Source organism: Mixophyes fleayi, chromosome 8 (genome assembly GCF_038048845.1).
Source record: "Mixophyes fleayi isolate aMixFle1 chromosome 8, aMixFle1.hap1, whole genome shotgun sequence".
In the NCBI taxonomy this organism is placed as follows: domain Eukaryota; kingdom Metazoa; phylum Chordata; class Amphibia; order Anura; family Limnodynastidae; genus Mixophyes; species Mixophyes fleayi.
Genome location: NC_134409.1, coordinates 136,536,127 through 136,596,788, shown reverse-complemented (window position 1 = coordinate 136,596,788; position 60,662 = coordinate 136,536,127). Strand labels below are relative to the sequence as shown.

The 60,662-nt window shown below is 41.4% G+C and overlaps 2 protein-coding genes across 2 annotated transcripts; both read right to left on the bottom strand.

Moving 5' to 3' along the window:
- Positions 1–5,495: 5,495 nt before the first annotated feature.
- On the bottom strand, positions 5,496–23,205 carry LOC142099836 (protein SSUH2 homolog). Its single transcript, XM_075183743.1, has 13 exons — positions 23,038–23,205; positions 20,707–20,774; positions 18,141–18,368; positions 17,717–17,792; positions 16,496–16,625; positions 16,039–16,099; positions 13,927–14,051; positions 13,255–13,317; positions 12,172–12,251; positions 9,974–10,066; positions 9,032–9,137; positions 7,259–7,366; positions 5,496–6,244 (listed from the first exon to the last, which is right to left on the bottom strand). Exons 1-13 carry the CDS (start codon positions 23,058–23,060, stop codon positions 6,104–6,106), a joined length of 1,302 nt encoding a protein of 433 aa, XP_075039844.1. The 5' UTR covers positions 23,061–23,205; the 3' UTR covers positions 5,496–6,103.
- An 11,052-nt stretch (positions 23,206–34,257) lies between these two features.
- LOC142099835 (protein SSUH2 homolog) lies at positions 34,258–52,811 on the bottom strand. The gene is made up of 13 exons (XM_075183742.1): positions 52,706–52,811; positions 45,618–45,691; positions 43,825–44,070; positions 42,487–42,565; positions 41,390–41,519; positions 41,227–41,287; positions 40,082–40,206; positions 39,917–39,979; positions 38,005–38,084; positions 36,972–37,064; positions 36,761–36,866; positions 36,353–36,460; positions 34,258–35,028 (listed from the first exon to the last, which is right to left on the bottom strand). The coding sequence occupies exons 2-13, from the start codon at positions 45,679–45,681 to the stop codon at positions 34,888–34,890; spliced, it is 1,296 nt and encodes a 431-aa protein (XP_075039843.1). The 5' UTR covers positions 45,682–45,691; positions 52,706–52,811; the 3' UTR covers positions 34,258–34,887.
- Between the last annotated feature and the right edge of the window lie 7,851 nt (positions 52,812–60,662).

Below are 60,662 nucleotides of genomic sequence, written 5' to 3'. Positions count from 1 at the left end.
ATAGGCAACTTCTCCACTTTTTCAAAGCCGCAGTTTAGTAACCTCCATAATGTCAGTGTGGACTGAGCAAAACTGCAAAAATAAAATAAAATGGTTTTGATCAGGTGATAATAGTGCTTTGTACTGACCTTGATATATAGAAGCAGGATTAGGGACAGATCTATTTGTAGCAAAGTTGCCAGACTGGCTATATATTGCTGGCAATATATAAATGTGCATGCTTTGGAGCCGTTTAGAAATCAAGCTGGAAACATGCGTGTTTCAAACCTGAGTGCTACCTCCCATCATTTGAAAAGCATCATGTCCACCCAGCCATGCCTAATTCTGACAAAGTTTGGGGTACATACACAGGATTATTGGATGTGACATGTCCGTGTGGGTCTGCAGGAGATAATGTCATGTGGTTTTTAGATCCCATTTTGTTTATCAGTACTTTCTGTAATTAAACCTACATCCAGATGAGCATTTTCATATTGCCCTTTGTGTGGGATTCCTAAATAGAAAGGAGCCAAAAGGAAACCGCTGGGAAAATGCTGCGGATGTATTGGTGGCGGATCTCTATGGTTATTGCGCTTGTGTTGGTCACACAGGCAGCGTGGGATACATAATACAAAAAGACTACAAAACTATTCATTTCTGTTTGCAAAATGAGGGAAGGTTTTGACATCCATAATCCATATTAGTAATTATTCCATCATTTCTAACTTTTGAAGATTTGCCCTTATAACTGATGTCCAAATAATGTCCCCGCACTGGCTGGTGAATCAGGAAGAGAAGCACAAAGACCAATTTTCAATCACAAAAAAGTGAGTATTGAATTGGGTAAAGGTTAAAATTTCTTGCTTTTTGTGAAGCTTTATCTCATGTGAAAACAGTTATTTGAACAGGCTCCTTCTTGGCACAACCAAACCTCCCCCGTTAGTTTTTGGGACCGTGCCAACTCTCGGAACCCAGAAGGGGTCTGGCCTATTGGGGAAGTGGACGTATCTTAGTGGATAAGTGCGTATGGTCAGGAAAAGCTAGGATGGGGCTTATATTGTCCCACTTTTGCTTTTTAAAATATCAAGAGGTGCGGTGCAACAAAGGTGGACATTTTTTACACTGAGCTGTTATTCATGAAAACGCAGCCAATAAATTTACTAGGAACCAGTGACATCACTGAGGGACTGAGACCGAAGCCAATCAATTCACTGATAACCAGTGATGCCATTATAGCTGTTACATATTCCCAGTGTGTCTTCAGAAACAGAATATACAGAGAGCTGGAAGTGGGGTAAATCAAACTGTGATGCACAAAGGCCTCAATTTTTTTTTCTCGGCAGTTAACTTTTCATCAGTTACACCTCTTTTTCTCTTCAACACAGTAAAAGGTTTTCTTTGTGTGTTTTTTTCCCTGACTTAAAAAGACTATGTACTTTTACATAGGCTTTACCGGATGACGTACAGGGAAGACTACCATCAGGACTGGTGCCAGCAGCTGCTTGCTGATCCTGCTCATATGTGCACTGCTGTGAATCCATTTTAATGAGACCCAAAGCAATTGCAGTGCAAATTCAGAAAGCTATAGTGCTGGTATCTACTAATTTCAGCACAAGAAAAAAAAATTTTTGGAACTGGGCAATATATCACACCCCAAGCACTTGTAGTGCAAATTCAGAAATATATACTGCTAGTATAATACTGTTTCTGCAGGCAGAAAATAGTTTCTGGAGGAGGGAATATGACACCCCAAACTGTTGATAATGTTTGCAAAAATGCCTCCTCTATCCTCCTCTCTTCCTGCTGTAAGAAGTGCTATAAGAGTTGCTATAAGAAATGCTCTCTCCCTGCTCTAATGCTGCCTGCGACCTAACCCTTCTCTCTCCTCTGTCAAATGGCGCTGGATTGCTGTGTAGGCGGGATTCGACGACTTCACAATGGCGTTTTGCCTCGATTTCGATTCTGAATTGGCGCCTATCGGTACTCAGATAGGTGAAGTTCGGGCGGGTTCGGTTCTCGGGGAACTGACCCCATCCATCTCTAATTTTAAGTGCGTTTGGCTTATGGCCTCTCTTGTTATTCTTTCATTAAATGTCTTGTTTTAACTTATTACTGAGATTAAGGGTAATGCGTGGCCCTTTTGAAGGTTACAGGGCTGCACCATGTGGCCCCCAAAGAGTATCAGGATGCCTGTCGCTGATCTAGAGCATTCATGGTTTTAAAATAATTCATAATGTTAATTTTCCAAACATTAAAACACCCGATGCATCTAAAAGAACAGCATCAGAAGGAAGAGACTAGCTGGTTAGATGTCTTTGTCACTTAAGGCTGGAGGTGCTTTAGTGAAGACCCTGACATATGTGTGTCTCAGCTTCCTGCTTTATAAATAGGGCCCTGTATATGCTGGGTATACTATGAACATACACACCAGTGAAAGTCGTCATTTAATGCTGTCAGGTGTAAGACGTTTATTGTTTCATCAGCCGCGATGTGTTATTTTACAGCGATAACAGAAAATTACTCAGATGCTCAGCTCCCCCAGCGGTACTGGCTGCTACTGTTCTCGATAGAGCTCCTCTCCCATTATAAAACAGACCCGAAGGTGTTGTATCAGTATGATCACTGATGAATGAAAATACAGCACAAGACTCTATTTATTAAAGGATGAAAAGGGTGTAGCCCAGGCAGCCACTCAGAGCCTAAAATGTAAAGCTATAGAGGAGGATAGCGGCGTGATAACATTTCCCTCATCGTCCTGTAGATTTTCCGGTGCTGCGGCCATTTTTACATATAAAATTACAAATAATGTCACAAGACACCTTCATATTGGTTTCTGAGTTTAGTGACCTTGGACACTTGACAAGTCGCAGTTTGGAGACGCCCTCTGCCGAATGAGATGCATTAGGCTGCCTAGTTAAGGTTACATGGAGTAATTCCTGTTTAACGATGCTGGGTCTGACTCATTAAGGAGAGCAAAGCAGAAGAAAGGAGTACATTTTCTCCTGAACTATATTTGAATTCAAGGGGTGTAAATTAGTTTATTATTTTGCATGTAAGGAAAATAGAAACATAGAACTTGACGGCAGATAAGAACCACTTGGCCCATCTAGTCTGCCCAAATTTTAACCTATGGTGACCTCAAACTCTATTTGATCTTTTAATCTTGTAAAAGTATCCTTATGTTTATCTCAAGCATGTTTAAATTGCTCTTCTGTATTACCCTCTACCACCTCTGATGGAGGCTATTCCACTTATCCACTACCCTTTCTGTGAAGTAGTTTTCCTCACATTTCCTCTGAACCTACTTCCCCCCAGTGTCAGTACATGTCCTCGTGTTCTAATACTTCTCTCCCCCCCCAGTGTCAGTGCATGTCCTCATGTTCTAATACTTCTCTTCCCCCCAGTGTCAGTACATGTCCTCATGTTCTAATACTTCTCTTCCCCCCAGTGTCAGTACTTGTCCTCGTGTTCTAATACTTCTCTTCCCCCCAGTGTCAGTACATGTCCTCGTGTTCTAATACTTCTCTCCCCCCCCAGTGTCAGTGCATGTCCTCATGTTCTAATACTTCTCTTCCCCCCAGTGTCAGTACATGTCCTCGTGTTCTAATACTTCTCTCCCCCCCCCAGTGTCAGTACATGTCCTCGTGTTCTAATACTTCTCTTCCCCCCAGTGTCAGTACATGTCCTCGTGTTCTAATACTTCTCTTCCCCCCAGTGTCAGTGCATGTCCTCATGTTCTAATACTTCTCTTCCCCCCAGTGTCAGTACATGTCCTCGTGTTCTAATACTTCTCTTCCCCCCAGTGTCAGTACATGTCCTCGTGTTCTAATACGTCTCTTCCCCCCAGTGTCAGTACATGTCCTCGTGTTCTAATACTTCTCTTCCCCCCAGTGTCAGTACATGTCCTCGTGTTCTAATACTTCTCTTCCCCCCAGTGTCAGTACATGTCCTCGTGTTCTAATACTTCTCTTCCCCCCAGTGTCAGTACATGTCCTCGTGTTCTAATACTTCTCTTCCCCCCAGTGTCAGTACATGTCCTCGTGTTCTAATACTTCTCTTCCCCCCAGTGTCAGTACATGTCCTCGTGTTCTAATACTTCTCTTCCTTTGTAGAATGTTCCCCTCCTGCACCTTGTTATAACCCTGGATATATATGAAAGTTTCTATCATGTCCCCCGTTCTCTTCTCTGCTCCAAACTATACATATTAAGATCTTTTAGTCTTTCCGGGTAAGTTTTGTGCTGTAGACCATGCACCATTTTAGTTGCCCTTCTTTGTACAGTCTGTAATGTATTTATATCCTTCTGGAGATACGGCCTCCGAAACTGAACACAGTATCTAGATGAGGCCGCACCAATGACCTATACAGTGACATTATTACTTCTTTCTTTCTGCTACTGATTCCTCTCCCTATACAACCAAGCATCTGACTTACCTTCCTCATTGCTGTGTTACATTACTTACCTGCCTTTATGTCACCTGAGATAGTGACTCCTAGATCCCTGTCCTCCGCAGTAGTTTCCATTATAGTGTCGTTAATACTATATTTAGCCTTTGGGATTTTAAAACCCAAGTACATGATTTTGCATGTTTTGGCATTAAACTGTAGTTGCCACACTCTTGACCATTCCTCTAGTCTACCTAGATCATCATTTGTTTTACCCCTCCTGGTGTGTCTACCCTGTTACATATCTTTGTGTCATCTGCAAAAAGACATACTTACCCTTCAACACCATTTGCAATGTCCCCAATAAAGATATTAAAAATCACTGATCCAAGTACAGATCCTCTGGGTACTCCACTGGTAACCTTTCCCTCCTGTGAATGATCTACATTTACTATAACTCTCTGTTTTTTATCCTGCAACCAAGATCTTATCCATTCAACCATCTTAGAATCCAATCCCAAGCTTTCGAGTTTATTTAACAGTCTGCAATGTGGGACAGTGTCAAAAGTCGTACTAAAGTCAAGATAAGCTACATCAACGGAACCCCCTTGATCTATGACTTTAGTCACCCAGTCAAAAAATGATTAATAGCACCCATATTTCCTACAACACCTATAATCCTTCTTGAGCCCCTAAAGTGTCTGCGCAAAGTCACTTCTCAAAAGTGAAACAAGGCGGGTACCTATATTAGCGCGGAGCATTTGTGAAAAGTCTCCTCCATGGTTTTGACTCTATTGACAGGTGATCTCTGCCCCAATTATAACTGAGAATTTGTACAATTTTGCAAAGTTTCCAAAATTCAGACATCATACTATTTCTCAGTGAGCCTGAAAAGATGACACTAAGGGGGAGTTTCAATTCGGCGCAAAGTGACCCTGGAACGTCCACGTAGACACCTCGCGTTGGATATTTTACAGGAATCCAACGCGCCCCATAGAGGTGCACAGAAAAAAAAAAAAGAATGAAGATTCCTACCATAATGGCCGACAATAGCCGCAGCTGAACATCGCGCCGAATTTAATTTCCCCCTAGGTGACATTAAACAGATCAAAAAAGTCCTAGAAGACAGATTGTACTAAACAACTTGCTATTTATTCCATAAATGTAGATGTTAAAAAATAATTCTAGCACTAGAAATGACATGCCTAAAATTATATGTATTCAATGATTTAACTTTGCAGATCTACGTGAAACTGAATGAAAATGTACATTGCTTTAGATCAGTAGTACGAGTAACGTTCACATATATTTAGGCAAAAGTTCTAGGATGATTCAAATCTAATTTCATATTTTCTTCTTATCCCACTTATGTGAACTGCGGGACCCCTGGAATAGCCATACTCGGCACCACTCATTGAAATTGGGACGCCACAGGGAATTTCTTTCAAGGTAGCCAGGCTGGGACTGTGGAAGTAATTACACTGGTGGAGTAAAGCCATGTTGGGTGCATCTGTATAATGGTATAATGAGTGTATCTGTGTAATGGTAAGTCGATGTATCTTTCATTTCGAGGTATGAGTCTTTGGATTCACAACGTCGTTGTAATTACTGTCGGGGGTAGTCAGTATCATTATATCGTACTACAATCCTGCATTAAGCTGCATAGTTAGAGTCACATGGAGTAATTCCTATAGAACTGTGCTGACTATACGAGAGGTCGATTCAGGGCAGATCCAGGTCACATGACGGCGCAGCAACACTTCTGCGGGTAGTTGTCCGTATAAACCGAGTTCTCCTTTCCGTACACAAAGTAGTTGTATCGATTCTCTCTCCAGTTATATTCCACCTTGGTGAGGGGCAGCCATTCAATGCTGTGTCTCTGAGAGAAGACAGAGAAAATGTATAATTATACCGGGGATAATATACCGCCTGCATGAAATTATAACGAATCGGTAAGTCACAGTAGAGGCCGCGACAATAAAATGTTTTTATACAGCCCACGGATCTTCAAGGTCACTTCATATATCTGTGATTTACAATAGTCATTCCTTACAAAACAGTTTTCCTAATGGACATTCATCGGAACTCACAGTTTATACAACGGTTTTACAGGAAATTTATAAATATAGGGCCTGATTCATTAAAGAAAGTAAGACAAAGAATACAAGGGGTGCTAATTGGTTTATTATTTTGCATGTAAGGAAAATACTTTTTCATGTAGCACACAAATATTTCATAACTTAATTTTCACACTGAAATTTAAAGTTGATCTAGGGCATGCCCTTCTCCAACTTTAAATCTGTCCCCACATTTTAAATTTACACCCTCCCCCTCCAATGCAACATGGTTTTGCCAAGGTGCAAAGTTACTTCTTTTTTTGCTTTACTTTCCATATTGAATCACTTGTGTAGTATAATTTACTCATCTGCTCACTTCCAGCCCTTAATGTGGAAGCCAATGTTTAAGATACGATGGTCCCTTGTTTAAAGTTAGGAGCAAATCCGGCTAAAGGGAGCAAATTTGCACTAGGACATCTCAACGTTTAGCAATCAAGTCAGATGACCAACATGATGACATATAAAAGCTGTAGTGTAACGTGTTCGGTGTAAAAAAATTTGCTAAACCATTTTTTTTTCATAAGACTTTAAGGGGGAGATTTAATTAGCTGCGATGTTCCTCGGATCACCACGTCTGTGCGTTTTTAACGTTGCAACGGTAAATTCTACGTTGATTTCTTCCTCGCACCTCAATGTGGCGTGAGGAAAAGTCAGTGGAGATTTCTTAAAAGAAGTTCAGATTTATTCTGAGGAACATCGCGGCTAATTGATTTCCCCCCTAATAACGTGTCACTTTAGTTTACTGCGGTGTAGTAACATTAATGTCGGCAGCGCACCTGTCTCAGCATCCGACACGAAGAGGAAAATTGGGAGTAATGCTGCTGCAAACCATTCTGGGACGCCTGATTAATTGATGGAACTGTGAAATTAATCAGCGGCGGCAACTATAACAAGGAAGAAAAAATAAGAAAGACAATTACACTCCTATCACAAACCAAGAAATCATTGCGTAAAGTGTGCAGGTATATACATTATGTACACACATATATATATATATATAAATTATACGTGCACACACTATATGGACAAAAGTATTTGGCCACACCTATTATTTAATTAATTGAGATATATCAACCAGAGGTGTATAACATCCAGCACCTAGCCATGCAGTTTCTATTTGCAAACGTCTGTGATACACAATGGGTCGTTCTGAAGAGCTCAGTGACTTCCAGCGTGGTGCTGTGATAGGATGCAATCCTAGCAATAAGACAGTTCAGGAAATTTCATCCCTGCTGGATATTCCACCGTCAACTGTAAGTGATATTATTAGAAAGTGGAAGCGTTTAGAAACAACAACAACTCAGCCACAAAGTGCAAGACCACGTTATACCTCAGAGCGGGGTCAACGACGGCTAAGGCGCATGGTGCGTAAAAGTGACCAACTCTCTGCTGATTCCATAGCTGAAGAGTTCCGAAATTCCACTGGGATTAATGTAAGCACAAAAACTGTGCGTCGGAAGCTTAATGGAATGTGAGTTCATGGCCGAGCAGCTGCATGCAGCCTCACATCACCAGGACCAATGCCAAGCGTCGGATGGAGTGGTGTAAAGCACACCGACACTGGACTGTGGAGCAGTGGAAACGTGTTCTGTGGAGTGATGAATCACACTTCTCTGTTTGGCAGTCAGATGGGCGAGTCTGGGTTTGGCGGATGCTGGTAGAACGTTACCTGCCTGACTGCATTATGCCAACTTTGAAGTTCGGTGGAGGAGGGATAATGGTATGGGGCTGTTTTTCAGGGTTTGGGCTAGGCCCCTTATCTCCAGTGAAGGGCAATCTTAATGCTTCAGCATACCAAGTCATTTTGGACTATGCTATGCTTCCAACTTTGTGGCAACAGTTTGGGGAAGGCCCTTTTCTATTCCAACATGACTGTGTCCCAGTGCACACAGCAAGGACTACAAGACCTGGTTTGATGAGTTTGATGTGGAAGAACTTGACTGGCCCGCACAGAGCCCTGACCTCAACCCCATCGATCACCTTTGGGATGAACTGGAATGGAGATTGTGAGCCAGGCCTCCTCGTCCAACATCAGTGTCTGACCTCATAAATGCTCTACAGGATGAATGGGCACAAATTCCCACATAAACACTTCAACATCTTGTGGAAAGCCTTCCAAGAAGAGTGGAAGCTGTTATCACTGCAAAAAGGGTATCAACTCCATATTAAAGTATATGTGTTTGTATACAATGTCATTACAGTCCCTTGTGGTGTAATGGTCAAGCCTCCAAATGCTTTTGTCCATATAGTGTATACACAGACACACACACACACACACACAATATATATATACTGTATATATAAGTATGTGTTATTGAGCTACATAATGTACCTGGCATTTCAGATTAATATTAACATTTATACTTGTATAACTAAATTATGGCATGCATATTATTTGCCTCATCTACTTTTAGTAAGCAAACATCTTCAGGAAACTTATCAGGAATGCGGTGCTTCTCTATCTTGCATCAGTGTGCAGTAGGGAGTGAGGTGTGAGGCAGTGCAGGAGCTTTAGCCTCAGTACTGATACATACATACAACCTACTCACCAACATTTGCTCATCTGAGAAGATTTTCTCTCCATTCACTGTCTTGAACAGCTCTGTAGGGAACTCAGACATGTGATCAGCTACAAACTCATAAACGTTATTTTTCCTAAAAGGGACAATAAAGAATAATACCTAGAAATTAATGTATCCACACACTAAGCTTCATTTATGAATGTGCAAACACATTTTTACGTGGGCGATCTGTCCACGTTGTACATTCACAGGTCACCCTATTATCAACATTCATCATCAACATTTATTTATATAGCGCCAGCAAATTCCGTAGCGCTTTACAATTGGGAACAAACAGTAATAAAACAATACTGGGTAATACATACAGACAGAGAGGTAAGAGGGACCTGTTCGCAAGCTTACAATCTATGGGAACCCCATTAACAAACAATATATTATTAATGAAATCACTATTTTCAATGCCAGCGCTACCATTAATCAATCCTAGCATGCCTAGAGGAGCAATGGTTAGGGGGCACCTAAAACAGTGGATGAAAGACACCTAACGTCCCTCATCCAGTGATTTTAAAGCCCCGGCAGTGCCCTATACAGAGCACTGGTCATTGATCAGAAGATTCTAACATATGAAGCTTCTCCTCCTCCATATCAGTGTAAGGCTTGGTGTGTGGACCTTGGCTATGATGTCACAGACGAGCGCCACACTCGCAGTCTGAGGGACCAAAGATGCCGCTACAAACCTCCGGTCTGCCAATGTAGCAGTGGTAACGCATTCCGAGTGGGGGTGGGTTGCACGCAAGGCTTGCACTGGCCCTGACAAAGTGACACAGACGTGAATTGTTGGAACATTGGACGTCACACAAAAAGATGGATTTCCAAAGTTGGTATTTTTGCAGTTAAAGTAGTAGTCATGTTGTTATGATGGGAACAGTCTGTTCCGGGGCATTAACCCAACACCTCGTCCATTCTCACCATGTGACGGTCAGCTCGATGTAGTTCACAATCTGCCCACGGCCGGAGCAGCCCTGGCACTTCACATATCCAGAATGGTTACAGGTTGTGCAGCTGTGGATGAGACGTACAAGATTATGTGTGACGTGTTAGCCATAGAGTGTAATATACAGGTCTATCTCTCGTCTCTTACATGTACAGTCGCATTGTGCGCTAATTGAATCTGTCTCATTAGGGCGAATTCAGTTTTGAGCGGTGTGCCTCCGGCATGGTTGCAAAGGCACTCCGCATTACCACAACATCACGGATTTCTAATTGCGGATAATTTTGTGATGTTGCAGTAACGTATTACCGTAAAAAATGCGCAGCCGCGATGTTCCTACCGATAAATTATTGGTCAAACTATTTTTTACGACTCCCCAATACCCCATTGATTATTTCTCCTAATAATATTCTTACACACAGCACAAAAGTTAAACAGAAATTAAATTGCACTTTCACCTGAAACAACAACGGATAATCGTGCTGGATAATCCAGCACCCTGATATACATTTGAAACAAGATTTCAGAATGTGAGTGCATTAACAAGGGTGGATTTGGACGTGATAGTATGGTACAATTTACTTATCTGCTGAGTTTGTAACCACTGAATTTAAGAAGTTTGCTGCACAATATTTTTTATTCTTATTTCCTTTTATGCCTCCACATGCACATCAGAGTTGGAATACAGTATACCACTAAAATAAGACATTTTATTTGTACTGAGGAGCACTCTATTAAACCCAGTATCTATCTACACACACTATTTTTGGACTGTATTGTTTATTACGGTTTTATTTTATTTTATTGTTTGAACGGGGAAATCGCTTACTTTTTATTTATTTATTTTTATATTTTTTTTAATACAGCACTAAAGTAAAGGCGCATACATTGTTAGTTAAAAACTGATTATGAGTGGTACAAATGAAGGAGCTTATTAATGGAAAAATATACTTTTTGTGCTAATAAAAGAATACATTAGGTCATAGGGGTGCCGCGGCCAGGGTAGAAAAAAAACAACTTACCAATATGGCGGCTCCGGGACCCAGCATCCTCCTCCCTCCTCGCTTCTCACTGAATGTCGGACATGATGTCATCACTCCCGACATATTCAGTGAGAAGCGGCAGGAGAGAGGAGGATGCTGGGTCCCGGGCGCTGTCCCCCTTCACTCACAGTGCGTGTGGGTGAAGGGGGACAGACAAAGCGTGTGGGCAGGGCCGCCATCAGGGGGGTGCGGGGGGTACTGTTGTACCGGGCCCGGGCTCACCAGGGGGCCCACGCTCACCAGGGGGCCCGGTACAACAGCTTAGCACAGACTTACCTGGGGCCCGCCGCTGGTCTCCGCTATTCTGTCTTCAGCCTGGCTGTCACGGTGACAGCCAGGCACCAGGATCCGATCGCAGGGGTGGAGGATTCATTCCCCCTGCGATCATGTGCTCTGCCTGTGACAGATCACATGATCGCAGGGGGAATGATTCCTCCACCCCTGCGCTCGGATCGTGGTGCCTGGCTGTCACCGTGACAGCCAGGCTGAAGACAGAATAGCGGAGACCAGCGGCGGGCCCCAGGTAAGTATGTGTTGCTCATGGGGGGGGGGGGGCGCTCATGGGGGGGGCCGGGCCCGGGTGGCACGGGGGCCCGTACTGGGCCCGATTTTTTCTGAAGGGGTGCAGACCGCGTGTGTGGATGAAGAGGGGCAGACAGCGTGTGTGGATGAAGGGGCACAGTGTAAAGGTGAAGGGGTACAGAGTGTGTGGATGAAGGGGCACAGTGTAAAGGTGAAGGGACACAGAGTGTGTGGATGAAAGGGCACAGTGTAAAGGTGAAGGGACATAGTGTGATGATTTTTGTTCATGTTGTTGTTTTATATTGTTTGATCTTATTCCTCTTAATATTAGCTGTAAATTATTCTTTGACAGAAATATAATTGAAAAAAAATATATAAAAATATTCTTTTCCCTCAGATTTATGTGTATTATTTTTGCGAGCAACTTACTAAGTATTTCTGTCCAGACCTAAATACTTATCACGTTATTTTGACTCAAATACTTAAAAAACGGGACTGCTCTGTAATTATTTTGGAGGGGTGCCTTGAAAAAGTTATGGAGACTGTAAGGGTGCCGGCGAACTGAAAAAGTTTGGGAACCCTCTGCATTAGGTCATACATCCATATTATACCTTTCTGTTCCACATCCTTTGCAGTGGGCGCAAGCTTCCTGCACACGACGCCCAGTCCCATTACACCACTGACATCTCACCTGTGTGTTCCACAAGCAGACAAACAAAGTATCAAAGACGTTAATGAAACTGAAACATTGTTGCATTTCTGGGATGTTGCAAATCATTTGAAGCAGGAACTCACTGGCACCATTGATTAAAACATGTGAATGACTGATATCTATTACTTGACAGCTGGTTACCAAATAAACTATTGTAGCCAACAACGACAACACTAAAAAATCCTTTACAGGTGCTCTGTGGAGATTTAATCACTGCAACAAAAATCCCTTCTCCATGAATTGAAAATAACTTTTTTAGCATTACAAGTGATATGTTTTAAATCAAATATGTGATTTACCAACACAAAAAAATTAGGACTCGCAATTTTTGTGTCATTGTGCGCCTATTTTTGTGTAACCGAGTCCTTTCCACTGGTAAACACATGGCTTGAGCAAGTCAAGATGGAGTTGGCTTCTGACGTTCTTCGGATAAGATTAGCTGGGCAGATACTGGCGTCCTAGCTACAATATAACACCGGATTCTGCAGCAAAATGCAAAATCGTGGTTTAGTGTTTGGGAGCGATATTGAAATTCATTTGTGCATTAAGCAAGGGTTGCCTGACTTAGTAGGGGTTGGCAGAGCTTTTTACTTCTGCAAAAGTTGTACGTACCCATGAGCACTTTATATGGAAATAAGAATTTACATGTATGTATATAGTAATGTAATAAAAACATATGATATGTGCATTATTATTATTTACTTTGTGCCCTGGTCAAATGGAGCCTAAGTGCCCAGCGTTGTCAGGCAGCAATGCTAAGCATGGCAGAAATATAACCTCTATAGGCTTAGTTAGACACCTGTGGCTTTCCAGCTTTTGTGAAACTGCAAATTCCATCATGCCCAACCAGCCAGGTCTCGCAGTTCCACAATAGACACCTTTGTCAACTCTGCCATAAATGAATATGCACCTGCTATTGCTTCAGAGGTCCATCGTGTAGTCACATAATATGCATGTCCTGCAAAACATATGAAGTACTTACCCGACGCGTTCCGTGACATTTCCTGCACGCAGTTCTGCAAGTTCCCAGACACTGTGGGCAAGTCTTTAACAGAGAAGAGAAACATGGGAATTAGCCTAGGTTGCCTTTCACTCCGAGAAAACCACCCACCTCTCTGTGTGGGATTATATAGAAATGGTCGGGGTAGTAATCCTTCCCCCAAAGCTGCAAGAGGACAACAGTTTCCCCTACTTGTGGAGACCTACATGCCTGCTAGGGAGCAGAGCACCCTAATCTGCACCTATAGTAATCTAGCACTAAGCATGGTCTATCGGACACTAGGTGACCTGTTGGGCATGTGGTTAATGCATGCCAGAAAACGATGAAGCGGTAGATTGAAGGGGGTCATTGCTAGAGAACCATTCAAGGCCCAATATGATCCTAATCCTCTGTTGCCTCCACATATGAAATGTTCCCAGCACAATGAGCAGATACCAATCTATGCAGTCAACACAGATACCCTATACGTTCATAAAGGCACCTCAGATTCTACTGAACAGACCAGGTTGTGAGTGGTATCTTGGGGGGAAAAGGTGCAATTATAGATAAAGTTGGTATATCCAGCGAGAAAACAGTTCTCTGTCTGTAAGAACATCAGGAAACTTGGACAACAGATGAAAGGAGAATGGAACACACTAAAGTTTATATTGTTACCTTCACGGAGGATGTGCGAGGAACGGGCATTTTCTTTATCTGATCCTGGAACATGGTTGGAATCTGGACCGGTATCTCCCAGGGCAGAGGGGCTGGTTCAAAAGCCGGAGAATCCACCGACTGACCTGTCAGTAACAACAAGAGTCACACTTATGGACTGATTGAGAGTTGGATGTGACTCTTCTTGTGCAACAGAAATTTGTGACTCGCCTAAGATTTACCGCACTGTGTATGTGCACAATTTCAGCTCATATTTTAAGTTGAGTAGATCTTATACTTGCAGCCCCTTATGATTGGATTTGCAAACTCAAACACAGCTGCAGAAAATGAAATGTACAGACGCATTTTCGTGCGTATACACAAAAGTCACATTTTTACGTTTGCCTCCTCAGCCCCTAACACTCAAAGTATCAACATTGTTTTTGTCTTTTTGGCTAGATTACTGCTCATACATTAACTGCAAGTGAAGACCAGATAATTGGGAGGTGGTAAGGGTATAGGTTGTGCCTACATCCCAAAACTAGATTGCACTCGGTGTTCACTAGTATAAATTGCAGTTCTATCATTTGTCTTAAGAAATGTGACGTATCTTAAGATTGGATGAACATACACTTTACCCCTCCGTTGTCCAGAAATCATTATTAAGAAGTCTAATTAGTCGGCCTCCAGCTGCGATGCCCCTTTCATCTACTTAATAAAACTGCTCTGGGCAACTCGGGAATGGAATTTACATTCAGTTTGGTATTTATTCAGATGCAGATATCCACATTTCACTACATGCAATGTACAGGTACAGACACGGCCATCTGACTCTAAGTAATTCGGTTACCTACAGAGTGGAAGCATAAGGTGAAATAATATTGCTAGGAATGCACCCAACTCCTCCGCTAGGAACCAGTGACATCATCGAGGTACACAGTCACAGTGATATCACTGGTTCCGAATTAATTTGCTTCAGCCCAAAAATGTCTGCCTCCTACCTTAAACACTGTTAGCAAAAAGAGAGCGCTGAAAATATAAGCCTCACATTCTGTCCATCTCAAAATCCTGTTACTTCCACCTTCGGAATATATCCAAGATACGTCCCTTTCTCACCACGGCAGCTACGAAATCCCTCATTCACTCGCTTGTAATCTCTCGTCTTGACTACTGTAACCTCCTTCTCTGTGGCCTACCTGATTCTCACCTTTACCCTCTTATGTCTATCCTCAATGCTGCTGCCCGCCTCATTTTTCTCTCCCGCCGCTCTATCTCTGCGGTCTCCCTCCAACAGTCACTACATTGGCTCCCCATACCCTACAGAATTACATTTAAACTCCTCACCCTCACCTTTAAAGCTCTTAGTCAATCTTCCCCTCCCTACATCTCCAATCTCATCTCTACCTACACTCTTACCCGCCCCCTCCGCTCTGCCTGTGACCACCGCCTCTTATCACTCTCGTCTTCAGGATTTTGCCCGGGCTGCTCCCCTGCTGTGGAACGATCTTCCACGTTCCATCAGGTTAGCATCTACTCTCATAGGCTTCAAGCGTGCCCTTAAGACTCATTTCTTTATTAAAGTCTATCAGTCCTCCTCCTAACTCCCTTGTCCTGGCTCTCTCCCCCAGTTAGTACCAGGGCCCTCTTTCCTTGTGTGCTCCTTCTACTATTCCATCACCCCCTGTACCTCTTGACCTGCTTCCCTAGCCCTGTTTTCTTAAGCTTCGGCCTACTTCTCGCTGATTTCTACCATCACTTTCACACATTGTCCCAGTAATAATTTGATTTGCATTACCATGTTACCTGTGTGTGTAATATATATATATATATATATATATATATATATATATATATATATATATTTGTTCTTTCTGTATCATGTTGTGTCATGGGTCACTGATTTCTGTATATGTCATGTACGGCGCTGCAGACCCTTTGTGGCGCCTTATCAATTAAAGATAATAATAATAATAATAATAATAATAATAATAATAATAATAATAATAATAATAATAATAATAATAATAATAATACCACCCATTGCCTCTTCTCTTATACTACAAACCCCAACATTCCGCTCTACTAGAGACAGGCAACAACCGCCTTCAATGCTATCACTTGGTAAACACTGACTTGTAAAAGGCTTGGTCACCCAATTGCACGCCCGGGACTCTGTGAAGGTCTCCAGACGATACTAAAAATAACAACAAGACAATATGTTAGAAATCACAGCAAATTAAATGCATTGTGTGGCTGTCACTCTATTATATACACAGACAGAGAACATATTAACCCTACGGCCAATATCCAAAGTAAATATACATAGAAGTGGTTCTGCTTGTGGGTTTGGTATGTGAACCATAGTCCTGGGGGAGTATTTACTAAACTGTGAATCAGAGCCGTAACTTAGAATTCTAGCGCCCTGGGCGAGAAAGACAAATGCCCTCCCCCTAGCCCTCAATTTTAACCAAATTAACCTAAAATATTCCTAAATTGCGCCCCCCTTCAGCGTTGCGCCCTGGGCGGTCGCCCCTGTCGCACAGCCCTAGTTACGGCCCTGCTGTGAATTGAAAAAGTGGAGAATGCTCACTCTGTATGTATTATAAGGTCGGAGTTCGTGGAAGGTCATTTCTACAGCTGGGGCTGATCCATAGCAACATTTACGTTTGGCATAATCCAGAAGAGCCTTTCTCGCAACGTCCTCTGAGATGAATGGAACCCTGCAAAGAGGAGATGACAGAACAACCAACAGGACGCAACTAGTACGATCACTTAACCCAAACACCCTGTGAATTAAATTATTGAATGGAATTCAAGGAATCACATGGAATTTTGGCATTAAATGTTGTAGACAAGGACCATGGACTGACATAGCCATTGCTTTCAAACACTGCTGATTATTATTTGTTACGATCTGTCAATAATTACTATACATGTTACAATGTATCATTTGAAATGTTTGACAGCCCACAGTCTCTCTTAATGTACCCAAACACGAAGCACTTTGCTCATTTGAGATTGTCCGATCTAATTTAGTTTAACTACACATGAAGACTTATGGGCTGATTGATCAAATTGGCCACCCGCTTCACTTGCTACAATTTTATCTGCATGAAAAAAGTAACGCTAGGAATTTCCATTTTTATTGTCCACAAAACTTGGTTTTAGAAATAATTTGGTTGTTCCGATCAGATACAGATTCTCGACCTGTAAGGTGCATACGAGTCTATGCCATTTTTTGGCATTTTCTGCACCTACTTAGGTATGTGCCAGGAATGTTTTCTCCCAAACAAAGAAAATTACCAATTTGTTCCAGAAGTCACCAATAGTGAATCAAATTCTGACACTTGTCTTTGTTGTAATAATTCTTCTGCTGGATTGTGATTTGTATCTTTCTTCCTGACGGATACTGGCCTTTCCTCTTTGACTACAAGTTGTCTTGTACCTATCTGAGCTACTAGTGACATGTTGGCAACTAAGCACTGGTAAGACTGTATGCTTTAAAGGTACACACACACACACACACACACACACACACACACACAACAATTCTCATAAATGCCTTAGACATTATTTAAACTAGCTGAAGTTCCTTTGTAGGCAACGGGTACTCTTTAAATGTGGCCCCCAGACTATTGAATAACATCTAATTTTGGGGCATTGTAAATATTTTTAGCTATTAAGATATTAGTTGTGATACGACTTTTGAGTGGGCTTCTAAAAAAACAGGGTTAAAATGCATGAATTGTATAATCTCAGTGATAAATACAGTTGTGTGCGTCTACGGAGAACAGACTGCAGAAGATCTTACGTCCAGTTGATGTTTGTTGGCGATGGTACAGCTCCGGGCATCGGTCCTAAATCTGGAGGGGGCAGAAATTTACCACCTGTAACGGAAAGAAAACTACAATCTCAGTTAAGTGGCTAAACATACCTCTAATGTCATACTGGAATTTAGGTTCATTTTTCCATGTTTCCATTTACAAATCATAGAATGACATTTTAAACGTGTGTTTTGCCTAAAGCTACAGAATCAACCTCAAAGCCAAATTGCTGCCCTGCTGGCTCTAAAATGACCGGGAGATCACATCAACATTTGATGGGGATCGATCCAACGTTTATCAGGATTGACCCTGGTCGCTCTGTCTTTGCTCACAGTCAACCAAACTAAAATATATTTATAGTTTTATAAAAAAAAAAAAAAAAAAACAACCTAAATAATCACATTTACTTACTGTTATCAGAAGTGCCCATCCCTTCATACCCTGGAATGTTTGTCCATTCAGGGAGCGGAGCTGTTGGTCCGTCTGTGCCGATGGCAGGATTAGTGAGGGCAGCCGCACCGGCTGCAGCGTAATGCGCCGGATTCATAGCCGGATTCATAGCCGGATTCATAGCCGCTGACGCCATCTTTCCATCAGGATAGTTTGTAGATCCAGGAAGCAGAGGACTCCGTTCCAGATCTGATTGGGAAGGAGGAGAGGTGAGTATCCAAACAGAGAGGTAAAATCAACGTTTAGTAGGAAATACACATAGGGCCTCATTCACCACACACAAAACAGGTTTCTGCCAGAGCGTGTTTGCGGATTGAGTTGTGAGTGTTTGCAGAGAGTGCAAAAGAATTAGATGGCATTTCATCGACCAGGATTACTGTAATGAGAAAAAGCGGAGAAGACGGCGCAATTTTTGGGGCGTTCAACGTCAGCCAGATCTATTCAGAGGGATCTACTCACATAAGAACACCTGAGTGTATCTGCCTAGTGATCAGCTAGTTCCTCCAGCAAGAGGGAGAGTGAGCAGCAACGAAAGGGAGGATCGGATATAAGATTGTACGTCTACCCTGTGTTGTGTATAAACATCAATTTTACTGAAGCAAAATATCATCAAAACAGAAAATGGTCAATGATTACAAAGCATGATCCATATGTAAATAGCCACAACATTTTCTATCAAGCATAGGTTAACTTAAATCCCTGGAATGTAGACTAGGCCTGCCCATCCAGCGGCAGCAAGTATTTACATTTTTGAAAAGAAATACCAGCACCCCTCCCATTCATCACCATTTATTTCTATAGCGCCACTGATTCCGCAGCGCTGTACAGAGAACTCACTCACATCAGTCCCTGCCCCATTGGGGCTTACAGTCTAAATCCCCTAATATACAGACACAGACAGACAGAGGGACTAGGGTCTGATATGATCTCATCAGAGTTAAAAAAAAATAAAAATGTATTCTGGCTGGTGCAGAGTAACACTTGGAGAGTGTTTAAGCAAAGCGTCTAAAAATGTAAACATGTCTCAAAATACACTGCACTATGTATCGTCCTCTTCATTTCTCCGATGTAATGACATTTGATGCCATAGAAGTGATATATCAGATGGAGCGCTGGGGAAAACAGAATGCTACTCTACAGCCAGCTCTAAACAATTGGATTCATTGGTTCCTGCACTGTGGAGGTTGGGGTCTTTATAGGGAACCTGCCAGCAGAGTGGAAGGTGGAACAGAGGAAGACCTCATTATATATTCAGAATGGGCAGCACGGTGGCTCAGTGGTTAGCACTTCTGCCTCACAGCGCTGGGGCCATGAGTTCAATTCCCGACCATGGCCTTATCTGTGAGGAGTTTGTATCTTCTCCCTGTGTTTGCATGGGTTTCCTCAGGGTGCTCTGGTTTCCTCCCACACTCCAAAAACATACATGTAGGTTAATTGGCTGCTTTTAAAATTGACCCTAGTCTCTCTTTCTCTCTCTGTCTGTGTGTGTGTGTATGTTAGGGAATTTAGACTGTAAGCTCCAATGGGGCAGGGACTGATGTGAGCGAGTTCTCTGTACAGCGCTGCGGAATCAGTGGTGCTATATAAATAAATCGTGATGATGATGATATCTATAGTGAGTCTAATACTCAACCTCATAAAAGTGTTTGCAATCTTAGTTATTTATTCCCTAACTGTATATCTATTTAAAATATATATTTTCAAAGTAAATATTTTTATATAAAAGAACAATCTTATCGTGTAGCAGAGTTGTGTGCAGTGGGTGTGGTTACAGGGGGTCCACAAGTCGCCCCTGGTGGTCATTACATTCACGTCCCAGACTAGGAAGCCTTGGCGGAGGCACTGCGCATGAAGAAGTAAGTGAGACGCACACGACGATTTTACATGTACACCCCTTAGCGGGAGTAAGGGGCCGTTACATATGTATTAGAGATGGTGGTGTTTGCTTAACTTGCGTGTAACATTTATAAGGCAACACATTTTTCCACCCAGCGTAGACACTCGTTGACTTTCTCCTTGGCTGTCTATTGTCATGGGACTGGTCTACCCAATTATATATAGTCTCTCTCTCTCTCCCTATTTGTTGTGTCTCAGCAGACAAAATTAACAGCAATGCCAGAAACTAACATCCATTTCCCCATTATGCATCATGTATCTAATTATACACACATATAAGGAAGGTGCCACACAGGGACTTTCTACGTCCATTGTATCCCTATCACAGGTACTCTGCAGACAGATTTTATAGAGTATCTCTGGACGTAAATAATGAGAAAAATCAGCAGAAAGGATTTGTATATTATATAAGTGGGGGGGAAAAACAAATAAAGTGAATAAATTAATAATATTTTCCAAATACTTATAGTGTTTCAAAACATTGAAAATTATTTGGCTGCATTTTTCTTATACAATGCTCTACATGTCTTTCTCAAGTATTTAACAAAATGAGGGTTGTTACAGTGATCTATTGGAAAATCCCTGCCATCCAGCTGTGTATTCAGAAGACAGGGCGGATCGATCATCATACCTGGGTTCGTCAGGTAATTTGGCTCATAAGGCTGTCCCATAGCTCCATAATTTGCTGAATGTGGTGCTCTAGAAGAGAGTAAAAATGTGAGAAGGGATAATAATATACTTAGTCACCCACACACTCCCTCCTCCTACTGTCCACAATACATCCTCTTACACCTAACACACAAAAATTCATTGCAGATTGGTTTCTGGAGTCCAAATGTTGCACCTAAATGCAGTGTTGCTACATAAGTCTTAGGAGTAAATGTATCAAGCTGCGAGTTTTCTGGGGGTTTGAAAAGTGGAGATGTTGCCTGTAGCAACCAATCAGATTCCAGCTGTCATTTTGTAGAATGTGCTAAATAAATGACAACTAGAATCTTATTGATTGCTATAGGAAACATCTCCACTTTTCAAACCCACCAAAAACTCGCAGCTTGATACATTTACTCCTTAGTGTGTTTTGGATCAGAGCTCTTTATTATAGGTGTGAGCAATGCTAGAAGTAGTGGATTGTATTAAAATATCAGAAGCTTCCTCAAAGTGAAGTAAACATAGACTGTGAGATTTTCTTTCAATATAATAAAGTTTGGGTGTAGGGATTGTACTGTGCACAAATACAAACTTAGAAGTGAGTCACAGAGGACATTGAGGGTATATGTCAGTGTTACCCAAACCCAATTCTCAGGGCCAGTGCAGGTTTTTTAGGTCACAAGTGACATAATTCTACCACCTGTGGATCTGTTAGAATGTATCAGTCAGTAATTATTATTATCCTTTATTTGTTGGGCGCCACAAGGTTTCCGCAGCGCCGTACACAGTACAAACAGTATTACAAAACAGGGTGACAAAGTACAGAACAATAAACACAAAGTACCAATGCTTCAGGAACTCCAGGAAGACATATGGAGTGAGGGCGGAGCAGAAGAACCGGTATGGAAACAGGAGGGGAGGGGGGCCCTGCTCGTAAGAGATTACATCCTAAGGGAGAGTGAAACAAAAACAGGCACGAAAGGGAGCCAGTGAAGCAGGGGGAGAGAAGAGAGGGGCCAGGGGAGAGAGGGAGAACGAAAAGAGTGGATGAGGGTTAGGTGGCTGATTGGTAGGCTTTAAGGAACAGGTGGGTTTTAAGTGCCCGTTTGAAGGAGCACAGGTTGGGAGAGAGACGGATGGAACGAGGGAGGTCATTCCAGTGTAGGGGTGCAGCTCGGGAGAAGTCAGAGTGGACGAGAGGCGACGGTCATTGGCCGAGCGCAGGGAGCGGACCGGAGTGTAGGTGGTGAGGAGGTTAAAGATATAGGGGGCAGTAGACTGGGAGAGAGCTTTGTAAGTGGGGGTCAGGAGTTTGAAAAGGATCCTGTAGGGGAAGGGGAGCCAGTGAAGGGTGTGGTAGAGAAGGAGCGGCATGACAGAAAGTAATGACTACACCTGTGGATCTGTTACATTGTATCAGTCAGTAATGACTACACCTGTGGACCTGTTACATTGTATCAGTCAGTAATGACTACACCTGTGCTCCAGCAAAGAGATCTGGAAAACTTGCACAGTTAGGGCGCCCTGAGGACTGGCTTTGGGAAACACTGAACTATATGTGATAAGAGACAATCAGACAATGCAGGTGAAAAATGACACTGGACAAGTATTAGTGATATTCAAAGAGTGATGGGAGCTGGTTCCTGTTTGTCTCATTGTTGCTTGGTCACTCGGACACTGCAGTGGTTACTTTTATTTATTTTACATGCCGTACAGCTCGGCAAGTCTCCGAAATTGCAAAAATGTTTTTGGTTTTTTTTTTGCAACTATTTATCAAACGAAACTGCACAGTGACCGGCAACGTTGTCTAACGGAACAGCGCCTCTAGTGGTGAATGAGACGAGTCACGGGATTACCCTCAGGTGAAAAAACCAGGAACTAAGTAAAAAGTCAAAAGATTGTAACACAATACATTACTATCAAAAACAGTTTCCATTGTATATTATAAAGTGAAAATAAAGAAGCGATTAAACAATTATCCTGGCTGAGCTGCGAATAACATAATAATTCTGAGCAAAATGTCTGTTTTACAACAAAATATGAATATATAAAAACATACATGGATTAATGCTTTAGATTGTGATCTGTGTTAGAACAGGGTGACACACGTGCTTTAATATAGCCTTGGACAACCTGTGGCTGGACATGCTGGGACTTGCAGTTCCACAGCAGTTGGAGATCTACAGGTTTCCTACCTCTGCCCTAATATGAACCACCTACACCTGTGACACGGTGCTGGATGTCATCTCCCTTCAGATCACACACTGCACAAACTATATATTGCATATTACAATAGGAACCAGATTCCACCTACCTGATCCCACTGCGTTCTTCCATTGCTACAAAGTTCAATCAGGACCCTACAGAAAAACAATCACTTCCTGTCCCTCCTTGTCTGGGCAAGCAGAAGTGAAATCCTCTGCATAGTTTCGAAATGTTCTGTCTTCCTGGGTCACAGCTGAGTTACACAGCTCTATTGTTTCCTTTCTGTTGGGTAATGTATAATATAACTCTATTGCACCAGGACTATTGCATTGTACACAGCACAACGCTTCCACACGGGCCAATGAAATGTGCTGCATTTACTTATGGTCTCTGAATATTTATCTTGACATATCCCATCATGTAAACATAATATAACTTGTAAATAAATACTACTCTATTTGCATGTCACACATCAATACATGTAACCACAGTAGAGACAATATCATCTGTAAATCAGAAAAAAAAGATAGTTGTCAGTAAAAGTCATCTCCCTGTCACTACTAAACAGCATGTAACAATGTAACCAATTATTTGGAAACATTGTATCCTTGTTAATCCTTTGAGGTTCGGATGTTTAACTCTATAACCACTAATAATATACAGCACACAATCCTGGCGGTAAGAGCTGGAAGCAACATTAATATAAATAATTTTTGCCTTCTGACATGACATGATTGTATCCTAACAGTCCTGCCACTCCGGGTGTGTACTGAGGTAGGCGAGGCTTGACAACAGGCTATCCCCACCCACTTTTCTTTGTCGACCACATTCTAAAGCCCCGCCCACCTCAATTTTTCCTACCTTGCCACCAGCTCTCCCCAAAGAAGAGTAATGTAGGAAAATATAATTTAAACATACTGTAAAGGTACAACTGCCCCTATGTATCCTCAAATTCTGATATGTAGAAATAAGGTCTGTCAGTGTGCTCATGGGAAATGAGTGAATTAAATGAGCTGGAGAGTTCTGTATATATGGCAGTGTGCACTTGGTTACATGGATTCAGTAGATGTTAATAATAGTCTTTGCTTTTAAAAGCATGCTTATGCACAAACCACAAGCACATAAGTAATTAGATGTAATATGAATCAAGCTATATATATATTTCTTGCACCAGTTAAATAAAGTTTTCATGAATCTGAAGTCAGAGGTTGATTCATCACTGGAGATTAGTATTTTATGTTTGTTATTTGAAAGTATCAACCTATGCAAAATTGCAACATATTTGATGTACCATAATACAGCCTAATAACAATTGTTCACATTTGTTATATTGTAATGAAAAGTATCATAATTTGTAACTGTAAATGTATGAAAGAAATAGCATTTTTAAATGAGTTGTTTAGTGACAAGTGTTATTAATGTTAGGGTAGTGATTTATTCCAAGTTTTATACAGCTGATATAAAAAGTCTACACACCCTTACGGGGATTGCAAATGTCTGAGATGTAAAGACTGAAATCAAGATAAATCATATCAGACCTTTATCTACCTTTAATGTAACATTACAACCAACACAATTCAAGTGAAAAACAAATAGACGATTTGTACAGAAGTAAAAAAACACAAAACAACTATAATATTGCGGTTGCATAAGTATGCATACCCTTCATAATGGGTCTGCAGCTGTGTTCAGTTATCCAATCACATTCAAAAGTAATAATCATTAGAGATGGTCACTGACCCCCGTGTTTTGGTTTTGGATTCGGTTTTGGATCTGGATTACCGTCGTGTTTTGGTTTTGGTTTTGGTTTTGCAAAACCGCCATTGCGTGTTTTGGTTTTGGTTTTGGTTTTGTTTGGTTTTGTTTTGCTATTTTTTGGGAAAATCCATGTTTTTGGGCCTAAATTAACCCAATTTAGTGCTCCAACTGTTTTAGAGACAAGTAATCTAATTGTTGAGGTAATAAATCATCCAAAAAAACAGTTTAATTCTTCGTTGGTAGGCCTATTCTACACACAAAACAGATTGTCTTCCTCTCCATCTATGCATATTGGCAATGCAGCCATCGTCTTGAATGTATATTACACCCTACACTTATAGTTAAATATGTAAAGAAATGGAAAAAGCCAGTTTGGTTTCTGTCTCTCAAGGCCCCCCTCCACTTGTATAAAATACCAAAAAATTCAGCCATTATAGACTGTACAATATTAATTGACATGGAGAAAGCCAGTTTGGTTTCTGTCTCTCTAGGCCCCCCTCCACTTGTATAAAATACCAAAAAATTCAGCCATTATAGACTGTACAATATTAATTGACATGGAGAAAGCCAGTTTGGTTTCTGTCTCTCAAGGCCCCCCTCCACTTGTATAAAATACTAAAAAATTCAGCCATTATAGACTGTACAATATTAATTGACATGGAGAAAGACAGTTTGGGGTCACTCTGTCTCTCTAGGCCCCCCTCCACTTGTATAAAATACCAAACAATTCAGCCATTATAGACTGTACAATATTAATTGACATGGAGAAAGCCAGTTTGGTTTCTGTCTCTCTAGGCCCCCCTCCACTTGTATAAAATACTAAAAAATTCAGCCATTATAGACTGTACAATATTAATTGACATGGAGAAAGACAGTTTGGGGTCACTCTGTCTCTCTAGGCCCCCCTCCACTTGTATAAAATACCAAAAAATTCAGCCATTATAGACTGTACAATATTAATTGACATGGAGAAAGCCAGTTTGGTTTCTGTCTCTCTAGGCCCCCCTCCACTTGTATAAAATACTAAAAAATTCAGCCATTATAGACTGTACAATATTAATTGACATGGAGAAAGACAGTTTGGTTTCTGTCTCTCTAGGCCCCCCTCCACTTGTATAAAATACTAAAAAATTCAGCCATTATAGACTGTACAATATTAATTGACATGGAGAAAGACAGTTTGGGGTCACTCTGTCTCTCTAGGCCCCCCTCCACTTGTATAAAATACCAAAAAATTCAGCCATTATAGACTGTACAATATTAATTGACATGGAGAAAGCCAGTTTGGTTTCTGTCTCTCTAGGCCCCCCTCCACTTGTATAAAATACTAAAAAATTCAGCCATTATAGACTGTACAATATTAATTGACATGGAGAAAGACAGTTTGGGGTCACTCTGTCTCTCTAGGCCCCCCTCCACTTGTATAAAATACCAAAAAATTCAGCCATTATAGACTGTACAATATTAATTGACATGGAGAAAGCCAGTTTGGTTTCTGTCTCTCTAGGCCCCCCTCCACTTGTATAAAATACTAAAAAATTCAGCCATTATAGACTGTACAATATTAATTGACATGGAGAAAGACAGTTTGGTTTCTGTCTCTCTAGGCCCCCCTCCACTTGTATAAAATACTAAAAAATTCAGCCATTATAGACTGTACAATATTAATTGACATGGAGAAAGACAGTTTGGGGTCACTCTGTCTCTCTAGGCCCCCCTCCACTTGTATAAAATACCAAAAAATTCAGCCATTATAGACTGTACAATATTAATTGACATGGAGAAAGCCAGTTTGGTTTCTGTCTCTCTAGGCCCCCCTCCACTTGTATAAAATACAAAAAAATTCAGCCATTATAGACTGTACAATATTAATTGACATGGAGAAAGACAGTTTGGGGTCACTCTGTCTCTCTAGGCCCCCCTCCACTTGTATAAAATACTAAAAAATTCAGCCATTATAGACTGTACAATATTATGAAAAATGGACAAAGCCAGTTTAGGGTCACTCTGTCTATGACACCCTACCCTTAAGGATAAATTGCCCTAACAGCAGCCTTTCAAGATGGTATGTGATATGGAAATGCCACAAGTCCCTTTCCTCTTTGGGGGTAGATTGCACCCTACACTTACATAGAAAGTTTTAAAAAGATGTTATCGGCATCATCTTCAGCTTCATCCTCACCCTCATCAGTGTGTACGTCATCATCACAGACTATCAATTCATCGCCGCTTGAATCCGCCATTAGAGAACAGTCAGTGCTTGGATGTCTTGGATGGTGAAGGCCTTCCTCGTGGAAGATGTAGTTCATTTTTCTAAACATCATTTTCTCCACATTTTTGGGAAGTAACCTTCTATGGCGTTCACTGACTAAGTTCCCTGCTGTGCTGAACACTCGTTCAGAGTACACACTGGAGGGTGGGCAGCTTAGGTATTGCAAAGCAAGTTTGTACATGGGTTTCCAAATGGCCTGCTTTTCTTCCCAGTAAGGAAAGGGACTGTCTGACATTTCCATATCAACTACCTCTTGAAAGTAATCCTCCACCATCCTTTGCATGTTTATACTCATATTGGATGGACTTATGGGCAAAGTGACACTTTTTTTTGAAAAATCCTTCAAACCAGCCCAGATGTTAAATTGTTCTCGTCTGCCCCCTGTGTCTTCCCTGCTTCTTTTTTGGAAATTTAATTTTTTACGAGCAACAGCTTGAGAAAGTGAAGGAGGACACGTCGTCAAGCCGAGGCCCAGTTCAGCGGCCAACTTGCTGAGCAATAGCTCCTTGCAAAAGTTCACATCTCGCTCATTTACAAGTAAAGACTCAATGTAGGTTTTAAACCTTGGATCAAGCACAGTGGCCAAAACGTACTGATCCGAGTTCAAGATCTTAATAACTCGAGGATCATTGTGAAGCGAATTAAGTACTTGATCGACAAGGCCAACATACTTTGCTGAATTGCTTGCTTTCAGCTCCTCCTTCATTTTCTCAAGCTGCTTTTCCAATAGTCTAATTAAAGGAATGACTTGGCTCAAACTAGCAGAGTCTGCACTGACCTCACATGTCACAACTTCAAATGGTTTCAGCACCTTGCACAGCACTGAAAGGATTCCCCACTGTGCAAGAGTGAAATACATCCCCCCTCCTTTCCCAATGTCATGACTTGTGCAATATGCTTGGATGGCTTTGCGCTGTTCCTCCATCCTCTGAAGCATGTACAGGGTGGAATTCCACCGAGTTACCACCTCTTGCTTAAGTTGGTGGCAGGGCAAGTTAAACTGCTCTTGGAGCTGCTGTAATCTCCTACATGCTGTGGCTGAATGCCTGAAATGGCCTGAAATTTTACGGGCCACCGAAAGCATCTCCTGCACCTCACGGTTATTTCGTAGGAAGCTCTGCACCACCAAGTTGATGGTGTGAGCAAAACAGGGAATATGTTGGAAATCACCCAGCTGTAATGCTCGCACTATATTGTTGGCGTTATCTGAAATGACATACCCTGGGGAGAGTCCGAGTGGTATAAGCCATGCATCAATCACATCTCTCAGTTTGCGTAACAAATTGTCAGCCGTATGCCTGTTAGTGAAGCCGGTGATACAAAGAGTGGCCTGCCTGTGACAAATGTTACGTAGTGGTGTACATGCTGCTGCTGTTCCTGCTGGTGAAGGTGAATGACCAACCCAGTGGGCTGTCACAGTCATATAGTCTTTGGTTTGGCCACTTCCACTTGTCCACATATCTGTGGTTAAGTGAACAGTGGGCAGAATGGCATTTTTCAGCGCAATCTCTACATTTTTACACACTTTTTGGTATAGTTGTGGAATAGCTTTACGGGAGAAATGGTGTCGCGATGGAATTCTGTAACGCGGACACAAAACCTCAATTAACTGTGAAAAACCAGCTGCGTTTATTGTGGAGATTGGACGCAGATCTAACACTAACATTGCAGCCATGGCGTCTGTGATTCGCTTGGCGACTGGGTGACTGCTGTCATATTTGCTTCCCCTCGCAAATGATTGTTTCACAGTTAATTGCTGAAATGTAGGACTGCTCATTTTATTCACCTGCCTCTGGGATGACGATTCACCCCCAGCAGCAGCAACAGCAGCAGCAGGACTAACGCTTTCTTCAGAGGAATCAATAATAGTGCCGGAGTCATCCAGCCTTAAGTGGGATGCCGGGCTAACTCCGAGCGCTACTGAGGATATTGATGAGGATGGTGTGGTGGGTGTATTTTGTAGCCGTCGGTATGTCGGTGAGCGGAGGGTCTTAGCTGATGAGGGAGTGCTTGTATTCTTTTGGGAAGAACTTTCAGCTTTTCCCAACACTTTGCCATGAACTCTCGTTAAATGGCGTAACATAGACGAGGTTCCAAGATGGTTAAGGTCCCTCCCTCGACTGACTGTGGCTTCACATACACTACAAATGGCTATACAATTGTTGTCTGGATTTGGGTAGAAATAATTCCACACATAAGAAGTGGATTTTTTTGTTTTATGCCCAGGCATGACAATGGCCTTTTTCTTGTCACGTGCCAGAACTGCTGCCACTGGTGCAGGACTTACACAAACAACCTCATCCTCATCAACATCCTCATTAGCGCCCTCGTCGCCTACACAAATCTCCCCCTCATCCTCTTCTAATTCCAAAGTGGCATCCTCAATTTGGGTATCACCGGCTACACTCGGGCTATTAAGGCACACATCAGCAGAATGCTCACGATTAGACATCCCACTGTTGGATGGACTCTCCACAGGGATTGTTGTCATTTGTGAATCAGAGCAAATATTCTCCTGTAATGCCTCACTGGTATCTTGCAGCTCAGCTTTGACGCGTAACAGTAGTTGTGCACCAATTGTAGCCTGGGTAACTTTTTGGGATCTGCCACTAATAGCCAAAGGTGAAGGCCTCATTCTCTCTTTGCCACTGCGTGTGTAGAATGGCATGCTTGCAATTTTTTTTTTATCGTCACTTAACTTTTGCTCAGTTACACTTCTTTTTCGCTTCAATACAGTAAATTTTTTTTTGGTTTTTGTTTTTTGCACTAATTTGAAAACACTCTGTTGTTTGACATCGCCTTGGCCAGATGACGTACTGGGAACACTAACATCAGGACTGGTGACAGAACCTGGTTGCTCATTTAGATCATATGTGGACTGCTTTGAATCCATTCTGAGCGCAAACCACTGAGGAGTGCTAAAAATTATTGAGTAGATACTGCTGACAGATATGACTTTTGACAGCCAGAAATATTAATGCACAATTAGGGAGGACACCCCAAAAACACTGAGGAGTGCTAAAAATTATTGAGTAGATACTGCTGACAGATATGACTTTTGACAGCCAGAAATATTAATGCACAATTAGGGAGGACACCCCAAAAACACTGAGGAGTGCTAAAAATTATTGAGTAGATACTGCTGACAGATATGACTTTTGACAGCCAGAAATATTAATGCACAATTAGGGAGGACACCCCAAAAACACTGAGGAGTGCTAAAAATTATTGAGTAGATACTGCTGACAGATATGACTTTTGACAGCCAGAAATATTAATGCACAATTAGGGAGGACACCCCAAAAACACTGAGGAGTGCTAAAAATTATTGAGTAGATACTGCTGACAGATATGACTTTTGACAGCCAGAAATATTAATGCACAATTAGGGAGGACACCCCAAAAACACTGAGGAGTGCTAAAAATTATTGAGTAGATACTGCTGACAGATATGACTTTTGACAGCCAGAAATATTAATGCACAATTAGGGAGGACACCCCAAAAACACTGAGGAGTGCTAAAAATTATTGAGTAGATACTGCTGACAGATATGACTTTTGACAGCCAGAAATATTAATGCACAATTAGGGAGGACACCCCAAAAACACTGAGGAGTGCTAAAAATTATTGAGTAGATACTGCTGACAGATATGACTTTTGACAGCCAGAAATATTAATGCACAATTAGGGAGGACACCCCAAAAACACTGAGGAGTGCTAAAAATTATTGAGTAGATACTGCTGACAGATATGACTTTTGACAGCCAGAAATATTAATGCACAATTAGGGAGGACACCCCAAAAACACTGAGGAGTGCTAAAAATTATTGAGTAGATACTGCTGACAGATATGACTTTTGACAGCCAGAAATATTAATGCACAATTAGGGAGGACACCCCAAAAACACTGAGGAGTGCTAAAAATTATTGAGTAGATACTGCTGACAGATATGACTTTTGACAGCCAGAAATATTAATGCACAATTAGGGAGGACACCCCAAAAACACTGAGGAGTGCTAAAAATTATTGAGTAGATACTGCTGACAGATATGACTTTTGACAGCCAGAAATATTAATGCACAATTAGGGAGGACACCCCAAAAACACTGAGGAGTGCTAAAAATTATTGAGTAGATACTGCTGACAGATATGACTTTTGACAGCCAGAAATATTAATGCACAATTAGGGAGGACACCCCAAAAACACTGAGGAGTGCTAAAAATTATTGAGTAGATACTGCTGACAGATATGACTTTTGACAGCCAGAAATATTAATGCACAATTAGGGAGGACACCCCAAAAACACTGAGGAGTGCTAAAAATTATTGAGTAGATACTGCTGACAGATATGACTTTTGACAGCCAGAAATATTAATGCACAATTAGGGAGGACACCCCAAAAACACTGAGGAGTGCTAAAAATTATTGAGTAGATACTGCTGACAGATATGACTTTTGACAGCCAGAAATATTAATGCACAATTATGGGGGACACCCCAAAAGCGCTGGGGAGTGCCAAATATGAAGAAAAAATAATAAACCTCTATCCTCCTCTCTGCACTAGCGATTTTGGTTAGAGCAATTGCAAGAACAATATGGTATTCTCTGTCCCTGCTCTAATTAGCCTATGACTACACCCTGCTCTCTCCCTCTGTCAAATGGCGATGGATTGCTGTGGAGGCGTGTATTTATAAAGTTGAAGTATCGCGAGAACCGAGTCCCGAGATCCGACGACGTCACAATGACGTTCGGCCTCGATTTGGATTCGGAATGGGCGGGAGAGTACCGAGCTGCTCAGCTCGGTACTCGGATACCCAAAGTTCGGGTGGGTTCGGTTCTCGGAGAACCGGACCCGCCCATCTCTAATAATCATACACTTGCCAGTAATGAAAGTGACTGTGATTAACCCCAAATAAAGATTCCTGTAGGATTTCCTTACAGTTTGCTTTTTTTGCATCCTACTGGGATAGCCATGGTCTGCAAGGAGCTGTCAGAATATCCAGGATCTCATAGCTGAAGGGTACCAATCAGCTGAGGGGTGTAACAATTTTTTGAAGGCATTACATATACAATGGGACACTATGAGGGCTATCAGCAATAAGTGGAATCTAAGTGATACAAATAAAAGGAACTTTGATTAAATAGACAAGAGGAAGTCGTAGTGTTTGAGAGGAAAATACATCAGCTATTAACTTCTTTCAGCTGTGTCGGACACAGAAAGCCCTCCCATAGGACTCATAGCCCACCGAATAAAGTGCCATCTTCTTGCATGAACTGAGGGTTTCCTTTATAGCTGATTCATCACAACTTACATTTTTATTTGTGTCATATCACAGATATTTCTAGATTTTTCTTGGCTTGATGCTATGCACCTGTGTAAAGCACCAAGGGGGGAGAGTAACAGACAAATACAGCGGTTCTAAGAGACTATTGATGTAACCAACTAATATGAGAGACCAGGGGATAGATTTTCTACACCTTCTATAAAGGAAAAGTGGAAGTGTTGCATAGCAACCAATCAGATTCTATCTATCATTTTCTAGAATGTACAAGATAATTGATAGCTAGAATCTGATTAGCTGCTATGGACAACACCTCCAACCTTTTATTTATTTAGAAGTTTTAGTGAATCTACCTGCAGTTGTTTAAGAACAAGTAATAATCCAATACTTCACATGACTATAAAGCAAATGCTGTATTTTATGGAGCCCAATTACATGCCTAACAAAATGAACTGGTTATACAAGGCACCTTCAGCAGAGGGGCGAGACTTAAGTAGGCGGAGCTTCTCTAACCGAGCAGGCAGCGTTTAAAATGACAGCTTTGCAGACTTGCTGTGCAGCGAAGCACTGTGTGGGTTGATGTATTCATGCAGGAGCGGAAATGCCTGTATAATGAGATTTCTTTTTTTCTACCTTATACAAAAACTCCTCAGGGCAGAGTCCTAAAAATTGTGGGAGAAGCTTCAGCTATCGGTAGTGGAATGGGGATGGATTACTGTCTACCAGACTTGCAGCTGAAGGTCACATTAATACTAAACTGAAAGTATTTTACCTTTATGCTTCACGAGTAAATAATTAAATTTTGGCGTTTAGGGGTCTGAAGAATTTAAAAAAATAAATATTTGAGCATACATTGTATCGTTTTTAAATAGATTCTTTTTCAAGAGACCAAAGTGAAATGAGGATATCTACAATCTCAGTTCAGCTTCTGGATTCAGTGATTTGTACGGTACTTCACGTACCTCCCTCTGTTCCTCCTCCTTGGTGGTTTCAGCTGCCACCACAACTTCTGCAACCATGAGGAACGAAGAGTACCCACAAGGGGTAAAGTCTATTCCAGATCCAGAAGAGGAAGAAGGTTCAGCTAATGTAACTAACAAAAGGACAGTCATGACTGTCAGCTATGGAGGGTCTGAGAGAGATCTGCAATGGCAGCTTTATTATCGGTAACTGATTATATTTATGCTGCACGCTCTCCCCATCACCAGCTACAAGTGTTATTCTGCTACTTTATGTACGAGTTGTTCCCCACAACGATTAGATTGTAAGCTCACTTGGGCTGGACCATCATATGTTATTTGTGTTAAAATACAAATTAATATAAATTTGCTACATAAAATGTTGGCACTTCATAAATAATAGGATAATATTATTATTAAGTGGTTAAACAAACTCTGTAATTAATTTCATCACGTCATTGTAGACCAGGTTTCCAAGTGGCAGACTACCACGTTTAGCGGCCCAGGTACGAGAGCCATCTGATCTAATGTACACTACGCATGATATAATATAAACGTACTGGTACCGTGATCCCAACCCTGCTAGGATTTTCAGATCTTCAGGATTTTCACGCATCTCATCCCATACAGAACATAAAGCGGGACACATGTCCTAAAAACACTGGTGTGAGCGAGTCCTTACAGCATACTTGCCTACTTTTTAATTTTGTGTCCCAGGAGGTCCAAGGGCAGGTGGACGTGGCTCAGAAAATTGTGTCACCCAGCGCCGTCCCCTAAGTGATCATTGCTATTTTGCCCTATACTAGCAGGGGGCCGGGCAGACTATTGTGTCACTGAGCCCCGCCCCCTCAATGTAATTTTACAATCTGTCAGGGATCCGGGAGGTTGCTCTGCTCTCCAGGGAGTCTGGGTGGATCCTCAGAAATTTGGGAGTCTCCCGGACATTCCGGGAGAGTAGGCTACAATGCCTTACAGCGACAAATCACCGGCTTCTAATGTGAAACATAACAAAACTATCTACGTCACAGTCATTAAAAGAGCAAACCAGTGGCAGATATTTTATATAAAAAGGTTTATTGTAACAGTGATCCTGTAATACAACAAAAGGCCACAAATTCACCATTTATTTAATACAATAAAACCAGTGGTTCGGACATAGGTGCGACACATCTGACGCCACAAATAAATTTGTTATAGCCGTTAAGTGAATATAACAAAATTATGGCAAGTCGTTTTGTTTTTTTGTTTTTAAATCCTCTCCATTTCAAGTAAAACAAAGTACAATGTATCATCTCTAAACTACAACACTTTTATTATGATGTTGAACTTAAATTTTGGGTTGTGCATATAAGTTTCATTTCACTGTTTGGGAATCGCTGCCGTCAGCTCTTCAATGTTACCAGGAACAACGTTCAGTGGCACAATATACACTGTTTCATAGACATCCCATTCAACACGAGGCTGGTAATACCGTACGCACTGTCCAGCAAAGTCCTGCGCAAGGCTGGGATAACTGGTCCCTATAACTGTGCACAGTATACATTCTGGACGTGTTAGAGTATACATCATTAGGACGTGTAAGAGTATACATCATTATACAATTGTCATAAGGGGAGGGGGGGAATAAAACACCAATATTTAAAAAGTATAAAAGGGTCCGATGAAGCGGCAGCGACGAGCAGTGTTCACAGAATTACACAGCAACAAGTTTTTGGGTAGTTCTTGGTCTCAACCTTGTTCTCCTTTCCATATACAAAATAGTTACAGTTCTTTTCCTTCCAAGTATATTCCACTTTGTTGAGAGGCAGCCACTCGATGGATTGTCTCTGCAGGGATAGAGGAGAGCCTGGCATCAGGAATAGTTATGATACAGACAGTAAATGAGCGCTAAGCGATTTGTTATTTTAGTAATGGAGAGGAGTCAGTTGGGTGGGAGATCACAATTTCTACATAGGCTGGTTTGGCTGTCCCTAAATCAATATGGAATCGCAGGTCGGTCACTTATTGGGGAGAATATTATATATCAAACGGAATGACTGCGTATTGTGGCTTAGAATGTCTTCCCCCCCTCCCCCCCCCCCCCCCTCCTTGAAAGCTTCCCAAGAACCTATTGCATCACTCTGAAAAGGTTCAGCGTACACAGGAGTAAAAATATCCTAATTGGATTTTATTGCCCCTTAATGAGCAGCAGTAAGGGGAAAGAATGACTTATTATTATCAGTTATTTTATATAGCGCCACTAATTCCCGCAGCGCTGTACAGAGAACGCATTCAGATCAGTCCGTGCCCCATTGAAGCTTACAGTGTAAATTCCCTAACAAACACACACACAGACAGAGAGAGAGTCTACAATCTAAATTCCTTAACATACACATGCATAGACAGACAAAGACAGACTAGGGTCAATTTTGATAGCAGCCAATTAACCTACTAGTATGTTTTTGGAGGGTGGGAGGAAACCGGAGCACCCGGAGGAAACCCACGCAAATACAGGGAGAACATACAAACTCCACACAGATAAGGCCATGGTCGGGTATTGAACTCATGACCCCAGCGCTGTGAGGCAGAAGTGCTAACCACTAAGCCACCGTGCTGCCCTTTGTTTAGTAATATAAATGCAGGAACCTCCACTATGTCATGATGGAAAACTATACACGTAAAATGCATTAAACCACAGTGAAGTCTCCAGATTTGGTAAAATCTGATGATCATTTAAAGAAGACATTGTTTCCTCTTTTCTTGACAGATGGCTACACTTGTACTGTAACTAATCATTCACCAACTGCAATACAAATGTTATACAATATCTGAAATTGACACAATTGCACCTCGGAATAGTTAGTGGTTTGGAGAAGCAGGGGGCGCTTATGGTTCTTGGTCTTCCTTTTAAGCTTTAATATTTGTTATTTCTGCATTTTTAAAAATGAAAAAAAAAAAAAAAAAAAGATAAAGTAGATAAAAACCTTCAATAAAAAGACTTGATTAAACAAAACCATATAATACCACGGCATGAAATAATACAAGCAGATTAAGTGCTGCTGCGACCATTATCATTGGAGGCTGAAAAATGCGTGTGACTGTGGATGATGATTAATTAGCCAATAGGGAGAAAGGATAATGCTCTATTATTAGGTGTTTTCCAGTACTTACCTGCTTCAGAATACGGCACGAGGAGATGAACTGAGAGTAATGCTGCTGCACAGCGTTTTGAGAAGCCTGGTTAATGGAGGGCTCAGGGAAATTCAACAGAGGCGGCACCTATATTAATCACACACAGTGAAGGGTTAATGACAAGTGTGAGTGGCACAGAAATATTATCACGTTATAACAGTTGTACAGCTGCAATAATGTTAGGTAGGATCCCGTCCTGCAGCTTCATGGTATGCCTGCAGACAATGTGTAATAACCGATGTGAAGATATGCACATGGCACGGGTCGTGTGCCACTTCCAGCTCAGTGCACCGTTTCTTCTAAACAGTGTCGGATAAGGAGAATGAAGCAAAATCTGGTGCAGAACATTCAGTTACTTTGTTTTCAGGAAAAATACTGGTCTCTCACCAACAACTGCTCATCTGTGTAGAGTTTCTCTCCGGTCACTTTCTTGAAAAGATCCGTAGGGAAGTCCGAGTAGTGATCGGATATGAATTCAAAAAGGTTATTTTTCCTGCAAGAAAAATAATGAAAACTCAACTTGAGCTCTATGCTGTTCCTCATCTTCAGACCCCTGTGTAACCCCCCCACCCCTCTCATCTAATCCATGTGTCCTCACCATGTAATAGTCAGCTCGATATAGGTTATAACTTGCCCCTTCCCGCTGCAGCACGGGCAAGTCTGGACGTTGGTCTGATTGCAAGTTTTGCACCTGTACAAATATCAACATATGAGAACCTTTATAAAGCAACATTATGAGAAAGAAATCAAGCTGCTGTCACATTGGTGAACACAAGAGAAAACGTTTAAAGGGCAGCACGGTGGCTCAGTGGTTAGCACTTCTGCCTCACAGCACTGGGGTCATGAGTTCAATTCCCAACCATGACCTTATCTGTGTGGATTTTGTATGTTCTGCCTGTGTTTGCGTGGGTTTCCTCCGGGTGCTCCGGTTTCCTCCCACACTCCAAAAAAAACATACTGGTTGGTTAATTGGCTGCTATCTAAATTGACCCTAGTCTCTCCCTCTCTGTCTGTCTCCTTCTCTGTCTGTCTCCCTCTCAGAGCCGTAACTTAGAATTCTAGTGCCGTGGGCGAGAAAGACAAATGCCGCCCCCCTAGCCCTCAATTTTAACCAAATTAACCTAAAGTATTGCTAAATTGCGCCCCCCTTCAGCGTTGCGCCCTGGGCGGTCGCCCCTGTCACACAGCCCTGCTCCCTCTCTCTCTGTCTGTCTGTCTGTGTGTGTCTATATTAGGGACTTTAGACTGTAATCTCCAATGGGGCAGGGACTGATGTGAATGAGTTCTCTGTACAGCGCTGCGGAATTAGTGGTGCTATATAAATTGATGATGAAAGGGGCTCTAACAAAATAGTAAATGGATAACATAATATTATACATTTTAAATAAATGTGTATTTTTTCCCTCTAGCAAATATTGTGTTTTGTCGATGTGCTTCTAAAACTGTAAACTAGGAAATAAATCACATCCGTTTACACCAGAGGGGTGCACTTACAGGAGCGATTTTCAGGCCTGCGAATGCCAAGCCCTCAATCGCTGTCATGTGACACTGCCCCCCAAAAATTGTACATATGTACTTTGTGACCAAATGTTGAGTTTACGGAGCCTCGAACCTCACGTGGCGCCTCTTACCCTTTCATTCCAGACCCACTGCAATCTGAACACTCTTCTCCAGCGCGTGACCCGGAACCGTTACAGAAGTCACATTTCACCTAGACATGACGGTAAAAATAAAAAAAACTCAATCCTTGGCGTCATTGTGAAGCTGCAGCGATTTTAAAAACCTTTGGAATAAAAGTGTTATAAACTCAATCAGGCGGATCATTTTACAACCTAAGAGATTCTTACAAACCATGTCTCAGTCTAATACTGCCTTTGTACGACATTGCTGACTGTGTTGGTGCCATACAAGTAACAAACGCAATATAAGAGAACATTTTAAAAGATTTTGCGCATTTTTCATCTTTTCTGGACAAGGAAGACACAAATGGACCCAGAATCGATTTCAAGATACACGGATAATTAATACAGGAAAATATAGAGAGATTGAAGACAGGTCTCCCGATTCAGGATTAGGTTCTCTGGGTTTAAAAACTGTTCACTATGCACTAGACATCTTGGGCTTGATTCAATAAGTTAAGTAAGGCAAAAAAAAAAAAAAGAGTAAGTTTGCTCCTGGACTAAACCATGTTGCAATGCAAGGGGTGCACATTAGTTTATTATTTTGCATATAAGTTAAATTCTGGTTGTTTTTTCATGTACCACACAAATACTTGATAGCTTTATTTCTACGCTGAAATTTAAAGCTGATCTAGGATATGCCCTACCCCAACTATATATCTGTCCCCACATTTTAAATTTAGCTCCCCATCCAATGCAACATGGTTTTGCCAAGGTGCAAAGTTACTCATTGTTTTTGCTTTCCTTCCCTTAATGAATCAGATCCCTACTGTCTGCAGCTTACAAAGGACCAGAACAAGATGGTAGGACCACCAAATCCACGCTGAAGTTTATTAATCAATAAAAATGTGGGAAAGATCTGTAAATTAAATAATTATGACCTTTAGAAGCCATATGGCAAAAAAGAACGAAGGCACCCACGCTTATTATAGTCAGTCCTTTGGGCTTCCTATCCCCTTAGATTCGCCTTCTCCCCTTTCTATATTCCCCACTCTCTGTTCAGATATTAGGATTTGATATTACTTAAAAGCATGTTACATTTTTATTTCTTTTCCATTTTTGATCAAATAGGGAAACACGTTCAGGGTTATTTTATTACACGTATGAGCAGAAAGCTATGAATAAATATGTGAATTTCTGACTATTGTTGGCGACCTTTATTTTTCTTGGCCAAAGGAAGAAGAGATTCACAAATAACTAAGACATAATGTGTATTAATAACTAAAGTTATTCATAATCAAAGCCACTCAAATATGGTAGACCTAACCCAACATTTTAACTGCTTTTTTCAAGAGTTCTGTCAGGGTCCTTGTGCTCTTTAATGGTCCCATCCCTTATTCCATTCCCCTCTTCCAGAGCGTGGCAGAGAAGATAACTTTTTATTTTATCCAACTCCAGCACAAACTAAATTTTTAGTTTTGTGTTGAGTTATCCTTTAAGTAAGGTATTAATGGTAAAACTACGGGCATAGTAGAGCGCACAGCTGCTACAGGATTTGAAGAACGCCCCAGATCGTCTCTCAGAAGAGCCCTCTTCTAGACATGCACAGGGCTTCACTATAGAAGCGGTGGACCCAAGCGTGATCAGAAGAAGGCCCAAAATTTTGCTCTGAAGTCCAGACATGCCATGTTCCACCCTTGCCCAGAGACAATACATAGATATGTTTTGGGCTCAGCAAAAAAAGACGCAGATGTTATATCAAAGATGCTCGGTTCAATAAGATAAGTCAGGTAAGAGTCGTGCGTCTTCATTCATTTACAGCCATTGTTTAGACTCCTTATTAATACTTGACATTGTCAATGATCAATTCAGCAGTGAAAGGTTTCTATAGAAGGAGGAATCCTGATCAGTGACAGTTACTTACCCTGCTATTTCCATTACACGTCTGACAAATAATTTTCCCTTTTCCGTTGCACTCTTGGCAGGCCTGGAAGACAAAAGATAACGTAAGAGTAAGAGTAACAACCAGCTTCAAGTGGTGGGCGCACGTTTGTCTCTTCTCCTCCTGTTTTGGCACCATCTTAATTACCTTCTTGGAAGATGTGTGAGGAACTGGCATTTTTTTAATGTCCTCCTGGAAGAGGGATGGAGCTCGAGCTTGGATCTCCCACGGCTGAGGCGCAGGGCCGTTGGCTGCCGAGTCGATTGGTTGATCTGGACAGAAAAAAGTATACCACATAAGAAACTAGTATATATACCGATCAAACACAACATTACAACCACCTGCCTAATATTGTGTAGGTCCCCCTCGAGCCACCAAACCAGCTCTGACCCATTGAGGCATGGACTCCACAAGACCTCTGAAGGCATCCTGTGGTATCTGGCACCAAGAAGTTAGCAGCAGATCCTTTATGTCCTGTTAGTTGTGAGGTGGGGTCTCCATGGCCCGGACTTGTATTTCCCAGCACATCACACAGATTCTCGATCGGGTTGAGATCTGTGGAATTTGGCGGCCCAAGTCAACACCTTCAACTCTCATATTCCTCAAACCATTCCGGAACAATTTTTTCAGTGTGGCAGGGAGCATTATCCTGCTGAAAGAGGCCACTGCCACCTTCTTCCACTGCTTCATGGTCCAGCTCTGGTGCTCACGTGTCCACTGTAGGCGCTTTGGGCGATGGATAGGGGTCAGCATAGGCAATGACCAGTCTTCGGCTACTCAGCCCCCATACACAGCCAGCTGCGATGCACAGTATGTTTTGACACCTTTCTATCATAGCGTTACCTTTTTCAGCAATTTGTGCTACATTAGTTCTTCTGTGGTAATGAACCAGACGGGCTAGTCTTCGCTCCCCACGCGCATCAGTGAGCCTTGGACGCCCATGACCCTGCCACCGGTTTAACCGGTTGTCCTTCCTTGGACCACTTTTGGTAGGTACTAACCACTGCATATCAGTTTTGGAGATGCCCTGACCCAGTCGTCTAGCCATCAAAATTTGGCCCCTTGTCATAGTCGCTCAGATCCTTGCACTTGACCATTTTTCCTGCTTCCAACACATCAACTTCAAGAACTGACTGTTTACTTACTGCCCAATATATCCCACCCCATGAAAAAAATTCCAGCATTGAAAAACATTTACACTGTTAATCATGGGGTGCAACAGGTCACCCTTTACAAAAAATAATGTGAGATTTACGTAGACATATATTCAACACCCCTAATGTATTACTAACCGCTTAATGGTTTAGTGACCTGCTCGCACGCCCGCGACTCTGTGAAAGTTTCCAAACGGTACTAGAAAAAAAAAAAACACCGCGGTTAATATAAAAACTCATTCTCTTATGCACAAAAGATAAAACAATATCCTCCAGCTGAAGATGGACACGGTATAAATACCCGGTATGTACTGAACGGTCTGAGCTGAGTAATTTCCATTTCCTCAACCGGGGATGAGCCATAGCAGCAATGATCGTTGGCGTAATCCAGAAGAGCCTTTTTTGCCGTTTCATGCGAGATGGTTGGAATCCTGCAGAGAGGGACGGCAGACGGCGTGATATTGTACATCGATAATACCACCGTGCCAAACTTCAAGTAACAAAACAAACTTTTTAAGATGGGTAATCAGAACGGCCTGGGACAGGGGGCAACATGGCTGAAGAGAGGACAATGTCTATCAGCTAGGAGCTTGTCTGTTCATATGATGCATTTAATATCTCCTATTCAGTGTATGGTCCTGCAGAGACCTACTTTACCCCTAGAGGGCGGTGTGTGTGTGTATATAATATATATATATATGTGTAGGTGCCTGAAGGGAAGTGCAAACTAAGCCCCCCATGGTGCTGGCCACGCCTACACACATCTGACCACACCCACACATCACTGGCCACACCCATGGTGGGACGGCACTTCTCACAAGAGGCCCTTTTTATATTTTTCAGCCCCAGGCCCATATGGCCCTTAATCTAGCCCTGTGGCAAAGCATGCTGGGGTTTGTAGTTCCACTAGACTTAGAGAGCCACAGGTTGACCAGACCTGATGTTTACGTTTACAGTAAAATAATGAAATCCATACAACATTAAAATTCAGAAGTTTGAGATCCTGTATGAAGACACTGATCCCTACTTGTATAATACTCTTATATTTGGTCAGTATTATGTACGTGTCACATCCTCTGCTTTATAGTCAACTATCTGAGAATCGTTTTTATCCTTTTTTCATTGTTTGAAAAATGCAAATCAACACTTTTGGTAAAAAAATAAATAATAATATTAATTTGGAAATTTGGGAACCAACCGCTCAGACGACAGTTCCCATTTATATGGTCTTAATCCGAAATTTACAACATAATATACACTTTTCCATGGTAACAATCGAGGTTGGCAGTGATTTTAAATTACCCAAATCTTCGCTAGTCTGCATCCACACATTTATAAAAAGGCAAATGGATAATGTTTAACTAAGGGAAAAAAATAAAATAAAAGTTAGTCTCTTACGTCCAGTCACGGTTTGCAGGTGAGGGTACATCTCCAGGTCCCGGCCCGATAATTGGTGGGGGTGGCAAAAATCTACCATCTGAGAAAAAAAAAAAAAAGTCATAACTGCGCCTGGTAGACAGATTATCCAATCATAAACCTATTAATTAGCGGTTAATCTCATTACAGGAATGTGGTCATCACTTCAAGTGGGTGGGATACGTAAGTGCGACAACACTTACCCCGACATGTGTAGATCGAAGCCGAGGAGCCGACAAGGTGCGAATTCCGATTGCTGAAACAAATGACTTTTTGGACTCATCCGGCTGTGTAAGAAGCCAGCCAGGGGCAAACGCAGGATTTTTATGGGGGGGGTTTCTTCCCCCAACGCCACCAAAAATAGAGAGAGCTGCTGCGCATGCGGACGCGCATGCGCAGCAACTCCATTTTGGCGACGCTGTACTGTACAGCAGCTGCGGGGCTGTCAAATAAGCATCCGCTACAGTGCTGTATTGTAGTACAATACAGCACCGCCGCGGACGCTTCTTTGACAGCCCCGCGGCTGCTGTACAGTAACGTGCTGCTGGTAGGGGCAGTGTTTAGAGCCCGTTCGTTTGCAGAACCCCCCCCCCCCCCCTGCGTGCGCCCCTGCCGGCCGTGCAAAGTGACGTCAGTTTTAACGCCGGCTGTATTATTCTGCCTCTTAAGGGTTCCGCGGAAGGAGCCTGCGCTTGTATATTGTAGAAGTGTTGTTAACTACATTCTACAGGCGCAGCCTCCTTCCGTGGAACCCTTAAGAGGCTGAATAATACAGCCGGCGTTAAAACTGACGTCACTTTGCGCGGTCGGCTTCTTACACAGCCGCAGGGGTCCAAAGTCTTGGGTCCAAATTTGTTTCAGCAATCAAAAATCAGAGCATGTCGGGGTCTTCAGCTTCGGTCTGCACATGTCAGTGTTAGTGTTGTCGTGGTAGTCATGTTTGGGAACTTGTTCTACATAAGGAAGGAAGCCATCAATTACTTTCAACTAGTGCAAAACAGAAATAGTCTTCCAAAAACAACCGGTTCCGACAGAAATGCTGAATAGGAGGACGAGTCTTGCACACGACAGACGTGCAATGAAGTCTTCTTATTAAAGCACTAGCGAGTACCGATGGATCACTCAACACATTCCCAGCTGCTCATCCAGCCAGTGAGTGCTTGCTGCCCAACGTCCATCATCGACCCCGGATTCAGCTATGGCTGAGTACGAATTACCGGGCAGATAACAGACACAATCCTCCCGTATAGCACCACACCAGAATTCAACCGTGCGGCCCCCTAGCACAAAACAACGTGTTAATCCATATCAAACATTTACCGTTGTTACTGCCGGCAATTCCTTCGTAGCCAGGTATGCCAGTGAAGGGGGCATGAGGAGCCATCGGAGGATCAGGGGTATTAGTGTTCACAGTAGGGTAATATACTGGAGCCACTGCTGGATTCATAGCAGGGGGGTACATTCCCCCTGGAGCCATCGCGGGGGGATAGTTTACCCCCGGAGTCATCGCTGGATTCATTGCAGGGGGGTAATTTTCCACCGGGACCATGAGAGGATTTGCACCCACTAAGGAAAGAGAAAAGTATGGTATGGACAACAATATTTGTGGTGCAAAAGGTAAGGTCAAGAGCTGGGGAAAGAAAAACAAACAGTGGTGGGTCCGTAGGATGTGGACTACAACTCTCAGCGTGCTCTGCAATCGGACTAATCTAGCACATTCATTCTGAGATCATCCTGTGTGGAAACGGTGGAAATTCTATCAGACAATTAACAATATAATATACTGTGTCCATATCAGACACTGACAGAGAAAACAATAAGGACAAGTTTATACAGAGTCGTAGTTCAGGTCAAGAGGCCTTGTACGTTGGCAGTATTGTAGTAAAGTACATTACATGTTGTGAGGTGGTGGAACAACGTCATCCGATGAGTGGGTTCAGTGAGGAATGCGGCAGAATAGATCTTTTATCGTCAAATACAATGGAACAAGGCAGAGACCGCACATGGTAAATTATAAATAGAAATTAACTTCAGCCCTCAAAGCGCGTGCAATCAGCTCATGTTTTGCAAGCATAATAGCAGCATCATGTACAATAATGTGCGTGAAACATTGCTGGTTACAGTCATGTGTTTGCCACTTGACTGTGCCGACATTTCTATATACAGGATTACATAAATGGGCACGTATGGTCAGGCTGGTAGATTAGCAGCTCAGCAATTTAAGCATTATAGTGATAAATAAAAGCAGATTACTGGCAATTACAACCACTTATGATACGTCTTAATCTTGCCCAAGGCACATTGGTGAATGGGTACCTTTGTAAGAGAGGTGCAGGAACCCAATTAGATATTTGCTTTAATTTTTTTCCACTGTACTAGATATAAGTGGCTCATTCATGTTACTGTCAGCTGTTACCTGTATCCCAGTCACCTCCGCACAATTCAGTCTTATGTTCAACAGATGCTTTTATAAGTTCTGCCTAAACTAATTACTAGCAGGTAATAAGGAATATGTATCCTGGTACAGAAGTAAATTATCGAGTAAACAAATCCGCTATTTGACATTAATATAGATATTAAAGTCTCCATTACAGAGCTGAATAACATACATTAAATAACTGCAGCGTTCATACTTAAGAGGAGGAGCAGGGCAAGTGATGTCACAGCAGCTCAAATTGCTGCAGTCTCAGCTTTTTTGCCCGTTATCATACTACATTAGGACATTGTCCTGGAGATTGCATAGTTGCCAACTGTCCATAATGTTTAGGGTGCAGAACCAGGTTTTAAAAATGACTTTCTATGTGATATGACAATCCATTTCATTTTCGTATGAGTAGGCTTCAATGTTGGGGTTCAGGGGTCCTTAATCACCCTGTGCAGCCGGATTAATAAATCTCACCCAGTGTGCCTTGTGTTACCTCTGAAGGAGATCCTGCTTTACTAATTGGTTTTTCATAGAAGCACGGTTTGTCACTTTTATGATCATCCTTTGTGTGTAAAGCAGCAACATTGTACATGCAACATTGTATCCATTTTACGTTGCCAATATAACAGCTTCAAATGTCAGCCTGGTTATCTTATGAGCTGCCGTAGACTGAGAGTTAAAACATTACCTGGGTTTATAGGATATCCAGGCTGATACTGGTGACCCGGCGGTCCAAAATTTGACGTATCCATGGTTCTATTTCTGTAACAAAAAAAATTAACAGACAATTAATGTGTGCTTGAAGATTAAGAAACAAAGTAACAGAAGCAAACTCAAAGATTGGATAGTAGTCTGCATTACTGAAAACACTACTAGTAACACAAAATAATACATAAAACAATGAGAGCGAGAGATATTGGGGAAGATTCACTAAATCTTGTGTATGGTGACCGATTTACACTACCGCACATCGCCGGCGGTTTAGTGTTCGAAACAGACGCATTTACTAGAGGGCGATTTGAGGCTCGGTTGTTAAATGCCCGGCTATGTGTGGCGGATTGAAAACAGCAAAACCGCTAGCGCTGGGGCGGATTGGCCATAGGGCTTACCGGGAATTTTACCAGTAGGCCAGGGACATAATGAGGCCGACTGCAGGCTGCTTGATTTTTTTTTTTTTACATCTTTTTTCACTCTTTTTTTTTTTTAACATTGGGTGTTGGTCGACAATCAGGGTCAGCCTAACATGGGGACGGATTGGGGGGAGGCCGGGAGACAGCGGATCAGGGGTGTCAGTGGGGGAGCATCGCTGTGATGGTTCCTTGCAACTTGTGCCCGCGGAACTTATCTTAAACCTGGCGCCATCCTCGTCTTATCCAATAAAAAACAAAGGCATTCATCTCTCGGCGGAGGGGTGTAGTGTGGCCACTCTCCGGATCCCCCGTGCGGTGAGCTGTCAGTGTCTCCGGCCGCAGTCATGACGGTGGTGGGAATTGGTCTTGGCTTCCAGAGTTGCTACGTCGTGGTAGCCAGAGCCGGAGGATCGAGACTGTGGCGAACGTGTACAGCGACCGCAGCAGCCCGTGAGCATACCCGGCGCCGCCATGTTGCCTGCTATTAGCCGCGGTGCACATGTTGCTCGTTGTCCGCTGCCATTATTACTGACACAGGTCAGAGATAGCTGACCCTGGGTGATGTCTCTAAATGACCCCTTATCATAAGCTGCTGCCCATAAGGTGTCTGTGTTCTTGTGAGACTGACATGCTTTTCTTTCAGAATTTATAAAATCAAATCTACTCTTTCAAAGAGAGATCTCTGCTAGAATTCGCTTGATGGCATGTATCTTGTAATTATTTATTGTAGGTAGTGATCACATTTCAGTATTGAGCACCCTGTTTGCTGTATTTGTGTCATTCTCTCCCTCTCCTGTATTCTATTGTGGTTCACCTTTGTGTTCTTTAGACTCAGTTTGCTCCCAATGGCACACTATTTGGTGAATGCAGATTACCCAGCATTTCAGATGAGGTTTAATGAACCCTATGGAGGAAGTGCTGAAAGTATACATGATTGTTCAGTATGAAAACTGGACTGAAGTAAATGCAGTTTATTTTGTTGTCTTGTGTCATGTTCCATCCAGTGATCACTTTGCTTGTGTACTGTTGGCACTATGTTTAACCTGCAGTGCCAGTTAAGATGCATTTGCCAATTAGTGAATGTAGCTCAGACAGAACTGACCAGAGGAGGAGGGATAGCATTCATATGGGCCTCTACCAATCCGATTACTGTTGAAAAAATGTTCCTCTGCTGTGCATGCACATTCGTCACACCAACTAAACAGCTTTTAACTGTTCCACAGGTAACTAGTGGAAGGAGATGTTGACCAAAACGATCAGTCCTTTTTTTTTCTTTTCTTTTGGTTTACAAAATAAATGCAAATGTTGATTTGCTATGTAGCAGGTGTCAGTGTTATGGCAATGTAATGGGGGTGAGGACAGGGGAGCTTATGTCAATGTAGTGTGTGTTGGCAATGGGGCTTATGTCAGTATAGTGTGTGTGGGCAGGGGTGCTGATGTCACTGTAACGGGGGTGAGGGCAGGGGTCATATGGCAATTATACGGGGGTGAGGGCAGGAGGGCATATGGCAATGAAATGGGTGTGAGGGCAGGAGGTCTTAGGGCAATGAAATGGGGGTGAGGGCAGGGGGGCTTAGGGCAATGAAATGTGGGTGTGAGGTAGGTGGTGACTAATGGGTGATGGTGGGGCAATTTAGTTTAATAGTGGGGCCTATTAATTTAAGATGAGGAGGCAGGACTTCAGTTGAATGTGAGGCTGAGATTTGGGCGGAGGGCTATTTATTAAATGTAAATTCAAAATAATTTAATGACAAGGGATGGTTTTGGGAAATGGTTATATTTATTAAACTTAAATCCTATTTATTTCTGGGCCTGTTTGGAGGTAGGGAAATAGGTTAATTTATTAAATGGGAATACTATTTAATGATGGGGTTGGTTGGAGGAAAATATCTCTATTTATCAAATGTGAATACTATTATTTTAATGGGGCTGGAGTGAGGGCTAATTATTAAACGTGTGTGTGATTGATTTAACGCGGGGGCTCGTTGGAGTTTTCTTAATTTCATGTACCCATTTTTTTTCCAGATAGGACTCACAGCATTCCAGGATCCAGACAAGCAGCAACTGAGCTTTCACAGGTAGAGAAAGCGACAAGAACAGGACACACATACTCGGGTACATACAGTGGGCGCACAGACACAGTGGTTACACACACATAATGGGCCCCGCCTACCATTTATTTGGCCCCGCCCATGAGGCCACTTTCAGACTCTTTTCCAGGGCCACTTTAGGTTCCCAATCCGCCCCTGCGCTAGCGGCATGGTCAAAACCGCCAGAAAAGTGACAGGTTTTCTTATAAACCTGCTTCTGATTGGCTAGATAGTTCAAACACAATGTTTAATTTTCATAATATTAAGGGGGCAATACTATTTGATTGCGTATGGGGGCAATACTTATGATGCACACTTATGGCATTACATATTGCCCCCATAATGTATTAATAGAATAATAATTCCCCTTTAATATAATGAAAAATTAATTGTGTCACCATAAATAATTAATTTTACACTTTAATCACTAAATAATGATTGCCCCTATAATTCATAAGTCATTGCCTTCTCTTACTTCCCTTAGTAAATCTGACTGTATTTTGATCACGTCACAAAATCAGTATAGCGTTTTGTGCGGTCTGGCCATGAGTAAATCTGTCGATTTTGAAACCACGGAAAACAGTCTAAACAAACCGCCCTTAAGTGAAACTACCCCAACGCGTTAGTCTCATCTGCAACAGCTCCAAGTTCTTTGGGCCCGAGTCATCAAGGCACATAAACTGAGCACAACGTGTGCTTGTCTTAAAACGCACGTAAAAACCCGCTCTGTGCACTCTGGAATTCAACAAGGAGCGGATCTAAAGTACGTGCGCTGATGAATTTGGGTGTAGGTCCGATCTACTACACAAGACACTGCAAGACACATGCAACACCTATGTAAGATATACATCTGTAAAAGAACGCACATAAAAATAATAAGAAAAATTCACGGTGCTGCATTTAGTTGCATGTGCCCCAGTTCTGGGCACGGGCAGATGAAATTTGCGGACTTTGTGCACAAAAATGGCATTTTTGTTTCTTGATGAATCAGGCCATTTGTCTCCGAGAGGTTGCAAGTGTGCAATGACCGGCAGGTTTAGTGTGGATCCCACATGGTCTATATAATATCAGTGTATGAATAGTTTGTTCTACCAGTGGTCTGCATGGCTGTGCAGGAAAATTTAAAGAAATCCCCTGAGCCCCTTCCCAGGTGATGTCATGTATCCTGACACCACATACAGTCCCACTAGAACATTTGAGTATCTGGCTCATCATAGGCAAACCGAGGGGAGGTTTTGCTAGTGCCTGGAAACCCCCCTCCAAGCCTGGGGCACTGTATAATTGAGGTGGCTGGACCCTGCCCCCGCTTCACACGGCTCTGCTTGAAAAGAGAGAGCTGTGTGCACCTAACAGTAGTGCACGCAACATTGCCCATGTATATTATGGGGATAGGGAGAGTTGGAGAGCAGCCAAGCACTGTCTAATATTATAGCCACGCCCCCATGCATGCTGGTCACGCCCACTGTCAGCGTGACGTGGAAACCCCCCTCTACAAATCCTGCACTTGCCCCTGCTCATGGTTAAATCGTAAGCAGAGATCACATGGCAACCACTAGATGGGCCTTGTACATTATTACAATCATCACATGTTTAATAAACTTGTTTAGATTTTTTGTTATATTTACTGTATTAAACATTATTGGTAAATATGGACATTTCCAGGCTAAACGTTTAAAGCGCAGGGCTATCCCGAGCAATTAGGGAGAGATGGAAGCTATAACTGTACTTGTACAATGTAGCAGCTTCCTATTAGTCAGGGTTATGCTGTAGTAAAATGAAAATAAACTTTCCTCTGGAGGGGAATTTACAGTTTGTTTCTGTTGTACCTTTGGCTGCAAATAAAGACTCTGGTTTGAATGGTAAATTATATATCCGTCAAACACCCGACACCCTTTTCATGTCTAACTAACGTGTGACTGACAGACTGACCAGCAGGGAACTTAAATAAACCACAAAACATAAAGCAAGTGGCGCTAGGACTTCTTAATGGCTGTGTGAGCACCATAACTATAGTGAAATAGATAAGAACATCATATACCAGTGCATCTCATCTCCTCCACAGACAATCCCACAGCTCAGAGTTAGGAGCAAATTCACACCTCAATAAAACCCATGTGAGACAGCCGGGGGCGGGGGGGAGGAATGTGCATACGGATTTAGAACTGGGAGGAGGCCAGTCATAGCTGGACTCTAAAGTGCAGTTTAAAAATAAAATTGTCCAGTATTTGTGCTGTATGCAGAAGCAGACAGTATCTTCCTGCATCCAAGAAAAAAAAAAAAAAGAATGCATTTGCACCCCTTGCATTGTCACATGGTTTGTCCCGTAGCAAATTTATACCTTATGTTTTTTGCTTTGCTTCCAACTCTGAGGCCTCGTGTGCCATTGTCTGAGAGCAATCAAATGTTTCCACATACTGTGCGAAAGGAGGAAGAGGAGGGGAGAGAAAGGGAGTTTTCACATGTATCTTCCCTGTTCTGACTTCTAAGAAAATACCCCAAGGCATGAATGTACTTTACTCTTTATCAGACTTCCTTGAAATACTTTTGGCTTCTTCACACTAAGATTTGCTAAACACATGAATAATGGTTAATGCAACAGCATTGAAAGATTTTATCTTTCTATCCAAGTCTATTTAAAAGGGGCATTATACCAAAATCATAAATACTGAAAAATAAAATAATCATTCTTGCTCAATGAACAAGGTCGGCGTTCTCTTGATGTCAACCGATGTAAGAGCGCAAGCACTCGTTGTTTGGGGAGCTGCTTGTTGAGTACGGTTCTGGAAAGGACTATAGAACAGAAAATGGTTAATTCTAATATTATATTAGCTCAGGGGCCACCATATACATAGGGTGCGGAGCAATACATCATGCACAACCAGGGCCGGATTAAGGGAATGGAGGCCCCTGGGTTAAGGGGGCTTCCATTTCCTCGTGAGGGCCCCCCCCAGTGAGCCGAGCTGCCCCGCCTCCACCCACCAAGGCACTTACCTCCTTCTCCTGGCAATGCAGTCCTTCCCCGGTGCGCTGTATGCTCCTTACTGGGGAGGTCTCGTGAGAGTGAGACTCACGAGATCTCCTCAGTAAGGAGACTACAGCGCGCCGGGGAAGGACCGCAGTGAAAGTGCTCAGCAGCACTGATCGCGCCGGGGGCGCCCCCGACCGATCAATACTACTGTTGAGTACTTAAAAGGGCCCCCTGGATGCCCGAGGCCCTATGGTTAATCCAGCCCTGTGCACAACACGTCAAAGTGGGCTGGTATACGGTGGTGTGACATACCCCTACTGTCCTCATTACAACACTATCACATTGCAACATATATATATATATATATATACACACACACACATTTTGTGGAAGTGGGGTGTGTGTCACTTTTACTGCCTTCATTGTAACTCTATCCCCTTCCAGTCACTTACATTGCCATTACATTTTTCATACCACCATTTTGACCACTGCCTACACTAGATTCCTTGATTTACTTAGGAGTGAGTGGTCACCAGTCAGTCTGGAAGCAGATGAAATCCCCCTTTACAGGGCCACATTGTTCAGCTTTGATGCCAGAATATCCAAATTTATAAAAGCGGCTTTCCACATGGGCAAGGTTCAATAACTACGATTGGGTCGAACAACTGTATTGTTATGTGTGGACACCACCAGTGTAATACGCCTATAAAACACTTTTCCAGCAAATCTACCCAATACCGTTTATATTTCATTGCATTTACATGTACTTTTCGTATAGAAGAATTTTTCTTTGTTAGATCAGTCGTGGACAAAGTAATCTATAATTCCACAGCCAATCAGTTTAATCTAGGAGACAGTGGGAGATTATTACTTTTTTTGTTTTTGCTTTATGTTTTCCACCCTATAATTTATACCTGCATCAAGCGGCATCCCATTTATATAACATTTAGATATAATTTTAAAGTTTCACCATAACTCAGCAGGTTTCAACAATGCAAATAAGGATTATTAGTAAAAACTAAAAGTGTAAGACATTAAGTGCACCGTCAGAGTTCAGTTCTCCTTAAACAGTATCAGATCATCTGCTGGGGGGGGTTAACTCCAAATTTAGCCCCAGTAGCAGTCACCAGCACTGGAGGTGCAGTACCACTCTTCACCACTGGGTTATTGACAAGCGAATGATAAATAGCTGCACTACTGGCCCAAATTGAACTAAACACCCACCCAGATGTAAACGAACCCACTTCTCAAGGGTTAAAGTACAGATTGTTCAATGACCATAGACACACCCGAGTGGTTTCAATGCTGGGGCAATCAGGGGCAGATACTGTGGCTCTTAACTGTTGTGGAACTACAAGTACCAGCGTGACATTTCTCACAAGCGCCGGAAAGCAACAGGGTGCCTGACCCACAGCCCCCTTCTCCTCCTTACCCTGAACTAGAGAATCAAAAATTCCAGAACGGATTATACAAACATAATAGTTTAGCAACAAACACAATTTATAAGATAAATAGATACAATGAAGGGAAACAAAGTTGCAAGTTGTTATTATTACTATTATAATAACCTATAATATGTATATAATACCTGGGATGGCGAGAGCAGCACTTCCTGGAGTCTGCACAGCTTGTTATGAAAGATCCGATAATTGTAAGAGAGGGTCACAGAGAGGATGGGTGGGAGGAAGAGGGGGTGGGGTAGGACAGCCCTCCACTCTCTGCAATATGGGGCATTGCAATAGAACACACTATAGTTTTATTTGTTTTAGAATTTGATGCTATCTCCCCGTCAGGTAAATGCTTAATAAACTTTATGTTGTTGTTTTCACTTCTGCATGTGTTCACATGCAATGAACGCTTCTTAGAAAGACAGAACTGCAAGAATGCAAAGACCATCTGTTTTTCCAGAATGATCTGATTGCATTTCAAATAAATCCATCATCATCTTTAACCTGGGAGGGCTTTGCAAACAGAACAATATATTGGTTACAAAATAATTCTGGAATAAAAAAAAACCAAACTACAAATATCCATAAAACAATAACCTAGATAGTAAGTTGCAATTTACATCCCTGGCAGAGATTCCAAACTCCTCGATCTTTGTTTTCAATGTGATATTTAGAAAGGGGCCCCCTCCTGGAATGCGGAGAAACTGAAGCAGTCACACCTTATTAACCCCTTCTGTGCCCAGTGATTGTGGGAGCAGCCAGGGGAGGGGTTATAAATAAACGGAAGTATTATTACGCACTGAGGATAATTAGGACATTGCTGCAAGATTATAGAGACACAACGTGTTGTAACATCTCCTGCTCTCTGCTTGTGTTGCTTTGTATTGGAAATGCAGCTACACAAAGGTTGTGGTCTTCCACCCTTGTTATGTGTGTTTAGAGTTGGCACAGCCTAGAGATATGTGCCCCCACAGAGAGGGTGAAATAGGGAACACCTCTGATCTAGGGGGTATCCCTGTTATCCTACTAATTTAAGAGTTATTACATTTGAGATACACAGATTTATAATTGCTGATGCTTGTTTTTTTTTTTTATATAGTACACAACACACTGAAACAAATGTTTGTTAGTTTGTGGAAGATATGAAAATAAGGGTCGTATTTATTCACCTCCAAGGTGATTATTTTTTTTTGGTTGGGGGGGGGGGGGGGGTGACAGCATTTTAAAGTAACAAGGTCTTGTTACACACTTTCACTATTCTGTTTTATTTAAATAAAACCCCCTCAATAAGCTTCAGCAGAGTATTTATAAAATATGGTACAAAATCCTCTCATCTATGTACGATAATTGCAGAAAGCACCAATTAGCATCAAAGGTGAATTCAATCAGCTGAACAGAAGCGGAAACCTAGTTCGGACCACCTTCATCATCAGCAGTGTGTATTTGCACCAGATCTTAACTGAAACCGTTACCGTCAGGCCATTCTGCCTGGGAGAACACAGATACTGCAGGTGCCTGAGGACAGGTGGAAATACACACTGATGATGACAGTAGCTGGCACCATCTAGACTCTGCTGATTGCTTCACCACTGATACTGTGATTTTGTTAGAGTATTGTAGCAAGATTTTTATTTCCTTCTACGAGAAGGAGAGTTATACTACTGTATTCCAGAGTTTTTATTATAATTTTATTCCACCCTAATAGTCAATGTGTATTTCGCTTGCAAAACAAAACTTTATAAAAGTGAGTGTGACACAAACTCACCCCTGCTGTCAACTCTTCTTGATTAACAAACAACAGCGCACCAAAGAGCCTCATGCTTGTGTCCACCATTTGAGTCAACCTTCTGCTCAATGTAATCTATATATTCAGTCCTGAACCAAATGGGCCTCTAATATGGTTACCTAAGTACTCCTGCTTACTATCCCCTCCCTTCCCCATCTCTTGACTACTCCAACCTGCTAGCTCTGGCACGTGCATGCAATAAACATATCAGCAACTACATTTACTGACTCCAGATATTCTTTTACTGGTGTCCATAGTAACTCACATCAGCAGGTTTGAAGAGTAAGAATGGTCCAAATATATAGATCAAGTATAATATATATATATATATATATATATATATATATATATATATACTAGTCAAACAATGGTTCTTGTGAGTAAACCTGAGAAACTATGATATCCTTATATTGCATAAACCTGAACTAAAAGGGAGATATAGATTTAACACCTGCATCATTGTAAATATTTATTTCTGAGCTTATGATATAGGTCCATTCAATATATTATCTGAGTCAGTAGAAATACTTAATTGATATAAATAGTTAATATCAATGTATTATATTATCTGCATCGAAAGTGATGTGGCATTATAAGTTAGTTGTTAGTGATAACGGCATTATAAGTGTACCAACGACAGCCTGGCCTGGAAGTTACTTTCACTGGTGCAGAACCCTCTGAGAAGATTTACTAGGCAGCTTCTGCTAAAAGTATAGATGAATTCATCACAGAGCAATCTTACACAATGCCTAGTATAGATGAATTCATCACAGAGCAATCTTACACAGTGACCCTATGAAGTTCAGAGAACTCTCCCTGAATTTTAATATGCAGGGTTTGTATGCTTCTAAATATTATTGACATATGTAATAATACTCATGTGGTGTATATCATTCACTTACCCAGCACTCTAACTACATATATGTTTTATAAGTAGAAGTAAAACAATAGGTATAAAGATAAACAAAATACCTACATAGAGCTTATTCCCCAAACTACTGATACTTGGCGAAACATTAAGACTGAGGACAAGTTATAGCATAACATTGTATCAGATGCATTTCACATGTCACATTATTCTATCTTAACAATGCAAAAGAGAAATCCTCCTGTGTTCACGTTAACACCTAACATGTAATTAACCATCAAAACATAAACAGAAATAAATGCAAACACAAAGTGGTAGCAAATAAAAGTATATTAAAATGAGTCATCACTGTTGTTATTCTGTTTAACCATTATAACCTGATATAATTTCTTATGGAAACATTTTTGAAGTGGTCATTGTTCTGAGGTTGCTGATGAAAGCAAAAGATGATGTAACCAAGATAACCTCTGAAACTGTCTGCCCTGCAGAGGAGAGTACAACAGGATGTGGCTCTATGAATATCTCACTCAGGGGTCTATTTACCAATCACCGCAACATATGAATGAAACTTTTCAATCCTCATCGCATAGATGCGGATTGAAAAGTTTCTCATATGTATTAAAAAATCAACACAGGAACAGCCGTTCCGATAAACGGCTGCTCCTGTGAAGATTAACACTTACCTTTCACTTGGGTCTTCTCTTCTCCTCCCTGTGCGGTGCTGCTCGCCCCTCTTTTAATCTCCGTGCGCATGCGCCGACCGGTAAACTCGGAGCAGAGCTGTTTTCAGTAAAAGTTGTCAATCATGGTACGGAATCAGAACATGCGCCACAGAAGGCAACAGCTTTCAACTCGTTTTTAAGCGCAAAGGACACTTACTACAGCCTACGACTTCAGGGGCGAGTCGGGGAGGGGAATGGGCGTATGCAGGTAGTCATTATACGGTAAGGGCGTGCCAAGTTCCAGCGCACGCTGCAGGCGTCCAATTCAAGCTTTGGGCATCTATACGGTACGTGATTTTCATTCGTATCCCTTGCACCAGCTACAGGTCGGGTTTAAGTGCCGATTACTAGTGATGACGGCTGTGTATACAGCTAGAACATGTGTTTGTAATCGGGAGTATCTGTAACAATGTATATACAGCAGACATTAAAAACATCCTAATAAATGTTTTTTTATGGGGGGGGAAGGGAATTGCAATGTTTGTTTTTATAGGTAATGTTTTGTCTTTAATGACTACATGGGCCTGATTTATGAAGGAAAGTTAAGCAAAAAAATTAGTGTGTTTTCTTACTCAAGTTTTCTGGGCAAAACCATGCTGCAATGCAAGGGGTGCAAATTAGTTAATTATTTTGCACATAAGGAAAATACTGTCTGTTTTTTCATCTAGCGCACAAATACTCAATAGCTTATTTGTACACTGAAATTTAAAGTTGATCTAGGACATGCCCTACCCCAACTATAAATCTGTCCTCATATTTTTAATTTACCTCCCCCTCCAATGCAACATGATATTACCTTACTTACTTTTGCTTAACGTTCCTTAATGAATCAGGCCCTATATTATTAACAGGTGACATTATTTGAATAGTTCTTTTTCTGTGCATTCTTTTGTGACTTTACATTCCTCATATGTATTGGACCTGCAGTTTATTGTCTGTTAGAGCAGAGCGGACCTAGGCCTGTATTCATCAATAGAAGTATCTTCAGATTAGGTCCTTGATGAATACGGACGTGCGTATATACTCGATTCGTTTTGCGTGCATTAATGAAGCAGGACCCGTGTGTCTATTTACATTAATCTTATGTGTTTATGCCTTTGTGTAATATATTGAGAAGTTTTCTAATGTAAATGCTTAGGAATATGCAAGTAAAATAATATATACTCTAAAATACTAAAAGGCTACGTTAGGCTTATTAAGCATTATCAGGCTGAGTTAGTTATGCAAAAACATTTAATTTAGTCACTTATTTGTTAAATAACAGGGACTCAACAAATCCTTTAGTAAAGATCTAAGTGCATCTTTTTTCTCTTGTAATTGAAGTAAAAAAGAAATTTGTATAAAAATATTTACTTTACCATCGCAAACATAGTTTGTAAGAAATAGTTCAAGGTTAGAGTACAGTTTACGATTCTGTTTCCCACAATTAGGTGCTTATTAGGACACACAAACTCCTCCCGAAAAACCTGACAAAAAAATAAAATATTCTTCTAAATTGCATCTTGTTTAAGAAAAGCAAAGTGGAACAAAACACAAAAGGTAAAATACCTCTAACCATTATTTAACATTCATAAATGTATAATAAAACCAGGTTACACGACGTCTGCACGCTGCCATACAGATTCCTCTTTGCCTATTGCTTTAAAAAGTGGGAGAATTAAATAGACAAAATCTGAAATATATGGTCAGGACATATTTTGAACATCTTTGCCCTTCAAAAGTCAGGGTCTGCTTTATCAAGGTACACTCTTTACCTTATCACTTAAATGTATTAGTCATAGTAAATTTTATTTCTCAATATACATTAAACTTTTGCCATGTGTTACGGCATTGATTGTCATTCTTTGGACGGGTTTTGTGCACAGATTTGATTATGAATATGACAGTCTTAGCTTGATCGGCCGGGGAAAATCACAGAATCAATTTAGTTGCACAGAATACAAAATCTACTTTGAGACCCAATATTTATTTTGTGTTATGTTGAGAAAATATTTTCAGTTGAACATGTTGTAGTAGTATAATATATCTTTTTAAACAAACCAAGTTCTGTAGGATTGACATTTTTATTTGTTTTTTAGATAGATTATATGTAGAGGCACAACATCAGCTTCTTACCACAAAATATTTGTGGCAAAATAGAGTACATAGGATAAAACATTTCCTGTCTTCACTGGCTTAATTCAGCTGGTGTTGTTGACCAGACTGAATTTCCTCTTTTGACCAATAGATAAACATGTTGCACGCGATGAAATATGTGTAAGTAGACTGGGCAGTTGGTGAAGCTGATTGATACTCTTGCAGTGAATTCTATCACCTGATAATGGTTCTCATTTGCAGGCGGAAAATTTGAAACTCCTCCTCGCATATCCCCATCTTCTTCTTCTGCTTCTACTGAGGAAGCCGCCAACACACCGTAAGATGATGTCCGGTAATTGGTCTCTTTACCTCTCCTATGATGTTAATTATTTTTTTCATGACCAGCTACCTGGATAATGATTCCAGCTATGATTGGTCAGTGTGCCAAGAAAACTATTTACAAGATGTGCTTTCCTGTTTGTATACAGCTTCCATATAGCACATTATAATTCAGGGTTCCAATAGGTATTTCCTATATATATCACATTACTCCAGGACACCAGAAGAGCATAATGTTACATTCAGCACATATGCCAGGTCTACGCTTTTTATATATTGAGAAAATAAAGATTTAATTAACACCCATTTATTGTGTGGTGAAAAATCTCCCCAAACATACTGGGCAGCTGTATAATAGACTACAAGACCCAGAACCACAAGATCTCCTCTAGAACGAGGGGCCACCATCAGTTTGATTGATCTTTGTACTCTTGTTTTGAGACCCGATACATTTAAATATATCTTTATTGAATAGTAGGGATCTTAATCAGTAAATGTTGCAAACCGGTAAAGCCAAGTAGTACTTTTATTATTAACCTTTATATATAAAGCACAAACATATTACACAGTGCTTAACAGAGAATGTGTAATAATTTACATCATATCAATCTTTACCAAATATTGTTGCTATACATAAGATATTGGATATGAGTTCTGTTTGACAAGGTAGAAACAGATCTGACTGAAGACTGAGACAAATATATATATATATATATATATATATATATATATATATATATATATATAATCAGAGGAAAAATAAGCCTGCGCTCGGTATATCCCATATTGTATATGGTACCAGCTGCGTGGCAATATAAATGCCCATATATGTATACAAAACAAACAAAAAAAACAGTTGTCAGCGCTTATCCTTAACACTTCATAACTGTGTGTATCTATCAAAATGAAAACATGGGATATTTGATCATATTTTGATCAAAACATTTAAGCCTGAATCCCAGCGTCAAGGGCACCTCATTATATGCAGGTCTTACACTGACCTAAATGCTTTAAACACCATTAAAAGGAAGTTAAAATCAGATGCACTCACCTCCCAGGTATAGGGGTTTACATCTAGCAAGGGCTGGCTTGTGAGTCACACCCCAATGTGCCTGAAATAGGCTGGATGGACAGATGCAATGACAATAAACCAATATATTGAAACAAAACCAGAGAAAAAAGTAAGCCAGCGCTCGCTATATCGCATGCTGTATATGGTACTAGCTGCATTGCAATATAAACATTAACTCTATATATTTGCTCACCATACAACATATATTAATAAAGTATTTTTTTCTGGTGTTTCCAGTGGGATTGAGAGCAATGCACAGTTGTTATTATTAAAGACTAGAAGTTGTATCAATCCATTTTAATTTCAGAGCCTTTTTGCACAAGTTCATGCATAGATAAACCCTCCCCTTATGGTATATCTTGGCTAAAGGGATTTTCCAGCTTCAGATTACTTTAATACACTGACTCGTAGATACCCTGCTGTAATGTTTACACAATCTTTTTTCTGGATTCCTTCAGTTCTTTTCATATTTGTATTTATATTACCAGGAAAAATAAATATTAGTCTTACAGACTAATTTGTGACACTAAAGTTACTATAGATACACAAATTTAATCATTTTCTGTTATAAAACAGATTTGGTCCAACAAAAAAAAGTTTTGTCATTGTTACAAATTAATCATGCAACAAAAAATTTACTCCAGAGTAAAAAAACGAACACACTGATTTTTTGGGCAGAAAATTATTTTTTTTAGCACTACAATACATAGCACATATTTACAAAAAAAATGATGGGTGCATTTCAAAAAATTCTGTATACAAAATAATTTAGTTTGCCACAGAACCAATTTACTGAGTTATACAACTAGAGGAGTGGACTTGGGCGGACTGAAACAGTTTGTACTGAAATACTTGCCTGTGTATTTCTCATTGTGTTTGCCAAGTGGAAGTGTGAAGAAAGGGAGGGAAGAGAGATTTGCCATTGTTCTTTTCAAGGATCCATCATCATCATCATCAACATTTATTTATATAGCGCTGGAAAATTCTGTAAAACTTTACAATTGGGGACAAATATAGTAGTAAAACAATACTGGGTAATACAGACCATTTGTCCAGGTTTGTGTGGGTAGAGCCTTTGTTACAGGAAACAGATACTGTCTGTCACGGGCACTAGGAGTTTTACCTAGAATTCACCAGGTATAGCTACACTTACCAGAAGTGCGGACCTCTGGGTAGTGTGGTGAATCAGTGGAACCATACAGTATAATAGAGGAAAGGGATGTCAATAGTATAA

Excerpts from the sequence above, each read along its gene's own strand:
- LOC142099835 (XM_075183742.1), bottom strand. The coding sequence starts at position 45,681 with ATGGATACGTCAAATTTTGGACCGCCGGGTCACCAGTATCAGCCTGGA. Across the intron at positions 36,461-36,760 it reads ACACAGATGAGCAGTTGTTG|GTGCCGCCTCTGTTGAATTT; the intron begins GTGAGAGACCAG and ends TGATTAATATAG. Across the intron at positions 35,029-36,352 it reads CGTGCCGTATTCTGAAGCAG|AGACAATCCATCGAGTGGCT; the intron begins GTAAGTACTGGA and ends CTATCCCTGCAG.
- LOC142099836 (XM_075183743.1), bottom strand. The coding sequence starts at position 23,060 with ATGGAAGAACGCAGTGGGATCAG. Across the intron at positions 18,369-20,706 it reads AAATTACCTGACGAACCCAG|ATCTGGAACGGAGTCCTCTG; the intron begins GTATGATGATCG and ends CTTCCCAATCAG. Across the intron at positions 6,245-7,258 it reads CGTGTCGGATGCTGAGACAG|AGACACAGCATTGAATGGCT; the intron begins GTGCGCTGCCGA and ends GTCTTCTCTCAG.